This window comes from Quercus lobata, chromosome 8 (genome assembly GCF_001633185.2).
Source record: "Quercus lobata isolate SW786 chromosome 8, ValleyOak3.0 Primary Assembly, whole genome shotgun sequence".
NCBI lineage: Eukaryota > Viridiplantae > Streptophyta > Magnoliopsida > Fagales > Fagaceae > Quercus > Quercus lobata.
The window spans coordinates 50,275,217-50,347,305 of record NC_044911.1 but is presented as its reverse complement, the minus strand read 5'-3'; the positions used below and the strand labels follow the sequence as shown (position 1 = coordinate 50,347,305).

The window sequence follows — 72,089 nt, the reverse complement described above, 5'->3', positions numbered from 1 at the left end:
CCCACTATGTGAAGGGTGTGTGTTGGACTCCCATTTGACGTGTCCGAGGAGACACTCCTCCTCGGACGCCTCTTAAACAGGCCCGGCCTGGCCCAACATGGTTGGGTTGGAAGTCCTCTGGCCATGTCCTCATTTCCTGTTATGGCTGGGCTTTGTACGGGTACCATGGCCCACAGCTTACTGGCGAATCTTACCCCCCACAGTATTAAACTAACAAAAAAAAAATTATATATATAATTTTTTGTTTTGGGAAGTCAGGGGGTTCAAATGAACCCCCTGAGAATAGTGTAGCGCCGCCCATGTACTCAGTAACTTAACTTAGTAATAATACAGAAATATTAAAAATAAGTAACTTAGCATGCAATTTTCCATTTGATTATATGGTTTTGTTTGATTGCACCCACTTTACTATTTAATCATGGTTTTTATTATTATTATTATTATTTTTTTAAGTTTAGAACTTTATTAGCACAATTTGGCCCCTTAAAAAAAAAATTTCTAACTCCGCCGCCATATATCATCAATATATGATAATCTACATTGAGTCTATACTATGTAGTAAAAATTAGATTTTTATAGAGCTTTCACAATCACATTAATAAACTAGCAGTTTACACAATATTGTAGTTAATTAATCAAAAAATTTAAATTTGTCTAACATGTAAGGTTATTCCAGTTAAGACTATAATACCAAAGAGGTTGTGTATTTTGAAATACTAAATTGTGAGGATAAATTCAACAAAGACTCAATGTAAACCCTCCAATAACATTTTAGATACATCATCATTCTTCAGTGCACACATCAAAATTACTCTCACCCACACATGAAATTGGATTGCATCTTTTCCAAAATTGGGTTTTTTTTTTTTTTTTTTTTTTTTTCGTTGAGAATGAAATGGTTGGATGGTGAATGGGTACTTGATTTTATCAAAGTATAAAGATAAAAGGTATATATTGGTATACATCACAGTTCACACGTACCCCTAATGGCCTATTTGGAAGTTTTTTAAGGAAGGAGGGGAGGGGGGGGGGGAAGTTTGGAGGGGTTTCAACCACCTCTAACCCCTCATTTTTAATTCCCCCAAATTGGAGAGATTTGGAGGGAGAGTAGAGTAGATCAATTATTGACTAGATAAATTTCCCAATTTACCCTTTCTAAATTAATAATAGACCAATGTTGCAAGTTCATTTTCAAATAGGGGCAAATTTGTCTATTTTAATCATTTTCTCTCCTCTCCATCCTAATTTTTAAAACATCCAAACAAGGGAAAGGGCTAATTACTCCCTTCCCCCTTACTAATTTTAAAAACATCCAAACAAGGTGGAGGGGAACCATTCCCCTCTACTCTCCTCCTTCTCTAAACTTCCAAACAGGCCATAAATGAACTTTTGCAGAACACAATTCAATAGAAGAATATATTTTGTTTGTTGTTGCTACAATTGGTAAGGCGTATCCGGGAAGTCATGAGGGTAATTGTTTGTACTAAAAAATAAATAGAACCATATTCAGATGAGAAACGTAAGTGCAAAGATGATTACATGTATCATTCAATCATTTTTGGAATAAGCCAGAGGTTAAATAGAGAAAAAGATTCTCACCATTTCACTTCAAATGGAAAAAGTCTATTTCATGTCAATAGTGTATAAAATGTCTCCTCGTTTAAAATTTAAAATTATATAACATTAAATATACATTTAAATTTGTAATATTTAACTTAGGGTAAAATTTAGGTACAATTCTTTAGGTTTTTCTTTTAAATTTAAGCCACGTGTCCACTAAAGTTAACTCAATAAATGGGGGTTAAAAGATAACGCGTCATCTCCTTGCCTTGGTTTTTGTGTTTTTCCTTACTGGCCTGCAATTGATGATTTTAGTTTCAGATATCAGATCTTCCCCCGGTTGACTTCTTCCACCAAGTCTCCTCCGTCAGATTTCTTGTACTAAAGTCTCTTCCTCCAGAGACATTAGGTTTCTTTTATGTTCTTTTTAATATATATATATATATATATATATATATTTCAAATCCTCTCCTCTTTTTATGGCTTACCCTTTGCCTTGGTTTTTGTGTTTTTCCTCACTGGCCTGCAATTGATGATTTTAGTTTCAGATATCAGATCTTCCCCTGGTTGGCTTCTTCTACCATGTCTCCTCCTTCAAATTTCTTGTACTAAAGTCTCTTCCTCCAAAGACATTAGGTTTCTTTTATGTTCTTTTTAATATATATATATATATATATATTTTTTTTTTTTTTCAAATCCTCTCCTCTTTTTATGGCTTACCCAGCAACAAATCGAAAGAAATAAGGGGCAAGACCATGGACCAAAAATTCTTACTAGATTCAAGGAAATCAAGGTCCACCGTGAATCCCTACGCAACCGCCATGCCCCGCTGTCTTCTTCATCTCTCTCTTAGGCTAGTTCTCTCTTAAAGCTTCTATTATGAAGTTTTCATGTGGGTGAAAACCAATCTACCTCCTCACATAGTGGCCAGAATAAATGGAAGGTGTGGTAGTGAAGGGATCTTGCCGAAAATTTGTTGAGTTTCAGCCAAAATTTTTGTTTGGAACTTGTTTGTTTCTAGGGAAAATGAAGATGAAAGCGTTTGAAGCATCTGGTTTTTATTGCAGGTTGGGTTACCTTAGAGACTAAGCTCATGACTCATGGCTCATGTGAATGATATTGATGGGTGATGGCTCTATTTAATTTCTTGATCTCTCATTCTTTTGATTGAGTTTACTGCACTTTCTCTTCTTTTGAGGTGTGGTAGTAAAAGCTTGACCACTTGAGAGCACAATGTTGGTTAAGTTATTACTTTAAAGTTTAAACGCTGTTTGTTGAGTTAACTTTAGTGGATACGTTGCTTAAATTTAAAGAGGGAACTTAAGGAACTGTACCTAAGGAATTGTACCTAAGTTTTGCCCTTTAACTTATATTATGAAATGATCTATTTCAAATGAAAAGAGAATCCTAATGTGTTGAAGAAATAGTCTTAGATTTCAAAGCTTTGGTAGCAGCTTGTCTGAGAAAGTTGTTTAGTTTTCTAGTTGACAAATTCCATGACAATGTAATAATTCATCAGTTGAGTCATTTAGGGACTGTTTGGTTTAGAGGAGTTTTGAGTGATATGATCCAAAACTCATAACTGAGTATCAAAACACATGGGACCCACACAAATTTTTTTGTTTGGCTTGATTTTCACATTGTGTTTCCATCACTCAAAACTCACAAATTTTGAGTTAGAGTGATGGAAACAGGAAACAAGAAATGTGTGTTTTCAAAAACTGAGATAGGAAACTTAGTGGCATTGCTGTAAATATTCGGACTCTGTGGGACCTAGAGCTTCTGTGTTGTCCCGTCAGTTCAGAGTTGTTTGGTATTACTGTTGCAAACAACCATAGCACCACCACAACAAACCCAGCACCGCCACAACACCACCACAACAAACCCAGCGCCGATCCACACTAATGAAACACCAAAATCAACCCACAAAATCAGCCACCGATCCAAGCCACCAATTCAAGCCATGCTGTGACCCATAACCTGATCTCCACTGTAACCCAACCCCAACCGATTCAAGCCACACCATGACCCATAACCCAATCTCCACTGTAACCCAACCCCAACTGATTCAAGCCATGCCATGACCCATAACCCGATCTCCATTGTAACCCAAGCCCAAAAACCCAATCTCAAACCCGATCTCCACCATGAAACCCAGCCAACACCAAAATGACCACCACTGAAACCCACAATCACCAATCTGAACCTAGCAACCACTAAAGCAACCCACCACTTTAAACCCAATAACCACTGATTCAAACCAACCAAAAACAGTTGAGAAAGAAACAGAGAAGAGAGAAAAAAAAATCAAATACAAATTGAAGAGGGGAGAGACAGAGAAAGCTGAGAAAGAAATAGAGAAGAGTGGGAAAAAAAATCGAATATAGAGTGAAGAGGGCAGAGACAGAGAAAGAGAGATAGACAATAAAATTTGATAGAAAAGAGGGAGAGTTAGAGAAATGAAAACTAAGAGGATGCGTGGGAGAAGTAAAGGAGGAAGATTTTTTTGTTAATGAGATGCAGGTAGCAACAGTAGCAACACTGGGTGGTTTTAGTGGGCGGGGTCACGGTTTTGGAGAAAAGTTGTAGAGATATGTGATTGAGTTATGAGTCCAAACAGGTGTTTTGCAATTTTTGAATGAAGGTGAGGTTTGCGTAGAGAGTTATGAGTTTTAAAAACTGAGTTATCAAAACTGAGACATCTCTAAACCAAACGGGCCCTTAATATTCAAGATTGAAGTGTGAAAATGCAGCTCAAAGAAGGCATACACTTTGTATAGATTTTGATTGCCATTCAAACATTTCTCGATCAATTGAAATCTCCAAGTTTTGACAAAAGCTTAATCGATAAAAAATCAGGTTTGAGATGTTTTAATTTTCTAATTTCGATCGTTGTCTAGAATTTGGTACCCTACTTGCATATCTTATAAAAGAAAACTTATACACGACTTCAATTGGGTTGTTGAAGGCTATTGCCATGCACTTAATTAAATTAGAGAATATCATAATATATTTATTACACTCTTTTGAAGTCAGGTTATTGCCTAAAATTTCATAACCTACTTGCATCTCTTATAAAAGTCAGTTTATACACAACCTCAGTTGGAATTTTAAAGGCTATTGTCGTGCACTTAAGCAATTATAAAATGAGGATAAACAATTAATTAAATTTCTCTTAAAAATGATTTACATCTATATATAACTAAACTAATTTACATCCATATTTATGTACGATGAGAGTTTCAAGTGCTATATAAATGCAATGTATAATCTAGTTGTCCCAAATTCCCAATGCATTCATATGAAAAATCTCTAATACTCAATCCTAATTATACATGTACAAATATGTAACACTCAGTTCTCATTTGTATGACCCAACCCATGAAACAAAAAACTTGCCAAACTCGTGGTATCACAAACTTGCCAAAAATCTCTAATACTCAAGAGTTTTATAACTTAATTTGCATTTCATGGTATTTCTAACCGATACATCTAAAGTTCAAATATTTCATTTCTCATTATAATTATCAAATTTGTCAAAAATAACAAACAATTATTCAATTATTACAAAATCATATAATCAAATAACCAGTAACCATTACCTATTCACAAAAAAAAAAAAAAAAAAAAAAAAAAAAAAGGGAACACACATATAATCGGTTATTATATTTATATATTATTAATATTATATTGATTTAATAACAAATGACAAGATGAAGAAAAGTCATACATGAAAGTATATAGATTCTAAATAGTATTGCACTATTGCTAATAGTATTGCTTTTGCTTTTGAAGACAAACCATGCACGTGTTGGACATGGAACAAATTGTAATCTCAAATTTGTCAAAAAAATCTTGTCTACACTTTAAGGCTCCGTTTGGTTTGAGGAGTAGAAAAGTGGGAGGATAAAAAATTGTGGGAGGATAAAAAAATGGAAGGATGGAAAATATTTAATTTTCCCTCTTGTGTTTTTGGTTGGAGAGGTGGAAAAGTTGGAGGGTGGAAAACTCTTTTGTTTAGTTAAAGAGAAAAAGGGAATAATGAAAAATATAATTTATATAAATTGACTATTATACCTTTATTACATAATATGTAATAAATAAATTTATTTGTACTCATTAAATAATATAAATTTTACCACATCATATATATATATATATATAAATTTATATTATTATTTTAATTATTATAATGTAAAATTTATCATAGTGTATATATAAATTTAATTGAAAAAAAAAAATGGACCGCTTGACGTTGCTGTGTTGAAGGTAAGATGAGAATTTGCTTCAAGCAAAAGAAGTCCTCAGGTGGGGTAGGGTAGGTGATAGAGTCATTAGCTCATAAGTAAGAGTAGGTGGGAGAGGGGTATTTGCGTAGTAGTGCTGTGAGCACTTTTTCTCCCCCCAGCTTTTCCTCTTGATTTGAAAGGAACAAAAATGTGGACCCGGGAGAGAAAATTTTCTCCCGGGTTTTCCATTCTCTCCATTTCCTTCGCAAACCAAACGGGTGAAAACAACATTTTCTACCATATTTTTCTCTCTTTATTTTCCATCCTCCCTATTTTTATTCTAACCAAACACACTGTAAGGGTCTATTTGGTGGGAGGATAGAAAATGGAGAGGAGATGAAAAAGTGAGAGGATTTCTCTTTTGTGTTTGGATTGAAAGGTGAAAAATGAAATGATAGAAAATAGAGTTTGTGTAAATTTACTCACATGCCTTTATTAAAAAAATGATGTCTGTAAGGACACGATTTTAGTGACGAACCTAAACAGTATTGGGTTCGTACGTAAAAGGCCCAGACAATATGATTTGTAGAGCGTGGGTGTAAAGAACTAGGTTAACTGTGGTATCTACCTTCAAGATTTACCCTCAAGCCCGTTTAAGGTTTTAGAGTTGGTATAACGAACGTCTTTCTTTAGTGACTAGTACAACTCTCTCCCTTTCCCTTCTTACTTTCTTCTCTCTCGTTCTCCCCGTTTCTTTTTCTTCTCCTTTCTCTTTTTCCCGATCCCTCTTTTTTCATGTTCTTCTTTTAGTTTATATATCTCCCTTGGCGCTCCATCCTCGCCGCACACGTGTAGGTTGGGTTCGGAAGATTTCTTTCTGTCCCATCTGGCACCTCCTGGAACTTCCTCTAGGCAGCTGTAAAGCTGCTTCCCTACTGTTCAGGTATCACCTCCACATTAATGCGGCCAGAGAGTTGGTTGAGAGGTCATTAATGCGGAGGTAGCTGTAGCCTCAGATATTTATTTGCCTTATCTCTTTCATCTTTAGTCGGCTACTCTATCCTTTGAGATGACTGAATTTTGAGATTTGATCGCAACGAGACCACGTCCTGATCGTCCTCGGACGCGTTCTGCCGAGGACGATGGTGTCCTCGGACGGGTATATGGCATCCGATGGGCCACTGGCCCAACAATCCTGAACCCATTCTGAATCCTAGGGGCCTATTAATCGAATGATCCCCACAATGTCCAATTAAATTTTTTTTTTTTTTAAGAAAAAGCAAACACCAACAAAAAAAAGGCAATCACCCAAAAAGAAAAATCATGCCCAATACAAAAATAAATAAATAAGAAGAAGAAGAGAAAAACGCCCAACCAAACTAAAAAAAGAAAGTCAAAAAGAAAGGGAAGCATGTATGATGTATCAAGCCCAAAAAAGAAAAATTATACATGAGAGAGAGAGAGAGAGAGAGAGTGAGTCAAAGACTCACCTGTGATGGGTGCTGCTGGCGTGTTACCTTGGTATCTGTTCAGATGCAGATCTGTTGCGTGGCTAGTTATTTTTCTAGAATGAAAAAGAGATCTTCCTACCACAAAATCTAAGTGCAAAGCCCAAAAGTTTTTTGAAAATAGAGAAAATTTAGAAACTTATTTTTTATTTTTTGAGTAGTTATAATATTTTCTTTGTTTAGTGGTAAATTATTATTTTTTTTATTGGGTCTATTATTAATATTTTTTTTTACCTACTTATACCTAGATTTTGTTGTGAAATTATTGTAAAAATATTGTGTTTCTAAGTTTTGTTTTTTTTTTTCAAAATTAATGTTTTTTGAAAATAGGACATTTTAAATATATATATTTTAAATTATCTCATTTTTCTATCTTTTGATAACAGCCTTAATAAATAAATAACTATTTCTTAGCTTACTTTATTTAACTTAGAATGAGATGGAATTGTTTTAAAATAAAAAATTTTAAAAATGAGATTTTTTTATGTGTACGTTAATGGACCATTGGTCAACAGTGTACAGTTGACAAAAAAATTATTAAATTATTAAAATATTAAATTGCCCTAAAATTTGAATTCATCGTTCTCTATAAGTAGTAACTCCCCAGACCATGCATCTTTGTCTTCATAAGTTGCTTCCTTCTCATAAACAATTCCGGGCAAAGATGTGGGTGTTTGTGGCGTGCCTTACAGCTATACTTGTTAAGCTCGGCCATTGGATTTACACCCAGACGAACCCCAAGTGCAATGGGATACTGCCTCCTGGTTCAATGGGCTTTCCCATCATTGGGGAAACCATTGAGTTCTTCTCTCCCTATTCTTTGCATGATATTCCACCTTTTGTCAGGAAAAGAATGGCGAGGTAACAATATATATACATATATCACTGCAATATTGAATATTCTGATGCTCTTAGAATACAAAAGAACTTTTCAAATATTAATTGGTAGGTTGGCAAGCCATGGCAGTGTTTTATATCAGTAATACACACGTTCTGAAAAGCAAAAGGCCAGGGGATAGATCTTGAGACTATGATACTCTTTTTATATACTTAGTACAATCACAATATGTTTATTAAATCAAATGATTCATAAATAAACCCAACTTGGCTTAAAAATTTACTTATTTATGTTCATTTATTTAGCAAATTAGTTAGAAACTGGTGCAATATATAGAAAAGTTCATTATAATATATATCTTTTTACTATTTTATGTTTTATCAGAAATTTGATTATTTTATGTATTTACTATTTATTATAATTGAATTTATATATATATATATATATTTATATATATATATATATATATATTCTAGCATTTAATATGTATTTATTATGATTATGTTTGAATATAGAATTATATAGTATACTATTTAAAGAATTTTTTTGTTTGAGAAGATACTTTTTAAAGAAATTAAATATGATGTATCAATATTTTAATTGAGTGTTTAAATAAATAATGAATTTAAATTCAATTTAAAAGTATATGTTAAAATAATAACATGTAAATTCGTGTGACCTCAAAAACTTTAGCACGCAACACTATATTTTGAGGTCAATCAAAAGTAAAAGGACTTCAGACTTCATGAAGTCTTTTTACTTAGCTTAGCTTATATATAAATATATAAGGTTCAAGTCGCTCAACTATTTTACAACTTGAGCTTGAACATAATAGTACGATCGTGAACCAATTTGTGAATATGAAACTAAATTTGAACATATATATTATACATTTATATATACATAAAAAGTTCATATATATAATTAAATTAAGTTATCAAATTATTATTTGTATTAATAGTATAAATAATCCATTTTGTAGTAAAAATTGTATAATAATTTTTAAATTCAAGATTAATGAATCTATGTTTTGTAAGTCCATAAACAAAAATCATTTAAGTTCAACTACAGTTTAGCTATTAATTACTGGTTGTGAAGGGTAAAAAATTGTATTCATAGTGTAATGACTCAAAGAAAATTACTAGACACATGTACACTATAACTCCTAGTAGATGTTTGCAAAGCCTAGGTACACTTAGCATATGCTCTAAGTAAAACTCAACACATATATACTCACACAACACACATAATAGCCAATCAATTTGGGCCCACACATCCTTGTCAAGGCCCACCCTATAGAACAGCGTAGCTGAGCCCACATGGGGTTGCTAGGTAGGCTCTAAATGCCCGTTTGGGTAGACTTTAAGGGGGCCAAAACGCGCGTTTTCTAGCCCAAAACTCAAAACGCAAGTTTGGTAAAATTTTTCATAAGTGTGTTATACAAAAGTGCATTTTTCAGCTCAAAAGATTTCCACATTTTGGCACAGCAGCTTTGAGCTACAGTTGCAAAACGCAAAAATGCGTTTTCTTAAAACAAAAATATTACTGTTGGTGGGTTTCTCTTTTTCCTAAATTGCCCATAGTTTTTTTTTTTTTTCCCCTACTCCACTATGCTACTGTGCTGTGGCGTCTCATCTTCTTCTTCTTCTTCTTTTGTGCTGCTTCTTCCTCTTCTCTTCTCTATTTTTTTTTAATTTATGTCTTACATACCTAATCTCAAAAAAACCTTTTGAATTCGGTAGAGTTTTTGATAAATGGAACATATGGAGTAGAGAGAGGGAGCGTGAGAGAGAGAGAGCTCAGACTTTTGTGTGTGTATGTGGGGGGGAGAAAAAATTGTGGGTACTATGTATAATCCTAAAACAACTTATTTAAAAGATAAGTGTTAATAAAATTTTATTTCACAAAGATTAATTTTAAATTAATATTGTGAAAATATTGTGACATTTTATTATATCTCTAAACTTTTTAAATTAGTTTTATTTTTCTTTAGAAAAAAAATAGTACTATTGACAGAATATTTTTATAACAATTTCATAATAAAGTTTACATAGTAAGTTGTTATTAGTTTTCATCTAGACCTACTAGTGACATTTTTTTTTTCCTACCATTAACAACTTGTCATATAGACTTTATTGTAAATTTTTGTGAAAATATTGTGTCCATAACTTGAATTAAGAGAGATAATTAAAACAAAGAATTCTTTTTATATAGACATTGTTCTTTTTGGTAATTTATCTCTCAAACTGTCACTTTTATAAGTGCTAGTCTAACACTCAACTTTTCAAAAAGCACTTTTTAACAGATTTTACCGAACACTCAATTTTTACAAAAAACTCAATTTCATACTGCACTTTTTTAAACCCCCATTTTTTCAAAAAGCACGATATCGAAAAACTGAATCAAACTCACCCTAATACATACTATTTGTAATAACATAAGAAAAAACGCTTTGTGTTATACCCCAAGATGACCAGTCTAATTATAGTTAAGATTCCTTATAGTTGTTTATAAAATCCAAGTCAATCTAGTATATGCCCAATGTGAGACTAACTTGTACTCAATTAATCCAGGGCATAACACATAGAGTTTTTTTTATATATGGGAAAAGAATAAGTTAATCCAATAGCTTGTAAACTAGCTCAAGCTTATTCGACCCAAAAAAAAAACCGAATTTAAACATGTTCTAGTTTGGCAATGAGCTCATGTTGGATTTGTATTCGGAAAAAATTATAAACTCTTGAGCACCAATTAAGCTCGTTTATGGATCTAATGGCCAGCTTTTGGCAAGCTAGATTAAATCATATGTGCACTATTTTAATGTGCGAATATTTCATGAATTTTAGAAAATAATAGATGGTCCCTTAAGCATATGCATATGATATGATATTGATTATATGATTTTGTCTTATGGGTCTGTCAAACTTTTTTGAATTTCTTCTTTGTTTTAAATAAATCTGGAAATGTGTCCTTTATTTTTTATTTATTTATTTATTTCCTAGATATGGGTCATTGTTTCGAACCAATTTTGTTGGTCGGAATGTGGTGGTATCAACTGATCCAGAAATCAATCATTTCATTTTCCAACAAGAGGGGACGTCTTTCCTAATATCGTACACAGAGAGTTTTAACGAAATTTTTGGGCAACAAAGCCTGCTCTCGTATCATGGAATGCTTCACAAATACCTGAGGAACCTGATACTGCAGCTTGTTGGCCCTGAAAATTTAAAGGGAAAGTTAATGTATGAAATTAATGAAGCAACTCGCAGACACCTTCATTCATGGGCTAGACATGGCACTGTGGACATCAAAGAAGTAACCTCAGAGGTAAATCATCTTCATTCTTATTGGGAGAGTTAATTCTCTATAAATAGACTTAATTTGGCGGGAGGCTTACAAAAAATACTCTTTAATTTTTACAAGGAATAGTGAAAATTTCCATATAGAAATAGAACTTGATGGGGATAACGATGATTCTATCACACTCATTATTCCACATCCACTTAACATGTTTTAAAAGTGAACATCATATTTTCAGTTTTCACCCATTTTAAAATTAAAATATGTATATCAGCGCGTACAATTATGCATACTAGCAAAAAACATTTAAATGACACCGATGAGAAACAGAGCACCAAAACAAAGATCAAGGAACAACGTTTTAGCCTGGGAAACATGAATTTAAGAGATTTCAATAAATCAAAAACTATATACCTTGCCCTACTCTTTCTTCTCATACTTGGCTTTCTTCAAAGGATTTGTCTTTCCACCTACAACCCCATAATCCTAATCTCCCAGAATTCCATGATTTTTGAACAGTTGAAGAGTTAAACTAATTTGAAAGAGAATATTTCGCATTTTTATATTATAACATAATTAGTTAAAATTGATATGACAAAACTCTTCGATTTCATGAATGCACTCCAACCTATATGTCACAATGAACCCCACACTTATTTTCATGCATGCTTTAACAAAATATTGATTTAATTATTGGCAGATGATATTCGAGTATTTTGCTAAAAAGCTGATCAGTTATGATGAATCAAAGGCCTCGAGAAAGCTGAGAGAAAATTACAAAGCTTTTATGGATGGTCTTATCTCCTTTCCTTTGAACATCCCGGGAACCGCATACCATGCATGTTTACAGGTACTAAATTCACACTACAATGCATATGTACAAACTAAAAAAAAAAATCCATCTTATTAGAAAAATGAGTATATATGATTGATGAAAGGAAAGAATATTTTTTTGAAGGAATTAGAAAGGAAAGAAAATTTATATATAGTACCAAATAATTTTATGGTTTCAACTTATTTCTTCTAAGTTTTATCATTATATACTATCTCAGTATATATCTCTTCAAGGAAACTAAATGAAGCAACTTAACAAATTTTACTGAAATGAATCAGGGACGTAAGAATGCTACAAAGGTGATTAAGGATATTTTCGAAGAGAGGAAGAAATCTACAACACCTCACCAAGATTTCTTGGACCTTTTACTTGAGGAAGTGAGGAAGGAGGAAAAATTTTTAAATGATGCAATCGCTGTGGACTTGGTCTTTATGCTTCTTTTTGCTACTCACGAAACTACTTCCTCGGCCATGACATTACTTATTAAGTTCATTTCTGACCATCCTGAAGTGCTAGCAGAATTAGTGGTTTGTGTTACATAATAATAATATAAAGCTTGTTTATCCCCCAGAAAAAAATAATAATAAATAGCCAAAAATGGTAATTAATTATTTTCTTAATCGCATTGTAGAAAGAGCATGAGACCATTCTTAGAAGCCGAGATAAGGAAGACGATGAAATTACATGGCAAGAGTATAAATCGATGACATTTACACATATGGTGAGTTGGATTAAGCCTAAAATATATATATATATATATATATATTTTAGGTTTAGGATTTCTAGTGTCTCTTTTATTAGTAAATTTGCTTTGTCACTTTGGCAGGTAATCAATGAAACAGTTAGGTTGGCAAATATTGTCCCAGGAATTTTCAGAAAAGCACTGAAAGATGTCGAAGTGAAAGGCAAGTTCAAGTTTCTTATGATCAAATGGATGGTGTTTGATTGAAATTTCAGAATAGAATCATATATGTTGCATTTCTACTAGACATATGAAACCCAATTAAAAAAGACTGCATAAATTAATAGAAAAATAAAAAATAAAGTTACACAGCATAAGCCATAATTAAGGAATTTATCCAAAATCCTTTAATTTTCATTTGACATGTTATCCCTGGTGTAGCCAAAAGCAACAGATGTTGAATAGAGAATTGTAATTTTACAGGATATACAATTCCAGCAGGCTGGACTGTTATGGTGGTTCCATCAGTCCTTCATTTGAGTCCCACAGAATACGATGACCCCCTTGCATTCAACCCGTGGCGGTGGAAGGTAAATTTAAATAAGCATTTTTTCTTAAGAGTTTTTGTTAATCTATTAAATTTTTAGTTTTCTTTTCTTGTTCTAATTGAATGTTATGGGGGGAAAAGGGAAAAGACTTGCATGCAGGGTCTAAAACTTTCATGGCCTTTGGTGGGGGAGTGAGACTTTGCGTAGGAGCTGACATTGCCAAGCTGCTGATGGCCAGTTTTCTCCATTACCTAATCACAAAATACAGGTATTAACTATTAACATATAATTGATAATCATTCGGTTTTCCTTTTCATGCCAATTGATCAGACCAAAGGTGTCAGATTTTGTTCAGAAAAAGAAAAAAGAAGAAATTAAAAAAAAAACCATGGACCAACTTGACAACTTCAAATAAATTCACTACAACTATAAATTTGTTATAGATCTTCTCAAGTTTATATCCAACTTGAGTTCATATCAAATAAAATAATATCCCTTTTTTTAGTAATTAATGCAAGCTCATATAAGATCTTCACTATGAATATATTACAACTCTATGATTATAATACCCAAAAACTCTACCTAGAGAAAACCCAATTTTTTTAACATGCGTCTCATGACTAAAGAAACTTAATTTCATGGTTTTCTTTACTCTGTTTCACACACAAGTCTCTCTTTTCACTTTGCTACATTAATTAAAACCTTAAAATTTGCCTTGATTTGTGTACCTTAGACAAATCTTTGTAGTGGAAACTCAAAATTTATTGTCTCTCTTAACTCTTTGGCCAAAGTCATTGAATTCCATATAGAATTTTCTATATATAAGGATTCAATTTATACTCCTTATTGGACAAGGAATACCTATTACTTCTTTAACAAATAATATATTTTCCTTCCACACCAATGAATAGGTTTTCCTTCCACATGAAGGAAACTGAATGATCACCAAGTTAATTTTCTTTTTCACAAAGAAAACTCAAATAACGAATCTAGTCACAATAGGAAGTTTAACAATTTCCCAACAAAATGTATTATCTACTCTAAATCACAAGAGCAATTGCAATGTGCACCATAAAGCATAAAATTTTACAATCAACCTTCATTCAATATTACTTACATATTGTTCATCCACAATCTAGATTAATATTTGAGTCATCGAATTATTGGGTAAAATAATATCAAATTAGATTTTTTTTTTTTTTTTTTTTTGTATTTATCTTAAGTGGGAGAGGGAGATTCAAACTATGAACAACTTTGTTGAAAAAATCAAGAAATGCTAACTAATCTAAAGGTAATTCACCTCAAATTAATTAGTATATTGATTGTAAGGATTTTTTTGTAGTTTGGTACATATTACAAATACCTCATAATTTTGATTTAAAAGGTAGGATGTACACTTCAAATTAATTTTGAAAAAAGGTACATGTTAATTGCAAAATTTTCAAATTTATTATACACGTTATAAATGCTCTCATAATTTTACTGTAAATAGTAGTGATTAACCCAAAACATGTTGATTTCAAAAATTCAAATTCAAATGCTATGAAAAATGATTGTGTAATGGTCTTCTTGAAACCATTAGGTGGACTGTGACCAAAGGAGGGGACATAATCAGAAAACCTGGTTTGGTGTTTCCAAACGGATTGCATATCAAAATCTCTGAAAAATAGAAGAAACGACTGGTGATAAATAAAAGCAAATCCCTGCAACAAAAAGACCATTTGGTGTGAAGGGTGACTACCATTACAAGGATATATGGCTTCCTCTATCATTGTCAATTAGGATTCCCTTTGCTCTTTTATATTTCCAATAATAAGATGTTATCTACGTCTTATATATGTATGTATATCTTGGGATTTCAGCTTTTTTCCTGTGCATGGTTTGTGGACCCTGGACTATCTTACCGGCCATTTTAGTTCAAAATGCTTGTGAAAGTCTGAAAGATTGTATATTTATTTATATGTAATAAAATACAAGGGTCTCTACTTTATATTATATATAGATAGACAATGTTTAATGTATAAGTAACCTACAACTATAGTCCTAAGCCAATTGGGCTTATTCTCTAACAGTATTTTAATAATGACAGTTAAACACATGTAAAAGCCAATTTATTATTTTATTAAACAAAAGTGCTTGTTCACAGCATTAGATGTGCCTAGCATTTGGAGCAGCAATGTGTTTTTTGTTTGTTTAATAATTTGAGAGTTACAATAAGTATTTGAAATTTTAAACTCTAGATGTTTCTATTGGAAACACAAAAATATATATATAAATATATATATATATCTCTCAGTTGAACTACAAGATTTGTAACACAATGCATAAAAAACTTAAAAAGAATGTTGCTATCTTGTGCAAGTTCAAATGTATAATATTGATAATGTTGCCTATATATCTTTTTGGGTTGTGTTAATGAACACCTATTATGGTGGCTATTATAGTATCAACATTGACAATGCCAAAAGCTAAAATTTTTGACACCATAAAAAGCTATTTTATCTTAATTACCATTTTACTTTATAAAACACCTAACATCGATGGTTTGATTTTAACATTCAACATATTAAAATAATATAAACAAAATAATAAAATAATATAAACAATTTAATAAAATAATATATTTATTACAATAAACAACAAACACATCCAAAACCTCTTCTTTATTATTTTCTCTCTCTTCCACCCATAGCCACTCACAGCACCACCACCGTCACCACCACTCATTGTTGTGTCAAACCCAACCCAGCCACCAACTCACAACCAACCTACGGCAAAACCCACCATTGGTCTGCCACCAGCCACGATCCACCACCACAAACCCAACAACCATCAACCACCACTCTGCCACCAGCCATGATCCACCATCACAAACTCAACGACCAACAACCACTGATCCACCACCATAAACCCAGCCACGATCCACCACAAAACCCATTAACCAAAGAAAATCAAAACAAATTCCATTAACCTCAAAATCAAAACTCATTCATCAAAATAAAAATAAAAACCCATCGCCACACCGCCACTAACCTCAAGCTTTATCTGTCTCTCAAGCTAGGTTCAAACTTCAAAGGCATAGCAATTCATTTGCTGGTGGCGTTGCCTTTAGTTTTTCACCTTGACTCTTTCCACACATCCCTCTACCTCTCTCATAATATAAGAAAGATATCTTCGACACTTCCAACACCGTTAAAACTAAATACCCCTCTTTTAGGCTTCTAAGTTCCTTACCTCCCATTTCCAATTTCTTCAATTAATTACCAATTCAACAAGCAGGAAGAAATATGACATCAACAAGCAGAGATTGGATAGGGCAGTGGAGGCAGCGAAAGACCAAGGGATTTGCAAATGGGGCAATACTGAGGTTGCTGCAACAACATGCCAAGAACAGTGTCCGATCATATTCTCATTCACGGTGGCGATCTACCTAGCGGCACGACGGCGACCCATCCAGTAGCATGAAGACGATGATCTACTCAGAGAGAGAGAGAGAGAGGGAGAAGGCAGAGAACGAAGAGAGGGAGAATAAGAAGAGAGGCATTTGAAAAGCTCAATGAAGAAAGATAGAGGGAGAAAACCGTTTGGGGATGATAAAACATTATTTTAAAGCTAATGGAGAATAAAATATATTATTTTGGTTTAACATTTGAGCTACGGTACACAACTATAAATGACTAGGCATTGTAATTCAAGAGTTAAAAATTTCAGCTATGATGCAACCCCATTTTTGTAGTCTGTAGTGCTAAAAATAGTATTTTTACAATTTAACACCACTGATACCAATGCTCAGCGTTCACAATAAAGTAGTCAAAATAACTAAAAAGCTAGTTTAGCACCAACATGTACACTAAAAATACCCTCAACATCAAAGTTGCCATATTTATAAATTTTTAACTCTTAGCTCTAATGAGCTGTCAAAGATGGTAGCTCACTGTAACTAAGAGTTTAATATATATATATATATATATATTGTGGCATAGTACATTGCTATTCTTTTTTCTCTTTTTTGTTTTCTGTAGTGTTTATTGTGTAAGATATATTATTTTATTGCGTTGTTTATACTATTTTAATGTGTTATATGCTAAAATAGAACTTTTGATGTTGGGTGTATTGTAAAGTGAGTTGTTAAAATAGATAAAGTGGTTTTTTGAGTTGTTAAAAGCTATATTTTTTAAATGTTTTGCTGTAAATGCTGGAATTGCTTTATATCATTTTGCCAAATGATACTTTCTCCAACTTGATGTTAAGATCAATGACCATTAACCAATTAATATCTTTTGTGCGTGATTGCATAATAAAAGATACCTTTCTTTGATATATGATATAAAGAAAAATTAATGGATACTCTAAAAATATTGATTTAGTAAATATTTTACATTTTTTTTAATGAGAAAATAAAAAAGTAAGTGATTTTTTTTACCTTTTTTATACTTTCCATAAAATTGGTATAAAATTTTTATTAAAATAATCTTTTAACAAATGTGAGCACCCATTAACCAAATGCTATGATATATAGTATATATTTATTATATTATCAATGGATATTCATAGATGAACCTAAATCAAAGTATTATATAACTTGTTTTCCAAAACAAAACAAAAAAGTATTATATAACTTCATGTATGAAGAAATGAAGAAAATACATTATGATGGCTGGGAAGCAGCAGCTGCTTGATCTGTTCTAGACAAGGAGGGACAAAAGTAAAACAAGAATTAAAGAACTACAGAATTTGAACTTAACTTATTGGTAACTTAAAACAATAATTAACTGAAAAACTGATAAAAGGACTAAATGGAAATTAATTAATTAATCAATTCTAATTTCTCACAAACTGTGATGGCGATTGACTCAGACGCGCCGGTGATGGCAACTCAATCTCTTGCTATGATGGCCTCGCCATTGTCGTCGATTTTCCGAAAGTTTCGGAGAGAGAGAGGGGGATTTGGTTTGCGCTTTGCAAAGAGAAAAAATGTGTTCTGAGACTTTTTTGGCTTTGGTTTATTTGGGTTAAAACAGTGAGGATGGTATTTATACGTATTGAGGGAAAAGCAACTGGTATGCGCGCTTTTCTTTTTTATTCAACTTTATTATATTTTAATTTTTCGGTGAGTGGATTAGGATTAGGATTAGAACAGTGTGCATGTTCAAGTGCACGTGACTACTCTAGTTGGCTTCCACGTTGAAACTTTGAAAGTGATAGCATAGCCCAAATTCCAAATTGAATATTAATCATATTAATATTTTAATATTGAAAAATGTTTGAAGCTATTATTTTTACTACAAAATATTTACAATCTAATTATTGAATATTTAAATATACGTAAGGTGGATCAAGGTGAGTTAATATGAGACGCGGGATCAAGGTGAGTTAATATGAGACGCGGTCTTGCAGAGCGAGGCCCAATGGGGTATGGATGGCACAAGAATCCTGCTTCAACATGCGGAGTGACGTGGAAACAAGAGAGCAACTACCATGCAAGTATGGAAAAGTATTCTATGCATCTAATGCATGATATACCTTATCGTAGCTTAGGGGCAAAGAATATATGATATGTTGCTCCTCCACCCTATTGCCACCCCTAATCATAAACAGAACATAATATTTTCAATTTTGTATTATTGATTATTGAACTAACAAAAATGACAAAATTGACCACTTCATCTTGACTCCATCAATTATCACCGATAAAAAAAAATGGTTGGTCTCAGTGGATTATAATATTAATTGATAAATACAACTATACAAGGTCATTTTATTAATATTTATGTTTTTTAGTTGGATTAAAGTGTGTTGATAAATGTAATTGTAAGAGAGTTTCATTATTTTTAGAAAATTCCCACCATAACAATAATGTGCATAGTATTTATGCAAATAAATAGGTTATAATTCCCACTAATCTTGGGTAATTGGTGGAAGTCTAATACAAAACAAGGCAACGGATCAAAATAAAATCTGTGTTGAAATCCTTAAAGGCAAATATGACAAACAATGAACAGATGCAGGATTGGGTAGACATATTGACGTCTTAGATTTGGCGTGAAGGTTACAAATTAATATGGTGGATTGAAAAGATGCACATTGTACATTTTTTGTTTCTTCTTTCAATATTTAGTAAAACATTAAAATAATAACAAATTTTATCAAAAGAATTCATTCCGAAACACCCTAGGGGCTCAAATTCCCGACCTCACAGCCGAGTTTAAGCTACATTTTGTGGTGCAATTTTAGTATCTGATGTAGCATTCTGTGATTAGGTCCTTAAACTACACTTGTACAATTACTTACGGTGATTGATGTTCAACAAAATAGACTAATAATTGAATTCAAATTCGTTCACACACAAAGCACACTAAGGGGCTATTTGGTTTTTTTTTTCTTTTTTTCTTTTTTTCATCACTCATCACTCAAAATACCCCAATTTCTATACCCCACCCATTTGGCACATATTTTCAGCATTTCATCACCCAATTTTTTGTACTTTCTATGGGACCCACTCTTCTTAAAACCACCAAACACAAAGCCAATTACGTGTTCAATCCCAAAAAATAAACAATATTAACGCCACCCAAAAAAAAAAAAAAATTCTCTACCTTTTCTTCTTCTTCTTCTTCTTCTTCTTCTTCTTCTCTCTCTTTGTGTGGTTCGTGGTCCAATAGATCGAAAATGGGTCCGATCGTTTTGACTCAGCTGGCAACAAGTCTAGGTGTGTTGGCCGGAGCGGCCCTAGTCAAATCAGTCATGGACCAGAAAACCATGGCTGGCCCATTCCCAAGGTGCCCAAGTTGTAACGAAACGGGTCGGGTCTCGTGCCTTTGTTCTCAACACAACAACCACCGCCACAGTCGCCACTACAACCCACAGTGACAAACGACGACGTTTCGCTCATTAAAAACTCTGAAACCCACCACAGCCACAACAGCAGCAACATCAACATCAACAGCAGCGAAAAAAAAAAAAAAACCGATGCTTGCAATGAAGAACAGAGAAAGAAAAGTTTGTTTCTAGATTTTTTTTATTTTTTTTTTATTTTTATGGGTCTGAGATGAGAAAGGCGAAAAGAAATGGAAAAAAATGAAAAAAGAAAAAAAAAAAAAGCAACCAAACCCAGAAACCCAATGTGGAAAAAAAAAGAAAAAGAGATGAAGAAGACCAGACCAGACCCAGTGTGAAAGGGAAAAGAAAAAAAGAAGAAGAAGAAGACCAGTGTGAAAGGAAAAAGAAGAAGAAGAAGACCACCCAAACTCACCGAACCCAATGAAAAAAAAAAAAAAGTCAAAAATTGCGAATGTTGCTCTGATCGTGGGTCCCTAAGTATGTGTTTAATTACGAAAATGCCATTGGAAACTGAGGGCATGTTTGGTAATTGTTTTCGTTTTCTATTTTCATTTTCTTGTTTTCAAGGAAAAAAGAAAAAAACAATTTTTTTTCTGTTTTCAAAATGAGAAACACATTTGGTTAGTTGTTTTGAAAAACACATTTTTCAAAAACAAAATTTATGAAATTTGTTTGGTAGTTGTTTTTGAAAAAGTTGAATTTTGTTTTCTTTGGTTAAATTTTTTTTTTTTAAATTATATTTATTCTAATTCAAAAAAACACATTTGCTCCAAAGTATTTAAAATCCTTACACCTAAAGAAATTATAAATCAATTGTTTTGTATATAACATTCAAGCCTAAAGATTTAATCATATAAGTAAGATTGAAACTATAACAATTATCAAGTGTTATAAAAGATAAATCAATAACTAAAATGTTTACTACATGGCATCAATGCCAGGGAATCAATTTCATCCAAAAGAAAAAAAAAAAACTAACGTGGCATCAATGATGCCTATTATTTGCCAACATCAATCCTACGATCTGATCCCTATAAGCTACCATAGCTTCGGCAGCTTGATTAATTAAGTCAATAGTGTGTGATGCCTCACCCAAATTATCTCCACCTTCACCTTCAACAGTAAGGTTATCAATATTGAATTAAGTAAACAAGTGATCATTTCTTGTTGCCATTCAAATGAAGTTATGAATTGTGCAACAAGCTCTCATCACATTCCTTTGTAGACATTGTTTATAATGGGGCATCATTTTTAAGACTGGAAATTGTGCCTTTAAAACATCAAAACATCTTTCAATTAGATTACGAAGAGACGAATGTCTATAATTGAAAAGCTCTTTAGCACCTTCAGGACGATCCCCACCTCAAAAGTCTAGTAGATGGTATCTCTCAATATGGTACGGAGGTAGAAACCCTAAGGTGCATAGATAACCAGAATCCACTAAATAATAGCCACCTAACAAAAAGAAATAATAAGATAGAGAGAAGTATGACACGGTGAATGGATTTAACTTGAAAATTGTAAATATATAAGTGAGGCAACAATATATCTTACCAGATGGAGGCCATGGGAAATTATTTTCTGGCCTTTGAAGTGCATCTAAGAATACTCGTGAGTCACTAGCTGTAACCTCCCAACTCGTGTAGACAAATGTAAACTTCATATCCAAATCACATGCAAACATTATATAATGGGTGATTGTGGCCTTTCTATTCCTATAGCTAACTAGCTTCGATGTCGAAGCCCATGCACTGATATATGTTCCATCAATCGCACCTATACATTTCTAGAAAAAATATAAACACAAGTATTAACATATGCGAGCAAATAATATTTGTATGATAAAATGAACAGTAACTTGGGATTACCTTGAAATATGGAAAGAACTTGTTACTGTTAGCAATACGTGGATGCACCTCATTGCTTTGAGAAAGACGTATAATGAATTTTCCCAGGCGGCATATTGCTCTTACAGTTTCCTTAAATTGCCTGTCCACTGTCTCAGTTGAGTGTTGAAAACGATCTGCTATTACCCTTATCCTCACATTATGTCCCACTATTAATAGGAACATACCAACTGCCTCCTCCATTGTGATCCAACGTGAGTTTGTTAAGAACTTATGTGTTCTCAAATAGTTATGGAGACTTGTAAATGTTGGCCTATCCATGTGGAATAACTCATTACATGTTTGAGGATTGCCATTCAATATCTCTTTCATAAATGCATCACCAGTCAACATAGAGATACGTTGAGGCTCCTTAGGAATATAGTTGTTTTTATTCTTAACAAACATTAGTAGGAAGAACATATCATCGTCCTCTTCCTCATCTGAAGAGGATGAACTGCTATAATAATTTGGTTCAACATTCATCCTGGAGAATTAAACAGCAAATTTGATCTCAAATAGTGCTTTTTATTAACATAAATAAGACATTATCAACATAAATAAATAAAATATTACCATAAAATAATAATAAACCATCATTTAACAACATTAAATAACAATAGAATAGTACCAAATCATAGTTCAAAGACATTAAAATAAACATAAACCAATAGGAAATTATTGTTTTGACATAATCCCCTACAGCCTACCCAACCAAACCATCCTCCTGGCGAAACTCATGTTAACAAAGATCTCTCTATCATCAGGATCCTGCTTGAACTTCTCAACAGCCTTCATAAATATTTCATCATTGACTTCTTCTATGGTCTCAAGGATATTAATGCACTTGCCTAAGGAGAAGTCATTTGTAAGTGCAATACTGCTACTAACTTCATCAAAGGTATACCTCTTATACCTCTCAGCCTTTGCTTTAGATGCCTCTATCCTAGCCTTAGCGGCCTTAGCCATTGATTGTAAGGCATCATTCATTTGGGAGCTCATTAGCTCTCGCTTACTCTTACTAGGACGTTTGCTCAATCGAGTTGTAATGTCGGACTCAAGAATTGCCATGACAGAGTCTTGGGTAGGACTTTCTAAATTAACATGAACTCCCCCATGAATGAGTCGTTCTTCCAATGCATTCTCTTCATCAAAATTAGGAGGGTCTTGGGTGGATGAACAGTGTAGGACCCCAGTAGCTGTAGACTCATTAAATATAAGTCCAAGCAAATTATAATGTGAAAGTCCTTTGGTTCGAAACATCTTTGCCTTGGGATTTGCTAAAGACATCTAGTAAGAAAAAAAAAATGATGGGGGATAATGTTTCAAAATAAAACACTGTAAACGCACATACACAAATTGCAGTTCATAAAATACATAGCAAACTTCAAGCAATGTCAATATAGCAAACTTCAAGCAATTTCGTAGTAATACATAGCAAACTTCAAGCAATCAAGCAACCTCAAGCAATCCCGTACCTTTGAGTGATTGGGTCCCTAAAATTATGAAATACTTCCCCAAATCTGACAGATCCACATAGACCTGCTACATCACGCACCAAAAAAAAAAAATAGAAAAAGAGAGTGAGATAATGAATAGAAAAGGAATAGTAGAATCTAAATCAAAAACAAGATGGAGGTGGAGTCAGTGGAGGCGTAGGAAGAAAGGAATAGTAGACCAATCACTTACCTTACAAGTGGTTCTCTCAATCAAGGTTTTCTCTTTGAGGAAGATGGAGGCAGTGGAGGCGTAGGATGTTAGGATTAGTGCCCTTAAATCCTATTATTTGATGCTATATGTAATATGATATATGACATTATGTATGACTTAATATTGTAATTAATAAAGTTGTTTTATTATTATCTGAAATAATGGTAACATGAATATTCGGACATCATCACATAGCCCATGAGATGCATAGTATGTGATTTATGTGAAAAGTCACAGAAGATATAAATCACAAGTTCTTTGTAAACTCAAAATATAGTTCGTAGTCGGTGATGAAATTGGGCGTTTCATCTGCGAAGACTATAACATATCAACTAAGATGATTTGTCTTGATCATGGAAGTGGTGACTTCTAGTTGATATGTTGATATGTTTTAAGAGTTAAGACATATTGAATTGGACCGCTGTGAGATTTATTATTCTCGTAACGACTGTCAATTGAATAATAAATCTCACGACTTATATTAACATGAATTCTTAATCCTGAGAGAATAATAGACCTGATCATGGAATGTAGGTTGCTTTGATATATCAAGAGTAAGATCTAAAGTAACGGTCAAAACCTCAGTATGTTGGGTAGCCACATTTAGTGTTGATGGAACATATATTCTCAAGATGGAATTCATAGTCTCTTAACGAAGATATAAAATATTCCCTTGAGATAAGTTTAATAGGTTCAGTTATTCAGAGAGTTAGGCCTAACCACTTTAATAAGAAATTACTAAAGTATATATTTATGAAATTGGATTTCATAAATATATGTTGAATAACTTAAAAGGATTAAACCGGGTACTCAAGGACTAAGATATAGTAATCTACAAAGTGGCAGTCTACATTTATGACTTTGTATTACTACAAATATTTTATGAAGGGGTTACATGTATAATAAAGTCTTGGGATATAATTTATAGATAAGGCCTAGAGTACAACTATATTTATATAGTGGTATTAAATATAGTTAATGGTAACTTTGAATTTGTCAAGAGTTGACAGAAAAGTCCAAGGCCCATTGGAGCTAGTGTCTTATTGATCCCTTTTGGTCCCACTCCAAGCCACATACTAGAGCCCAATTGGAAAGGTCCAAAAGGCTAACCTAATTAGATAATCAGTTATAAGGAGAGAAACATACAAAATTTTTAAACGAACAACATGCATGAAATGGTGTATGTGAGTGTTGGACACTCTCTAATTCTCTCTTGAACAAATTCACATTACTGATTGGGAGACCACACATCTTGGGCATTAGTGGAATTGGAGTGTGTAAGTTCAAAAACGTGTAAAAACACCTTTGAACGTTTAGACCCCCAAATAACAACTTAATCAATTCAAGCAATATGTCAAACAACTAGTGTACGGAAACTTAACATATGCTATAATACGAAATTGATTAAATACTATCTAAGCCATAACAGATTAAAATCCACAGCAGATAAATGAAAAGGCAAAGATAGAGAGGAAGGAAGATGCAAACACAAAGACAACACGCGATGTGTTATCGAAGAGGAAACCGAAGCCCTCGGCGTAAAACCTCTCCGCCGCCCTCCAAGCGGTAAGCAAGCCACTAGAAAATACAGTTGGGATACAAGGACAGCAATAGACCCTCCAAGCCTAATCTACCCAGTGCACCTAAGCCCTCCAAGCTTCTTGCTCCAACGAGGTTGCGCCGAACCTTTTTCTTTTCTAGCTTCCCGGATTCCGCTACTAGACCATAGCATCAACCAATGAAGATTGGTTCCTTCCTAACTGCTTCCCAGAAATCCAAACGACTGTCTCACAGTGATGATGATGGTGAGAACCAGGTTTGGTATAATGCCTCTCAAGGATTTAACAATGGAGAGGAAGAGAGTTGAGGAATTTGAAGAGATTCTAAGGTAGAGATTGTGGGTGAAACAATCTGGTTTTTCTTTAGGGTTTCTCTCTCAAAATTCTCTCTGGAAGCTCTCTTTCAATCGTGGGTAAAAGGGGTATTTATACTGGAGTGGAGAGGAATGTGAAACGTCAGGTTTTTACAAAACAGGGGTGGCTCGCGGCTTGACCTCGCGGCTTGACCAAGTCGCGAGTTCCAGTCGCGAGATAACCGTATGGCCAGTTGTCCTGTTTTGTCCTATAGTGCTCCAGCTAGCATGACTGTTCATCTTCCAGCATGCTTGGCACGTGTGCTGCTTCTGGCGGCTTGCAGCCGCGAGTCACCCGCGAGTCCCAGCCGCGAGTCTCTGTTTTCTTGCACACTCTTGAGCAATCTTCACTCTATCTCACTCACTACCCTTACATCAAACCCACCTAAATACAGGGTTACTAAATGCTGAATTACAAGCAAATTTGGCACGGAATAAATCCAATTAGATGGTTGAATAAATTCAACCTTACAGAGTGAAGATTAAAATTATTCCCAAGTGCTTACAATCTTTGTTTTGAAATTCATCACATCAAGGTACACTCTCTTGTTCTTGTATTTTGAAATTTACATAGTGCATGCTATCAATTGCGAATGAAATAGATCCGTTAATTTTCTGCTGCGTACATGCATATTTCCATCATAGGAAGATATAAAGGGTTCTCAGATACGGTAGGCGCTAATGTTGAGTGAAAAAAAAAAAAAAAAAAAAAGGGAAGGAAGCGCGGGAAAAAGAATTATCAGTCATGTGGATCGAACTAGTGCGCTAGTTCATTAATTGGCCTTGATTTAAGCGTGTTTTTTGAGGTGAGTGAAAACTAAAAAATAAAAACAGCTTAAGACTAGTTTTTAATTTCCTTCACAATATGGAAACTAAAAATAGTTTTTGATTTTTGCCTAAAATAAGTTACCAAACAAGTTTTTTGCCATAGGAAACAAAAAATTGTTTTTGAAAATAGAAAACTAAGGAAAAAAAGGGTTACCAAACATACCCTAAGTTTTGGAAATTGAAAACACCTAAAATGTGTTTTCAGTTTTCATAACTTATTACTCAAAAATTAGAGAATTGAACGATGGAAACAAAAACTGGAAACAATACCAAACAGGCTTCTTAGCCGTGGGACCCACATATTTTGAGTTATAGGTGATGAAAACAGAGTTATGGGTGATGGAGACACAAAAACCAAACAGCCCCTAACTTTTTTTAATTTATGCACGAAACAAAGTTCCTAAGCTTGATAACTAAGCATGAGTTTCCGAATCACATTATGTATCACATTTCTCACAAACTAATAATCAGGAAAAATAATCAAGAATTAGAGCAAAAAGTAGCTAAAAGATTCAAGAAACCCTAGAAATACAAAGTGAGTGAGTGAGTGATCTATAAGGACGAGAACGGGAGATGAGGAAAAACAAAGTTATGTCTTCTCCTTTAATGCAGTAGAAGACATAACTTTTCCTTCATGTCATATGGAAGAAGAATTATAGACCTCATATTAATACAGTAGAAGACTAGAATAAGTCATTAACACAACCACATTCACAGTATCTAAGTCTAAAAAATGAAAGCAAAAACAAAGCCCAATTAAAATCAAAACAAATATTTATAGATATACTAAGAAAAAAAAGAATATCAATAATATGAACTTCCCCAGCGTCTTATAAAATAGTAAAGGGGTTCCAGCATAATACTCAAGCGAAATTAAAAACCAAAGTAATTAATAGACCAATAAAAAATATATGCTAGCACAAGGTAGATAAACAAGCCAAACTTCAAGTGACAGAACATGGTAAGGAATAATTGGGCCACAATGAATGTGAAGAGCACGTTCACAGAGACAGTGATACTCTGTGCAGATCTCTAGTTCTCACTTGGCACTAGCTAACCATCCCAATGGCCCCCACGACCAGGCAAAAGCAGCTACATAGGCACAGATGAAGAATATACAACAAGGCCAGCATACCACTTGGGCAAGTCCATCAATTGACCTGTTACTCCAAATTTCCATCCAATGAATACTATCACCAAAACCTACAACATATATGCAATGTAATTTACATTATATAAAAATTTATGGGAATATAAATGAATACACATAAAAAGAAGAGTAGTTAGATTTTAATATATGTGTGTGTTAGAGCATCCACAGCAGTGGAGCTAAAAATTTAGCTTTTTAGCTCCACCAAAAGTTACTTTATCTAGTTTACCTACATACATGCTGCAGCAGTGGATCTATTTTAGCTTTCAACACAATAAAATAATATAAACATCACAATAAAATAATATATCCCCTACAATAAAATAATATATCCCCTACAATAAAATAATATATCTACTACAATAAACAATAATCATAACCATCCGCAATCGCTACCGCTGTCACTACCACTACCGTCGCCGCCATCAACTCTTCAACCGCCACCGCAATCACTACCGCTACCACTACCACCGCCACCGACTCTTCCACCGCTGCCACATGATAGAATAATATATTCTCTACAATAAACAACAATCACAGCCACTACAATCACCACTGTCACTACCGCAACCGCCACCACCACTGCAACCGCCACCATCAAAAAAATTATTTTTTTCTCACCAATAAAGTAATAACCTATCACTAAAAATTTATTGCAAAAATATTGTGGTAACATTTCTTAATTTTAATTTCTTATTATTCTTTATTTTATTTTTCCCATTATTTTCATCCAAATACACGTTTCTTTTTTCTTTTTCTTTTTCTTTTTCTTTTTAACTCTTTGTTTTTCTCCTCCACACACGTATACTCCTCTTTATCTTCACTCTATCTTCACTTGCATTTTTATTTTTCTACTTCAGCTTTGTCTTTCTTTCTCTTTCACTCCATCTTCACCGTCGCCCCCACAACAACCACATCGGAAAACACAAGCCCACTGCCACAAACACAAACACAAGCCCACTACCCACAACAGATCGGAAAACACAAACACAAACCCACATCGACGCTGGGCATGAGATAGCAGAGAGAGGGTGGAGCTCAGAGGTTCGGCCTTTGAGGTGGAGATTTAGAGAGAGAAAATGCAAGATAGAGAACCACGTCGGCGTTGGGCAAGAGATAGCAAAGAGAGAGGGGGTGGAGTTGTGGGGAATGCAAAGAGTGGTCGGCGCTGGGCTGGGGCTTCGGTCGGCGGCAACGGACTAAGTAGAGAGGCACTGGCAGCAGAGAGTAGATGAGGGAGAAAAAAAAAATGAGAAGGAAAGAGGAAGAAAGAAGAGAAGCCGGAGAGAGAGTGAAAAAGAAAGAAAGAGAAAATATTTTTTTAATGGAAGAGGAGAGAGAAATTTAATAAAATAATATATATATATATATTTTTTAGCTCTTATGAACAGTGCACATCTATAGATAGATGTGCACTGTAGCAATGGAGCTAAAAATTATAAATTTAGCTCCACTGCTGTGAGTATGATTTTGGGGTTTGAAGAGCTAAAATATAGCAATATAGCAGTATAGCACCACTGTTGTGAGTGCTTTTACACTATTACCTGAAATATGAGCATTTGAATTCCACCCTCTAGGAAAAGAATTATTCTACCCCATTTATTAGTACCATACATGGAGACCAATGTAGCAAAACAATTGATTCCACCAGTGATTAGCGTGGATAAGAGTGAAACATTATCCCCAAACCCAATTGTTTTGAAAAGCTAAGAAGCATAGAACATGATAACATTGATGTCTGTAAATTGTTGGAAAAATGGAATAGCCATGGACATGATCAATTGAGGCCTATACTTTCTATTCCGGATGTTTCTCCAAGGGTGTTTCAGAGCTTTGGAGGCTTCACTTGTTGCCACAAAATCCTCAAACTCGGCCTTAATTTCCTTACCAGAAACACCACGAATTCACTTGAGCATTGCTCGGCCTTTTTGGGGTTCATTCTTCTCAAGCATTGAGTTTGGACTTTGTAGTGTTAGGGAGAAAAAATGATGAGGTCACAATAAAGAGGGCAAGAACAGCTGTACCACCTAGACTAACATGCCATCCATAGCGTCCTTTGAGCTTAGGTGTGAGCTAGTTAACAACATTGGCTATCAATATGGCTATTGTAATACATAATTGGAAGATAACGTTGAGAGAACCTCTCGAAGTTTGTATATAGCCATCTCTGAGAAGTAGAGTGGTACAGTCTGCACGTAATTGAATAAATCAAAATTATTTAGTGATATATATGTACATATTATATACTAGTTAAAATTTGAAAGAAATAAAATAAGCTTGTGAGTAATTCTATAAATTAATATATAGAATTAGCAATAAAGTTTCATGTGAAAGGAATTTTTTTAAGTCATAAAATGAGGATTTTAAGAATTATGTACTTCCCTTATAAATTTAGGATAAACTCATGATGTAACCCTAAGGCAACCCATGAATTAGGATTGGGATTATTTTTCGAAGCTAGTGGCTTCATTATATTACTGAACAAAATTTTATTTATATTACCTTTTGATAATAAAAGCCAAATAATTAAAAATTAAAATTATAAATATAGAAGCATATTGAAAAAACTGATATTAGATATACCACTTACAAGAAATAAATGGGAACAAGCAAAAAGCTTAAATGTTTTATTATCACAAGAAAGATCATTATGAATAATTACTAACTTCTTTCCTTATAAATAAATTTAGGATAAACTCAGGTTTCCATAATAATAATAATAATAATAACTAGCTGCTAACTCGTGCGATACACGGGAAAGTTTTTAGTAACTATAAGATTTTAGCAAATCAAATGCTTTAAAATTTGAAAATCTTAAAGAACTTACATTAGCACTCGTCAATTTGTTTACAAAGTCAATGCTAAATAGATCTACAAATTGCATTCTCATATCCTCTGTCATTTGCAAAGTGACAGGACTCTTTTCATTATGGTTTGCATCCTTCTATCCTTCAAAAGCTTTAAAAAGTGTCATGTGGTCACTGCATAAGAATGTGTATAAGGTTATACAAAATTCTATCATTATAATCAACAATGTTCACATACTATTGTTGGAGGTCCTAAATCCAATGGTTCCGTAAATTTTCCTATGACAACGAAAACAAAAATTCACTTTTTCTTCCTAATTTTAGAACTTTTTTGGGAGAACTAAAAAATGTAGCACTTATGTTGTTTTCTGTTTTCATCATTAATGCTATATTGTCTACGTCGAATACTCCTTTCAAATGGCTCGTCATCTCTTGTTCTTGTTTGGCCTAGGTTACATACTAATTATGAGTTTTTTAAAGAAAAATATTTTTTTAATATCTCAATATCGTACCCCTTCTATTTCTCTTTTCAGATAAAATTAATCTTCGTCTCAATCTTGCATAGAAAGCAGACTCCATGCTTGGGGAATAAACTAAAAGCAAAGCATTCACAAAATTTTAATTCATAAATATAACTATATAGCAAAAACATATTGAAGAAAAATATAGCATTCACATACTAACTTCAGAATTAAAAAATTAAACAAATAAATAAAAAATAAAAATATGATTATTTGAAAAATACAAATTGCACATAGAAGTAATTAAAACAATGGAAATCTTGAGATGAAACAATTAAACCAAACATAAAACCAAGTTTGAGATAACCAAGAAACTTAAATATGCAATCATATTCCAATTTCAAATTCTCTCTACAAACATATTACCAATAAATTTGCAATAAATAGTACAGAATAAAGGAAAGACTGGTAAATACCTAACTTTCCTCGTCTTGTAGTTGTATTACCAAATAAGCCAGATATCAAAATGCTAAATCCCTACTTGCAAAACAGTAAGAATCCAATTTTCAGCCAAGAATCATTAATAGAAGAGAAATAGTACAGTGCAGAAAGTTTGAAATAGTGCAGTGTAGAGAAAATTTTTCTTTTTTAATCTCCTTCATATCATCAAACAATTTGATATGAAGCTTGCATCAAAAAAAAAAAAAATTATTAATTCCATCTTCCTCTTCTTTTGCTTAGAAATCATAAAATCTATAATATGATTACCATGGATAATCAACATGCACTCTATAGACATGATATCATTAGTGTAAAATACTTACTTGAGTTATTTGACAAAACCAAAACCGAATTAAATCAAAACTTTCATGAAAAAATCCTTTAAAGGTGCTACTTTTATATATATATATATATATATATATATATCATCATGGGGTAACAAAATAGTAACCTGACAAAGTTGGGATGGATAGGATAAGATTGGCTTATGAACAAATACTTTTACTCAATTACATCAATGGAAAATCCAAAAATGTAAAAATCCAGATAGGTACAAAAAACTAATAAATTATTTACACATAAAATAAATAAATAAAGAAGGGAAAAGAAAAAGAAAGAAAGGATTGAATAAAATAGCACATCATTGCTATTAATAATGAAAATATAGATTGACATATGACACATGCTTCTTAGACCAATGATAGAAACTTGGTTGTCCATAATCAACAAATACATGCAATTACTGATATTTGATTTATAATCAAATACGCATCACTACTATCAATAATGAAAAAGAAATAGATTGACAAATGACACCTGCTTCTCAGACCAAAGATAGAAAAACAAACTTAATCCATATCATCATGCAGTGATATCTATCATATTTCATTATTAAGATTGAGAAATCAATTGTATCCATTAGTTAAATCCACTTGGTGAACTAATTGATGGAATTGATTACAAACATCACCATCATTACTTTCACCCATGGAAATATCTAAAATAAACATATTCCCATAAATTTTTTTTTTTTAAAAAAAAAAAAAAAAAAAAAAAAAACTCTCACCACACACATACACAAATTAATACAATAAGTAGTATACTACCACCCCATTACACTTTACACATATATACAGCAACTTCTTCATCACAAACGCAAAACAAAAAGAAGAAAAATTCCATTGCACCATATTGAAAGACCATAATTATTACTTACAAATAGAAAAAAGAATCCAAATTTGTGAATAGAACACTACAATATACTATGATATTAAAACTCCAAGCATAAAACCAGATTTAAAATAGCAACCATATATTTGCTATAACTATTAAACATACACAGGGGAAATATAAATTATATAAATATTTATAAGGTACAATTGTACGAAGCATAGATATAAATTATTTTATAAACCTGCTCCATATCTGTAAAGGAAAAAAAAAAAAAAAGACATATAATTCAGTATGAACAATGTAATGAATAACTAACCTCAACGTACTCCACACCAATTTCGCTAAGATGATAAGCAAGTTGATAACTCCACCTCGCTCAGTTTCCACTAAACAAATACAAACTCATAGCTCAGTTTCCATACAAAAACAATTCAAATCGACCAATAGCTCAGTTTCCACACAAAAACATATATTCAAATTGATTATCTAAGTGTGTGCACAAAATCAATTACAAATACAAAGAGAAGCACAGCTAAAACTATAATTTAATCAACTCTAGAATACAAAATAGGCTGGGGTAAAAAATAAACCATGAAGTTGTATGCTAAAACTTATATAACTAAACTAAAATTCAAAAAAAGCTAAGAAATCCACACTAAAATAGTTAGAAATTAGATGTACATAGGTTATCATAGAGGCAAGCGAATACCATACCTTTAACCCTAATTCGAATGGAGGAAAAGAATGAAGAGAAAGGCAATAGCAATAAACCTAGAAATTGAACAGCCGTGAAAAAAATAATAATAAATAATAAATAAATAAATAATTAAAAAAAACACTAATAATAATCAACTATTTATAAGATAATAGTTATAGAGTTCTAATAATTATAGAGTTCAGATTCAGAAAAAAAAAAAATATATATATATATATATATTATAGGTTTATAAGATAATACCTTTAGGTCGGTTTCGACAGGCTAGGTTGGGTGTATTTCTGACCGACATAGTTGATGGGCCATGGGCTGGATGAGACCCACGGCAAATGGGGCGTCATTTCTGGGTTGTAGAGGTTGCATGTGGGTGGTCTGAGGAAGGAGCTCGATCTCTGTTCGATGTTTGTGGGTTTAAGGGTATGGTGGGCATGGTGGGTACGGTGGGTTATCTTTGGCCATGGGCTTGATGAGACCCACGGCAAATGGGGGGCCGTTTCTGGGTTGTAGAGGTTGGATGTGGGTGGTTTGTGGCAAATTAGTGGTCTGAGGAAGGAGATCGAGGCTTCGGTTTATGGGTATGGTGGGTCTATAGACGCGATGCGATGCGATGCTTGATTTGCTGTTGGTTGCAAGTTTATGGGTCTAATCGAGAAGGAGCTGGTAAAGGACTGAGGAAGAACATGGGAATGGCAGACCATCGTGCTGGTAAAGGACTAAGGAAGAAGATGGGGATTGGAGACCACTGTGAAAGGGAAAGGCAGAGCTTACGTTTTTTTGTTGGTTTTATTTTTTTGAGTGTCGAGTTTATGACGTTTTCTTTTTTTTGGTTTTGGTTTTATTTATTTTGTTTTATTATTTTTTTTAATATTGTGCTGACGTGGAAAATTGTGGGAGTTTTAAAAATTTCGGTTTTATATATTTATATAGATTATAATAATAATAATAAAAAGGATAAACTCATGTAACCCTAAGGCAACCCATGAATTAGAGTTAGGATTATGTATCGAAGCTAGAGGATTCAATATATTGCTAAAGCCTACTATATTAGTTTTCAATAATAAAAAGTATAAACAAATTACCCAAGGCTAGTCCCAGTTACAAAAGATCTTGGAAGGATAAAAAGTAAAACTTGCATTTAAAAAAGACTAAAAGTAAAAGGCAAAAGAGAACCAAAAAAAAATCAAGAAAAGCAAATAATTAAGGGATTTTATATTTAATCAGTATTTACTTGATTAGCAAAGCCTACACCAATACCCAGTACCCAATAAAATTCGATCAATGATAAGCATAGCAATATTTATAAATGCGGTTTTAAGCTGCGTTTTCTATAGCCATGTGTTTACTAAACGCAGCTTCAGAGCTAATCTGGAGTTGCATTTGAGAATGTTCCAGCTGTGTTTATGTGAGAAGGGCTATAGCCACGTTTTAAAAATGCGGCTATAGACCCATTTACAAGATTTATTTTTTATTTTTTAAATACGTCTTAAAGCCACATTTGGAAAACACGGCTTTAGGGGGTATTTGGAGCTGCATTTGTGAGTAAAAACGCAGCTTTAGGCCTTGTCCTAAAGCCGCATTTGGCAAACATGGCCATAGAAGCACCTAGAGCTGCGTTTATATGTAAAAACGTGGCTTTAGGCCTTGGTATATATATTGAAGAAAAAATCCCTAATCCCTAATCAGATCAATCTATCACTCTCACTCTCAAACACACCCTCGCTCTCTATCACTCTCAACACCACATCGCCATCGCTGCCTCTAATTGACGCCACCACCGTCGCCAAGAACCTCATTCTCATAGCTCTCTCTCTCAGCCATCATAGGTCAGAACCTCTCTTTTCCTCTTGCGATCTCTCTCTCGGTTGTGTCACGTGTGTGCGTATGTTTTGGCCATGGGTTTGGGTATTGCTATTCTTCTGGGTATGTGGCCATGTATGTATGTAGATGTGAATGAGTGTAATGTGTGCTCTGTTTGTATGTTTTTGATTTGGGATTTTGGGTTTACTGTTTCGTATTGCGGAAGCTATGAAAATGGGTTTGCAAGAAGTAAGGCTTGCCATAGTTACAATTTCTTTTTCTTTTTTTTTAGTGTTCTATCTCTTTTTGTCTCATAAATCTCAGGTTTGTGGACTTATTTGTGCTATTTGATTTCTATAGTTTTGGATTGTGGTTTGTGTTTTGGGTTTTGATTTCTCTGTGTGTTCTTTGGTTTGATTTCTCACGGGTATGAGTTGGTTTTGACTTCTCTATGTGTTCTTTGGGTTGATTTCTCATGGGTATGGATTGTTTTGATTTCTCTATTCTTTGGTTGATTTCTCATGGGTCTAGGTTGGTTTTGATTTCTCAAGTGTGGTGTAGTTTGTTGGCGTTGTATTTTCAAATATAATTCTGTATGCAACATGGGTGTCTATACTAGAGATCCTTGGTGAATCTACGTTTCTGAAGTACTCATTTTTATAATTTTATTGTTGGTGTTTTCAATTGGTAAATTTTCTAGCTCAAATCCCTAACTATTAACTTGTGCTGAAATTTGAGTTCTATTAAATTTCTTTGATTCATTCGAGAATCTGTTTGGTTGTGTTTGGTTGTCTAAAAATTGTAGGAAAAGAATGATGTATTATAGTTTTAATTTTTCACATACTATACCTGTCACATTCTTTAAATTATTTGTGATTTTTTCCCACTTCTTTTGATTCAATAAAGTCTAGTTCTATAATAGACTTCTACTTAACAGAATTATGCATTAATTTTAATCAGTTCAAAAGACCTCTATACTTTGTCATTGTTTCACACATAATGTGCTTTAGGTTTTTTGGTTAATGAGTTTTGAAATCATACATGGTGATAACCTGAGATGTCACTTTCATGTGTGCATTATGGGACTTATCAACAGCGAATACTTGTTGAAGACTTGAATGAAAAATGGAAGCGAGTCATACAAAACACCTCAGTAACTTCAAATTTGCTTCTTTTTGGTTATATGAACAATGAGTCTGAGATTTATGAAGTCGATTTTTATCCATTTGCATTTTTGTAGGCAATAACACTGTTGGAGCACTATGAATGGTTGAATAGGCTATTGATGGAAGTATGGCCTAACTTCATTAATCCAAAGCTCTCAATAAGGTTCTCATCCATTGTTGAGGTGAGATCTTGTCCTTTATTATACTTGAGATTCACTTTTGTTCACTCAACACAGAAATTATGCAACTCCTTGTTGGGGTTTATGCCCTAAAATCCAATTTATTGGCATGACATAAATAATTAAATTGTTTAATTATATGAGACTATTTATTAATGAACTAATGGGACATTATCTTAGTCCATGAAATGCATAGTATGTGATTTATGTGAAAAGTCACAGAAGATATAAATCACAAGTTCTTTGTAAACTCAGAATTTTAGTTCGTAGTCAGTGATGAAATTGGGCGTTTCATCTGCGAATACTATAACATATCAACTACGATGATTTGTCTTGATCATGGAAGTGGAGACTTCTAGTTGGTATGTTGATATGTTTTAAGAGTTAAGACATATTGAACTGGACCGCTGTGAGATTTATTATTCTCCTAACGACTGTCAAATGAATAATAAATCTCATGACTTCTATTTACATCAACTCTAAATTCTGAGAGAATAATGGACCTGATCATGAGATGTAGGTTGCTTTGATATATCAGGAGTGAGACCTATAAATTAATGGTCAAAACTTCAATATGTTAGGCAGCCGCATTTAATGTTGATGGAACATATATTCTCAAAATGGAATTCATAATCTTTTAAGGGAGATATAAAATATTCCCTTGTGATAAGTTTAATGGGTTTGGTTATTCAGAGTGTTGGGCCCAACCACTTTAGTAAGGAGTTACTAAAGTATATATTTATGAAATTGGATTTCATAAATATATGATGAATAACATAAAGGATTAAACCGGGTACTCAAGGATTAAGATGTAGTAATCTTCAAAGTGACAGTCTATTTCATGACTTTGTATTACTACGAATATTTTGATGAAGGGATTGCATGTATAATAAAATCTTGGGATATAATTTATTAATAAGGCCTAGAGTGTAATTATATTCATATAGTGGTATTGAATATAATTAATGGTAACTTTGGACTTGTCAAGAATTGACAGAAAAGCCCAAGGCCCATTGGAGCTAGAGTCTTATTTGGTCCCTTTTGGTCCCACTCCAAGCCACATACTAAAGCCCAATTGGAATGGCCCAAAAAGCTAGTCCAATTAGATAATCAGTTGTATATAAGAAGAGAAACATACAGAATTTCATTAAGGGGTTTTAATAAGGTTCTCATAAGAGACTTTCATAAGGATTTTGATGAGACTTTCATAAGGTTTTTCATTAAGATCATACAAAGAATGAAATGGTTTGTATGTGAGTGTTGGACACTCTTTATTCTCTCCTTGGAAACTGATTGAGAGACCACACATCTTGGGCATTAAGTGGAATTGGAGTGAAGATTAAAAGTCTTCTCAAGAACTTCTGATCTTCGATTTTGAATTTCACCACACCAAGGTACGCATTCTTGTTCTCAAATTCTGAAACTTACATAGTACATGTTATCAATTGCGAATGAAGTAGATCCATTAATTTTTCCGCTACGCACATGTATTTTTTCAACACTCCTCTGCTCGATGTTTCATTTCTTGCTAGTATTTGCATGTTTTTATGGTTTAATAAATTCATCTGCACCATGTTAACTAATTCTGTTAGCATGCTTCTCAAACTTATACTGATTAAATAGTTGTACTAGCATGTTCATAAATTGATTCCTTTCTGAAAAATTTTGGTGTAAGTTTGATCTGATGACAAATACAGTGTAATTCATAGTTTCTATAGTAGATCTATTGCATTTAGATCATGACAAGTTCAAATTTTTCCCCCTAGATCAACTTAGATTTAATCCATGATCCTCCTACTAGTGGGATTACAATGTTTTATAAATTTTTTTGAAAAGAAATCTCCAAAAATGGATATTAGAGTAGCTGATTCCGTGTTGCCATTCCATTATTGACAACTTGACAGTAGTATTGATATTCTCTTTTCCTCTATTGTCATAAAGTCCTTGGAATTGATATACTGCAACCTAATGCTGGAAGAAATTGTGTTCATACTTGTTACCAATATCATAAGTGCTTCAGTAGAATATCTCCCCTTAGTTTGGCGTACATACATACATTACATTTTATAATGATAAACTTAATTAGAAAATCTACTCTTTTGCAGAAACGGTTAAAGCACCGAAAATCAAGGTGATGATGCCAAAAAAATCAACAGTGAGCCACACAGTCCTCACGTGCTCCTGACAAGAATCTACACAACACAAAAGCTGAAGACCTTAAGAGGAGTACCGGTGTGGTACCGGCCAAATACCCTCCGACGGTCAAATTAGAGAAATCTTTGTTCACAACTCTAGAGTACCAAAGCTAGGGTGAATTACGCGTACCTTAGTTGGTGAGGGTATTGGGGCTTTTATAGTAGTAGAGGGTTGACCTCTCTTCCTAGGACTAGAAGTCTTTTCCTTATAGGAGTCTTCTTTAGACATATTTGGCGGAATCCTTTCCTTATAGGAATCCTTTTAAGTAGCGCCAAACGTGGAGAGCAAGATATTTCCTTATATATGCAATCGTGGGCAGTAAGTAAACTTGTATCAGGGTCATCGGCTTACCCTACATCCTTCAGCCTTACTGGCGTCTGCCCTCAAATGCGTTTTGTGGACTCCTTACACTTCGTTTGTTGACACCTACTAATGGAAGCTAACGGTTTTACATGTAACCGTCAGCTTATGCCTGATGGCTTTATCTAAAACCGTCAACTTATGCCTTATATGAGTAAGCATTATTTTTATCCATATTTGCTTCATCCCTTTTCATTGGTGATTCTAATATTGTAAATTTATCCTCATCACTCATTAATACACATATCTCGTGGGATCCTTTCCTGCCTTCAGCTTTCTCCCCATCTAGGCGTAGATGCCAACAGGTCAGAAGATGAAGTCGTCGGCTTAACAGCTTCATCTTGTGTGAAGTCGTCAGTTTAGAGACTGACAGCTTCATCTTGTGTGAAGTCGTTAGCTTAGAGACTGACGGCTTCAACTTGCGTGAAGTCTTAGAGACTGACGGCTTCATCTTGCGTAAAGTCTTCAGTTTAGAGACTGACGGCTTCATCTTCAGCTTCATCTTGCGTGAAGTCTTCAGCTTAGAGACTGACGGCTTCATCTTGCGTGAAGTCTTTAGCTTAGAGACTGACGGCTTCATCTTTCATAAAGTCTTCAGCTTAGAGACTGACGGCTTCATCTTGCGTGAAGTCTTTAGCTTAGAGACTGACGGCTTCATCTTGCGTGAAGTCGCCAGTATGCATAATAAAGCTGACGGGTCTTTGGAGATCAACAACAACTTTTATTTTGTCAAAAAATTCCCCTTATCAGCTGCCCCCTACTCCATAGCCTCGTTAGCTTTAGCTGACAGGTTATGGAGTTAACATCGTCAGAAAGGTCATTTATGTGTGATGCCTCGAGCCGCCTTTATCTGCTACCCCCTACTATTTTTGAGGAAGGTGACGATCTTACCAAGTCCGAGGCAGACCTAAAAGATGATAGCGTTGTCCTTGTCCAGCCTACCGTGGATCAGCCCGTCGTCCCTTTGACTCCGTCGGCCAATCCTTATGCTGAAGACCCTAATGTTGAAGACCCTTCCGCTCCAAGCGTCCAGGCCCTTCTTCCAAAGGGTGATGAAAAGCCTCGAAACCCCCTGGCTTCATGAACTTAAGCTTTTTTCTTTCTTTATTGTAAATGTAAAGCTAATTTGAGACAATGTTTGACGCCCGCTTGTTTTTGGGCTTATGCTTGTATGAACATCACTTTATTTGTAGTATTTTACGCCCGTCACTTTCAATATATATGTGTTACTTTTTATTTAGCATGTCTGTCTATCCTTGGCATTTGTATGTATGTTAGGATACGTTCGTACTTGGTAATTTAAGGAGAATCCATCCACTTAAAGTGTCTTTTAGACACGTCTTGTTTAAAGGTTTCAAACCATCTTCTTCTTTGAACGTGTCCCTTTTGTGGACTGGTGGATTTGTTCATGAATCCGTCCATTTGTAGATAATGGCGTCAGCTTGCTTTTACTTGATGGACTCGTCCACTTGTGGAACAAGTCATACATTCGTCCACTTTGTAGATTTTGTAATAAATTCATTTATTTTGTGGGTTTCGTAATGAACTCGTCCACTTGGCGGACTTTATATTGAACCTGTCCACTTTGTAGACTTAACAAACCCGTCCACTTGGTGGACTTTGTAATAAGGTCGCTCACTTTGTGGATTTAGTAATAAATTCGTCCACTTCATAGACTTAGCAGTAGACTCGTCCACTTTGTGGACTTAGTAGTAGACTCGTCCGCTTTGTGGACTTAGTAATAAATTCGTCTACTTCGTGGTCTTAGCAGTAGACTCGTCCACTTTGTGGAATTTATAGTAGACTCGTCCACTTTGTGGACTTTATAGTAGACTCGTCCACTTTGTGGACTTAGCAGTAAACTCGTCCACTTTGTTGAGGTGACAAAGAGTTGGTACCTCGTCACCTTGTGAGTCGTTCACTTAGAGTCGTGGACTAATTGAGGTGACTAAATTTTGGTGCCTCGTCACCTTTTTGGTCGTCTACTTGTAGGTGACTTAGTATGGTGATCATCCATCCATAGTCGACTTCGGTCACGCGTCTACCCGTAGGTGACTCCCATAGGCGACTTTGGCCATGCGTCTACCCGTAGGTGACTTAACGTAGTGACCGTCCACCCGTAGGCGACTTTGGTCATGCATCTACCCGTAGGTGATTTAGCGTAGTGACCGTCCACCCGTAGGAAACTTTGGCCATGCATCTACCCGTAGGTGACTTAGCGTAGTGACCGTCTACCCGTAGACGACTTTGGCCATGTCTGAATAAACTCCTCTTATTATAATAAACCATGCATTCATAGAAAAAGTAGTTCTTAAAAAGAAAACAAAGACCTGCCCTTTGGGCTTTAAAAGAGTTATTGTAGCAAAAACTGAAGTAAATAGAAAAATTGAGGAGTATAACTAAAATTCACTAAGGTAAACTAGAAATAAAGGGGTGCTACTCTTCATGTCATCCTTTTTACTGGAAATACTTCCGTAGGTGCTTGGTGTTCCACGGGTGGGGTAGCTATTGTCCGTCCAGCGTCTCCAGTTCTTGCCATCTTCTGCCCTCTGTCCTGTCGCGTATCCTCCTGCCTTTCTCTCTTCTCTCGAGTCAGAAGCGCGTCTTCAGCATTCATGTACTTGGTTTCCCTGTAAAGCATGTCCGACATAGTCTTCGGGTCGTTCTTGTATAGTGAAAATAGGAACTTACCCTTCCGCAGCCCATTTGTGAAAGCGGCTACAAGTATCTTGTCATCAGCTTCATCGATTGAAAGCGCCTCTTTGTTAAAGCATGCTATGTAAGACCTTAGCGTCTCATCTTCCCGTTGCTTGATGCTTATCAAGCATGCTGTAGACTTCTTATACCTGTGTCCCCCGATGAAGTGCGAAGCAAACTGGGCGCTTAGCTCCTTGAAAGTACTAATAGAGTTAGGTGTCAGCCTACTAAACCATATCCTTGCGGGACCCTTCAACGTGGTGGGGAAAGCTCTGCACATGATCTCGTCGGGTACCCCCTGAAGGTGCATCAAGGTCTTGAAAGACTCCAAATGATCTAGAGGGTCTTTGTTTCCGTCGTAGTTTTCCACCTGTGGCATACGGAACTTTGGTGGAAAGGAGAAGGAGTTGACGGACGCGGTGAACGGCGAGTCGGTTTGGTGGACCAGATCATCAAGGTCGCTGGACACCCGTCCTTTGAAGGCGTTCATCATGATGTCCATCTGTTCCTTTATCGCCTGCATCTCCACGACAATATGGGGTGGAGCCATATCAGTGATGGATGGACGGCTCATATCTTGTCGCTCTGGTCTGCTTGGGGCATTACTACCTTCTAGCCCCTCTTGGTCTCTTCGCATGGCACTGGTACCTTCTTGATTTTCCTTTTGGGTATCCATAGTAGCGTTCTTTTGCCGTAGCTGTTCTTCAAGGTCCTGATTCTGTTTGGTGAGACGTTCCACTGCTGCCATGAGGATTTGGACCTGCCTCTCCAAGGCAGTGGGTCGCTGCTCGTATTCATAGCAACGTTCTTCTACCGTAGCTGTTCTTCAAGGTCCTGATTCTGTTTGGTGAGATGTTCCACTGCTGCCATAAGGGTTTGGACCTGCCTCTCCAACGCAGTGGGTCGCGACTCGTCTCCCTGAACGTTGTTGGTAGTTGCCATCAAGCGAGTAAGTACCATGCAACTCTTTGTTCGGGAAGCGATAGGCTAAAGTGCGCTTCGTTCTCACAAACGGCGCCAACTGATGATGCCAAAAAAATCACCAGTGAGCCACACGGTCCTCACGTGCTCTTGACAAGAACCTGCACAACACAAAAGCTGAAGACCTTAAGAGGAGTATTGGTGTGGTACCGGCCAAATACCCTCCGACGGTCAAGTTAGAGAAATCTTTTGTTCAAAACTCTAGAGTACCAGAGCTGGGGTGAATTATGCGTACCTTGGTTGGTGAGGGTATTGGGGCTTTTATAGTAGTAAAGGGTTGACCTCTTTTCCTTGGACTAGAAGTTTTTTCCTTATAGGAGCCTTCTTTAGGCATATTTGGCGGAATCCTTTCCTTATAGGAATCCTTTTAAGTAGCGTCAAACGTGGAGAGCAAGACATTTCTTTATATATGCAATCGTGGGCAGCAAGTAAACTTGTATCAGGGTCATCAGCTTACCCTACATCCTTCAGCCTTACTGGTGTCTGCCCTCAGGTGCATTTTGCGGACTCCCTACACTTTGTTTGTTGACACCTACTAATGGAAGCTAACGGTTTTACATGTAACCGTCAACTTATGCCTGATGGCTTTATCTAAAACCGTCAACTTATGCCTTATATGAGTAAGCATTATTTTTATCCTCATCCCTTTTCATTGGTGATTCTAATATTGTAAATTTATCCTTATCACTCATTAATACACATATCTCGTGGGATCCTTTCCTGCCTTCAGCTTTCTCCCCGTCTAGGCGTAGATGCCAACAAGTCAGAAGATGAAGTCGTCAGTTTAACGGCTTCATCTTGTGTGAAGTCGTCAGTGTAGAGACTGACAGCTTCATCTTGTGTGAAGTCGTTAGCTTAGAGACTGACGGCTTCATCTTGCGTGAAGTCTTCAGCTCAGAGACTGACGGCTTCATCTTGCGTGAGTTCTTCAGCTTAAAGACTGACGGCTTCATCTTCAGCTTCATCTTGCGTGAAGTCTTCAGCTTAGAGATTGACGGCTTCATTTTTCGTGAAGTCTTCACCTTAGAGACTGACGGCTTCATCTTGCGTGAAGTCTTCAGTTTAGAAACTGACGGCTTCATCTTGTGTGAAGTCGCCAGTATGCATAATAGAGCTAACAGGTCTTTGGAGATCAACAACAACTTTTATTTTGTCAAAAAATTCCCCTTATCACAAGGCTTATTGTAAGTGGTCTACTTTTTCTTTTAAATTCATTCATTAATCATATCTTTGGACTGATGATAACCAAATTCTACCTCTATACTGAAGAAAAGCTATCATGTAGGAAAAAATTGAATTGCTTGAATTTTCACTGGGTTCAAGCCCACCAAGCCTGGGTCTTCAAGGGACTAGCTAGTTAACTTTGGGTGATCAGGTTTGGTTTCTGATTTTTAGTACTGAAATTTTATGTGTATCCCATTCTTTCGAGAAGGTTCACTTTTTTTTTGGGGGGCGAGTGTGTGTTGAATTTTAGATATTATATCAAGAACAAGCCTTTTTCGAAATCCAATATAAAAGCTTGGAAAGGAGGTTTCTACAGATAGGAAGATTTCTTTTGTTGTTTCTCTATTGTTTATTTGTTAGTCAACCTGATTGAAATCCTTTTTCAGGTTTTATTGTTTGAGGTAGAATCCTTTATCAGTTTTTCCTTTTTAGTTTCTTTTAATGTCTTGTTCCTTTTTTAATGTCTTGAGGTAGAATCCTTTTTCAGTTTTTTTTTAACGTTCTATCAGGTGCTTTGCTCATGCTGGTTACTTCTTGCTTGTTGCTTTTATTGTTAAAGGCAAGTCTGAGTTGCCATAATTTTATAAGTTGGTAGTGATCAGCTTCTGTGTTTGCTATAAACAAGGAATTGGCCATTATGTCATTCTTTTAAAATTCAGCACTTCCATGATGGCTTAGCTATATAATGGATGTTAAAATGATTGAAGAATTGGCCTAATTAGTTATCAGATACTGACCTAGGCCTTGTGTGTGTGTTCTCTTTATTTTATTTTATTTTCTTGAAATTTTACATACATTAATGTAAGTATGTTTGTGTTTCCTCAAATGCAGGAGGAGATCCAAGGAAAATTTAAAATCTCTAGTAAGCAATTTTTAAGTATTGATTTAAGTCCATCACTGGTTCCAAGTGGAATTTCTACCATATAACCTTCATTATCTCTGAAATAACAACCTCTAAATAATTTCTACCAAATAAAGCATCAAGTACTGCTGATGCCTCCATGTAAACTCTGTGTTCTTCAATTTCATACTGGTGATGCATATAAATAGTTGTTTCAATGGTTTTTTAAGATGTGCAATTAGCCTTTTGACTTGCCATGTATTGGTCAAGTCAATAACTATTGTTCTCTGCAACCAGTTTTATCTAAAAACTTCTATAAATTTTCTGTGTCAGTGCATGTGTGTGTTGAATGAGAAGAAGAGTACAAAATAATAAACCTTGAAAGCTTTGAAAATGGTCAAGGGATCAAGTTGTAACGAAAATATAAAAGAATGTGCTCTACTGAAATTTTAGATACAATTCACTTTGCACTTGTCAATGTAAACATCGACCTTTGTTTTTGTCTGGGGTGTAAAACTGTCATCTTGGCATCTAAAAGTTAAAATAGTATATTATGTTAGTGGGTGATTTTCTTTTAGTAAATATCAAAAACAGAAGCACAGCTGCAAGCCTGCTACTCTATCGTGCCTAGACAGATAAGAAATGTTTGATTCAGTGGCCTGAAAGAAATCATGACACTCTAATTATGTATAGACTCTGCCCTTGGTGTCTGACATGACTGTAATTGGTATAGCATAAGTATCAGATTTCCTGGATTGGAGAGGATTTTGGGATTGAATTGACTTTGTGTGTGTATATTCAATTGCTTAAATTTCTAGCTTAAATTGTTAATTTGTGTTGGATTTTGAACTTGGTTGTCTTGTACATTCTAGTTTGATTTGAGCTTAAATTATTGGTTGATTTTGCTATTTGGATTTTGGATGAAAAATAGTAAGAAAAATATAATGTAGTTTGGAGATAAGTTACGTAGTGAATAAAGCAAGATTCAAAATATTATATTTATATAAAAATTTAAAAAAAAAAAAAATTGAACCAATATAACCAAGAATATAAGATGGAACATCAAATGGCGTGAAACATATGACTTGACAAGAAGCAAGTCCACATGCATGGCATGCAGAAGTAGTCGAGTAATTTGATAAGGAAAGTCATAAAAAGACAGCCTCTTTGGCAACCCTGTCAGCATTATTAATATGGTGGGGGCTAAGTCCATCTAGTACAGTTAGTAAAATCAATAATTCTACTAGAGTTTAATGAAGCACGTGAAGTACGCAAATCATTATATGGTATCCAGATTTTTCCAGCTTCATGAGTTCACAGTCAAATAATTCAAAGCTTCGTTGCATTTTGCTTCTTGACAGGGTTGTGATAGGTCGGTACTCTTGGATGACACCTCTCTAAGGAATTGATATTTTGTAAATTTAATATGAAACATGTTATATTTGATTTTGACAGTATATATATATATGTGCGTGTTTATTTGTAATAGAAAATTTAATAGGATTTATAGTAATATTTATAATAAATGTGATAATAATTTTCTAGATATTACATTTTGGTCCCCTTTGATAGCATCTGTTATTGTAAGTGCCTGCTGATTTTTTTTTTTTTTTGGCTTTCTAATGATGATGTATTTGTTCTATATATCATGGCTGTGTGGAGAGGACCACTTGGGCTGGTGGTCACTTACCCATATATTTTAGTTTGATATTTTTTTAATATACCTGTGAAAAAGATCCGTCATATTATGCTGCATTGCACTTACAGATGATGACATAGAAAAAAATAGTGTGATGTGACCTAATCTTTGAAAGTAACTTATAATACTTAGGAAGAGACATTTAGCAAAACAAGAATGGTAATAATACTTAAGAAGAGACTCATTGGTGTGAATGATTGATGGCTGTTTTATGTTTAGATTATTCTGGGTGCAATGTGTTTGTATGTGATGTCACTAAAGTGGGGGGTAAGGTATATGTGTCTTACCTCAATTCAGGTTTTATGGGTTCTGACATGTCTGGAAATCCATGTGGATTGTGCATTGAACCTAGGTGAACTTCTGGCTTGTCATTGAAAATAGAAACCTTTGCATCCTACTTGGTAAAAATAATTAGGCAATTGTTGTTTCATTGGTTGAAATATTTAAAATATGCTACTGTGGTCGTGCAAGATTTCCACTGAGAACTTGCTGAGATCGATAAAAGCATAGTTGGGTTGAACTTTATTCAACTATATGCCTCCTATCTTGTTATTCCATTCCACTGAGTTTGGGGCCAGATAATTTATTAAATCGTATTCTTCCTTGCCTATGAGATAAGGTTTGTCACTCCTTATCTCATCCTATCACTGTTGAGGTTGGTTTCTGATAAGCATAGTTGAGTTCTCTCGTCATTGGGTGTTTATTTGTTACCTGACCATTTTTTCATTTGTCAACAATGGAAACTAAACAAGTCAAGCATTTTGAAAGAATGAAGCAGGGGTTTTATATTTCCATAGAAACCGCAAACTAGTCTTTCTCACAATTGCAAATCTTAATTTATATAGGAACTGCAAACTAGTCTTTCTCACAATTGCAAACTAGTCTTTCCCTCAGTTGGACCAACCAAAATATAGGAACTGTCTCAACCAAATACATTGGAACAACCTAATCAAGTTAGGCAAAAGGTGAACTTATCATTAGCTATTGTTTAATGGTTCAATGAACTTCTATTCATCCATAGATTGCCACCTATTATTCAAAGCCTTTCAAATCAAATTAATAATATAGAATATGCTTATGTCTCTATAGTAATCTCTCTTTTGAAGTGTTTCATTAATTCATTCTTTATAAAATTCAGTGTTGTACGTTGTACACTTTTTTCCTTGAAACAATTTTGTACTGGTTCTGGTGTTCTCTTCAACCTTGAAACAATTTTCATTGCCTTATGCATATTGCAGTTTCAGTATATGTCTTTTTCCCCCCTCCTTTTTACCCATTGCTCCATGGTAGTGCCAAATTCTATGTAAAACTGTCATATTGAGTTTGACCATATTTTGTACTTAGAATGGATCAGTGATAGGAGTGATAACTCTAACTACTCTAGTTATAGAATTGTTTGGCAAATTAGGGTAATTATTTTTTTAGAGAATTGTGAGTACAAATTAGGGTAATTGTTTATTCACTCCTTGTTTGGTTTCTTAGAAAATTGAGGTACATAGAAGAAAAGTGTTTCTATTGTATGTTGGTTTTTGGAAAATACTGAATTAAGGCTACCTCAAAACTAATTGGAGATAGATGGGTGAAGGCTTTTACTTAATGACATATTCTGGTGGTAATGACATTTAGTACGCATGGTTGCTCAAAAGATTCATTGTATTTATAATTAATTGCAACTGAAGTTATAATTAAGAAAGCTACATTTTCCTTCTCTTTGGCTTTTAATACCTACTCAATTTTATTTTTATTAGTGTTAGTAATTACTATTTAACATAACAAGGTGGCATAATCTTGCATAGTTAGCATACCTCATGACACTGAGCAATTTTAAAAATGTTAGGACTATAATTTTCCTAAGAATCTGCTTTGAATATTTAGTAGAGATTTTTCCTTGATGTTAGGACTATATTGTGCTTTATGTGATACAATTTTTCCTAATTAACACACTACAGATTATTCCTTGATCTCTATTATATTGTATTGTGGTCAAGATCATATTAGCAGTTTGCTGTCTGTTTGGCCTCTTCATTTTAATGAATGAAGAATGTCTCTGAACTTATATTTTTTAGGGGTAAAATTCTTGTCTCCCTTAGAGTTAATGAAAACTTAAGACATGTCCTCCCTCTATTATATTGTATTGTTTTGTTTGCTGGCAATTGGTTGGGAACTGTTTATGTAGAGCTTTTGTTGAGTGCTTGTAGAGCTTTTGTTGAGCCTTAGTGCATTCCTGGGCAGGAATTATAGATTACGCAGGAAAAAAAAAAAAGCACCTGTAGCCGTGTTTTTAAAAACGCAGCTATAGACAAACCCAATGTAGGGGACTTTAGCCATGTTTTAGAAAACGCAGCTCAAAGCTGGTCTGTAGCCGCATTTTGCAAAAATGCAACTATAGGTCGAGGTCTATAGCCACGTTTCTAAAAACGCAACTATAGGCCCCGAATCCTATAGCCGCAATTAAAAAACGCAACTATAGGTCTGGCCTTTCGTCGTAGTTATAAAAACGTGACTATAGACCCACAAGGGCCTATTGCTACGTAGTATAGACCGGGTTTGTAAACGCAGCTATAGGATTGATGATAGCTCCGGCCAAGAAAACCAAACCACCGGTGAGCATGAATATTTTCCTACTCAACTTCTTGGTCACCAAACAATACCACAAGTGCAGCAAAGTATAGAGAAGATGTAAACATAGTCAGTGTGACACTGTCAAATTTACAGTACTGATTGGTTAATTTATCCAAGCTCCTTATGATAAACCGATGGAAAAAAAACTTTTATAAGAAGGAAGCCATGGATGTCACACCACCTATATATACTTATACAAAATCATATGTTAGAATCAAATTAAACACATCAACTTACATGTATGGAACGTACATGAAAGAAGAATTAATTATGGAAGAAAGAAACATATAGTATTATATTGGGGTTCTTATTGAATGCATGCTTACCTAAGATACCAATATCATAACCAAAAATCAAACCCCACCCCCCCCATAGCAGCGAGCATGGATGGCCATGTGGGTAGGGTATGGGTAGGTTATACCTATACTTGACCCAATTCAGTGGTGGTTCAAGGAATTTTTTTAGGGTGGTCACTAAGAAATTTAAATCATACAAAATCTAATAAAGCGATAACTTGAATATTTGCTACAATTGTGAATCGAGTCACCAAGGAGAGTAAAATTGCTTCAAAGCAAAAGGAATATAATTGTTGTCACTATGAAGGAGAACTGATAACCACAATATTTTTGTTGCTACCATTTTTTAGGGAAAAATGAAATTAGAGATTATTTTTATTGAATATGTTGAACAAGCTACAAATTTATATGTTTAGCGATTTTTATCTTGTTGTTTTATAGTAGGCTTTTTGTTGAATAATTAGATCACTTGTTGTTGTTTGGTCTTATCTTGTTTTTGTTTGATTTATGTTTGTTGTTATTTGGGCTAATATTTATTGTTGTTATTTAAGTTTTTTTTTTTTTTTTCTAATTTTATAAAAGGGATTAAGGATTATGTTTGGAGGGCAGAATTAATTTTGGAATAATGCTACATCCATGATATTTTTACAATAAATCTTATGCAAAAAGCTATTATAGGTGGGTAAAAAAATAATATTAGTATTAAGGCCAAATCAGAATCAGTAGCAGCTTACCACATTGGATTTGTTGTAAAATTATTGTAAAAATGTTGTAAATGTAGCATTATTCTTATTTTTGTTGAACCAAACTTTTTGTAATTCTCAAGTCAGGGTGTTTAACATTTTTATCAGGGTGATTTCAATAGATTAATATAACATATAAATTTTTTTTGGCAAGTGTATATATGCAATTTTTTGCAAGTCAGGGTGGTCCTATGATGACCCTAGCTTGCATGTAGAGCCGCTAGTGACCCAATTAATTAAATAATATGTAGGTTATTAAATATACAACAAGATCTATTGTTTAATCCTAGTCCAAATTAACCACAGTAACTTAACTTTGTAATAATACAGAAATAAAAATAAGTAACTTAGCTTGCAATTATCTATTTGATTATATGGTTTTATTTGATTGCACCCATTTTACTATTTAATCACAATTTTTTTTTTAATGTTTAGAACTTTATTAGTACAAGTTGGCACCCTAGAAAAACTTTATGGCTCTGCCACTATATATCATCAATATATCATATATCATTTACATTGAGCATGTACTATGCAGTAAAAATTAAATTTTACAGGGCTTTCACAATCACATTAATAAACTAGCAGTTTACACTATACTGTATATATTGTAGTTAATTAATCAAAAAATCTAAACTTGTTTAACATTAAAAAATACGATTATTCCAATTAAGACTATAATACCAAAGAGGTTGTGTATTTTGAAATACTAAAATTGTGAGGTTAAATTCAACAAGGACTCAATGTAAACCCTCCAATAACATTTTAGATACATTATCACTCTTCAATTTACACATTAAAATTAGTCTCACCCCATGTGAAATGGGATTGCATCTTTTCCAAAATTGGGAATTTTTTTTTTTTTTTTTCTGTTGAGAATGAAATGGTTGTGTGGTGAATGGGTACAGTTGATAAGAGGTATATATTGGTATACTTCACAATTCACACGTACCCCTAGATAAACTTTTGCAGAGCACAATTCAATAGAAGAATGTATTTTGTTTGTTGTTGCTACAATCAGGAAGGCGTACTTGGGAAGTCATGACGATAATTGTTTGTACTCAAAAATAAATAAAACCATGTTCAAATGAGAAACGTAAGTGCAAAGATGATTACATGTGTCATTCAACCATTTTTGGAATAAGCCAGAGGTTGAATAGAGAAGAAGATTCTCTCCATTTCACTTGAAAAGGAGAAAGTGTATTTCACATCAATAGTGTAAAAATGTATTCTCATTTAAAATTTAAAATTATATAACATTAGATATACCTTTAAATTTGTAATATTTAACTTATATCATAAAATGATCCATTTCAAATGAAAAGAGAATCCTAATGTGTTGAAGAAATAGTCTTAGATTTCAAAGCTATGGTAGCAGCTTGTCTGAGAAATTTGCTTGTTAAGTTTTTTAGTTGACAAATTCCATGATAATGTAATAATTCATGAGTTGAGTCATTTAATGTTCAAAGATTGAAGTGTGAAAATGTAGCTCAGAGAAGGCATACACTTTGTATAGAATTTGACTGTCATTCAATCATTTCTCGATCGATTGAAATCTCCAGGTTTTGACAAAGGCTTAGTCGATCAAAAATCGGGTATGACATGTTTTAATTTTCTAAATTTGATTGTTGCCTAGAATTCCGTACCCTATTTGCATATCTTGATGGTGAACTGAAAATTGAACCAACTCCAATTCGTCCATGAGAGTCGTTCAGGTCAAAAAGACAAGAATGGTTATACTTAGTAGGACGGTCGTCCATAGGTGTATAGGTTGTCCATGAGGAAAGCACCTAGACGACCCTCGATACTTGGGAAAATTCCAGAAAATTTATCTACAAAAGCTAGTGAATTGAACCACGTGTTATTATTTTGAGGCATGAGTAAAATCCTGGTTCATTCCTATGACTTCCTACAAAGTATTTAACTTCCAACGACAGTTATAGAAGATAAGATTGAATATTCTAACTCCTATAGCGGTTGTGGAAGTTAACCCTAAACCTTTTGACTTCCTCAAATATAGGGGAAGTTACAAGACAAGTAACCGCTTCAAGAGCACACTATATAAACACTCATTCACATCAAATGAAGGTAAGTTTTAGACAACTCCTAAAAATTTGGAACTCGAGAATTTAAAAGAGAAACTAACTTAAGCATCTAAGGATTCTTGGCCGGTCCACTCCGGTCACCTTTGATCGTGTGTTTTCCTTTTCCGACTTTCTCAAGCAATTACTAGTCCATTGAAACCCGAAACATTCAGCCTACTAATTTTCTTTCCATCATCAATTGGCGCTGTCTGTGGGAAGTGATTAATTGTGTTTCGCAATTTATCTTCCTGCGACAAAAAGGCTACATGGTTCGGACAAGATCAATGGCCACTAGTCCAGGCCACTTGGAGAATAGGAATGCTTCTAGTAATCCCCATCGCGATCGTCAATCATCACCTATCATGCAACTGCCTTCCATCCAGCACATACAATCCATGGCAGCCGCCATGGCTAAGTTAACCTGTCAGAACCAAGAGTCGACTAGGGAAATCAGTCTAAGGAGGCAACGCCATGAAAGATACGTGGAAGGAAAGCCTAGACTTAAGAAGTTAAAGGAGAAAATATCGAGCCCGAGAACCAGTCAAGGGGTACCGCTTCATAAAGGGTGCCACACTTAGAGAGGGAAATGGATCAGATGAGGAAGGACATGGACAAGATGAAAGAGAACTAAGAAGGGCAAATCTCGTAAATGATTTAGTTCATCGAACAGACTCCCCTTTCATGGCTTCCATCAACAGTCATCCTTTGCCTCCTAAGTTCAAGATGCCTTTCTTGGGCTCATATGACAGAACGCGTGACCCTTTTGATCATATCGCTACTTTTAAGACTACGATGCATCTTCAAGGGGTTCCAGACGAGATTATGTGCAGGGCCTTCTCTACCACCCTCAAAGGGCTAGCACAAGTGTGGTTCAGCAAGATACCTCCGTACACTATGGGTTCTTTCGAAAAATTGAGTAAGTTGTTTGTCAACAACTTTATCGAAGGACAAAGGCATAAACGTTCCTCGTCCAACCTGTTAACTATAGAGCAATGGGAAAATGAAAGCTTGCAGTCCTTCATTACTCATTTCCACAAGGAAACCTTGACGATAGATAAGGTGGACGACAAGTTGTTATTGGCAGTCTTCCATAATGGAGTTAATTCTGATTCATTCATCCATAAGCTTTATGAGAAAGAGAGTTAATTCTAATTTATTCATCCATAAGCTTTATAAGCAAGAGCCTCAAACCATAGCTGAACTCGTCCATTCAGCTGAAAACTTCATGAATGTAGAGGATGTAATTATAGCTAAGAAGAGGAAGAGAGCCGAGTGAATGGAAGCAGACCTCCTGCACCATCCTAAGCAGAGTCCTCATTCAAAGAAGGCCCGGACAGGAGAGAAGAAAGATCGAGACAACAAGAAGGCAAGTTCTTCAGCATGGAGTCAGCAATATATGCCCTTGAACATGCCACTTGAACAAGTACTTATGCAAATCAAGAAGTGACTAGAAAAAATGAAAGGAGATCCCAACAAGCGCAATAGGAATAAGTATTGCTGCTTCCATAGAGATCATGGACATGACACAAACGAGTGTTTTGATTTGAAGCAGCAGATAAAGAATCTCATCAGGCAAGGAAAATTGTGAAATTTTCTTGGACAATATCAAAAGGATGAGAAGTTGAAGGGAAAGCTAGAAGAGTCGTCGCGACCCCCACTTGGAGAAATAAGAGTTATCATAGGAGGGACCTCGACAAGACAATATTCCAAGTCAAGGAAGACGTACCTGAAGGTAGTGCAAAACGTCAAACTTTCTGGACGATCCCTAAGGACGAGAATAACGAACGAGCAAGCCATTACGTTCACAGACGAGGATGCTGAAAGGGTTCACCACCCACATGACTATGTGATCGTCATCATTTTGCTCATTGTTGATTATACGACTAGAAGGGTGTTGGTAGACAATGGAAGTTCGGCGAACATCTTATATTACCCTGCCTTCCAGCAAATGAGGCTTGGACGAGATCAACTTTGTCCAGTAAATTCACCCTTGGTAGGATTTGGAGGGATGAAAGTGCAGCCCGTGGGTACCATTATGTTACCTGTGGTGGTAGGAGCATATCCACAACAGATAACCAAAAAAGTAAACTTTCTTGTAGTGGACTATTCGTCGTCATACAACGCTATCATTGGAAGACCGACTTTAAACAGTAGGAATGCAGTAACATCTACTTCCCATTTGTCTGTTAAGTTCCTAACAAATTATGGAGCAGGTCAAGTGCAAGGAGTCCAATTAGTCACCAAAGAATGCTATCTAGCCATGTTGGCCATGGACAAGCACGTACAGACGATGAGCATAGACGAAAGAAGGGTTACCACGGAGCATTGGAAGATGTCCCTTTGGACAAGAGTAACCCCGAGAAGTTCATAAGGATTGGAACAATCATGGAAATGAAGACGAAACAAGACCTTGTCCATTTTTTAAAGAAGAGCATGGATGTGTTCGCATGGAGTCACAAAGACATGCTGGGTATTGACCCGAGTGTAATCACCCACCGTTTGAACGTGTAACCCTCTTCCAAGCCCATACATCAAAAGAAGAGGGCTTTTGCTCCCAAACGAGATAATGCTATTAAAGAGGAGGTCTAGAAGTTGACCATAGCAAAATTTTATCCGAGAAGTTTATTACTCAAACTGGTTGGCCAATGTGGTGATGGTCAAGAAAGCTAATGACAAGTGGAAAAGGTACGTGGACTTCACCGATTTGAACAAAACTTGCCCAAAGGATAGCTATCCGTTGCCACACATTGACCAGCTAGTGGACTCAACTGCGGGTCATAAATTGCTAAGTTTTATGGATGCCTTCTTAGGCTATAATCAAATAAGAATGGACGAGGTGGACTAAGATAAGACATCATTTATTACCAGCCAAGGTTTGTTTTGCTACAAGGTGATGCCCTTCGGTTTGAAAAATGCGGAGGCAACTTATCAAAGGCTGGTTAACCATATGTTTCGTCCACAAATTGGACGAAATGTGGAAGTTTATGTAGATGATATATTGGTAAAGAGTTTGGACGAGGAAAAGCATCTGGACGACCTTCAAGAGACCTTTGATACGCTTAGACGATATAACATGAAGTTGAATCCGAGTAAGTGTGCCTTTAGAGTTTCGTCAGGAAAGTTTCTTGGGTTCATGGTTTCACATAGGGGAATTGAAGCAAACCCCGATAAAATCCAAGCAATATTGAATATGGAGCCACCAAGGAATATCAAAGAAGTCTAATCTCTCACCGGACGAGTTACCGCCCTTAACAAATTCATCTCAAAAGCTACTGACAAGTGTTTACCATTCTTTAAAGTTCTTAAGAAGGCATTCAAATGGACGGACGAGTGTCAGAAAGCCTTTCAAGACCTCAAGACCTACCTTACCATAGCCCCTCTGCTAAGCCCGTCCATACTAGGTGAAGAATTATATTTGTATTTAGTGGTGTCCTTACATGCAGTGAGTTCAGCATTGATTAGAGAAGAAGTCAAGATACAAAAGTTGGTTTATTATACGAGCTGAGTGTTAAGAAGGGCAGAAGGACGATATCCCATGATGGAAAAGCTAGCCTTTGCCTTGGTCACGACTTCTAGGAAGTTAAGACATTACTTTCAAACTCATGTCATAAATGTCTTAACAGATCATCCACTAAAGAAGGAGATGAACAAGTTGGAAGCCGCAGGAGGACTAATCCAATGGGCCATAGAACTCAGCGAGTCTGATGTCAGATACCAACAAAGAAACGCGATAAAAACACAAGTATTGGCGGATTTCATTGCAGAGTTCACTTCCAATCAAGGTGAACAAGACGAGGTGGACAAAACTCAGAGATGGGTTGTCAATGTGGATGGCTCGTCCATGTTATATGTAAGGGGAATTGGAGTTATACTCCAGTCCCTAGAATGAGATAAATTGAAATACGCAACTCATCTACAATACCAAATCACTAACAATGAAGTTGAATATGAAGCTCTCCTTAAAGGATTGGAATTGGCTAAGTCCTTAGGGGCGGAATCAGTAGTCGTCTAAGGAGATTCTCAGTTGATTATCAATCAAGTGAATCGAATGTGTGAAGCTAAGGAAGATCGGATGAAGAAGTATCTTAGCAAGGTAAAGCAGCTTGTCAAGAAATTTAAAGAAGTCAGTTTTGTTCAACTCCCAAGGGAGGAAAACATGGAAGCAGATGCTTTGACAAAATCAACTTCAGCAGGGGGAGCTATGGACGAGTATGATAAAGTCCAATACATGCCAAGCATAGATCTTCCAGAGGTACAGCAAGTTGAAGAAGAAGAAAATTGGATAACTCCAATAGTAACTTACCTCAAAGAAGGAAGGCTTCCGGAGGGCAAGGAAGAGGCTAGAAAGTTAAGGATCAAAGCTGCCAAGTATGTCCTTATAGACAAGGTACTGTATAAAAGAGGCTTCTCTCAGCCTTACTTATGGTGCTTAGCTCCGAACAAATCAAACTATGTATTGAGGGAAGTACATAAAGGGGCATGTGGAAACCATTCAGGAGCAAGAGCACTAGTCAATAAAGTCGTCTGTGCAGGTTAATACTGGCCAACTATTCAAGTAGATGTTAAGACTTACATCAAGGTGTGTGACCAATGTCAACACTTCAGCAACGTCCCTAGACAGCCATCGGAGTATGTCACCCCGTTGATGGCCCTATGGCCCTTTGCACAATAGGGATTGGATATCTTGGGCCCCTTTCCACTTAGAACCAGGCAGATGAAGTTTTTAGTAGTAGAGATCGATTACTTCACTAGGTGGGTGGAAGCAGAACCCCTAGTAAAGATCACACAGTAGAATGTCAAAAACTTCGTCTGGAAGAACATTGTATGCAGGTTTAAGGTACCTAGGGTATTAATATCAGACAATGGACGGCAATTTGACAACACACTTTTCAAGGACTTTTGTAAGCAATTTGGAATCAAGAATCATTATTCCTCACCCGCCCACCCACAAGCAAATGGACAAGTAAAAGTGGTAAACTGATCCTTGTTGAAAATCATCAAGACTCAGCTTGAGGGGGTAAAGGGAGTATGGCCAGATGAGCTACCAGGAGTTCTATGGGCTTATAGGACGATCGTGAGGATCCCCACAAGGGAAACTCCTTTCAAACTAGCCTATGGAAGTGAAGCAGTGATACCTGCAAAAGTGCATATGGCAAACCACAGGGTGATGAAGTATTAGGATGAGAATAACAAGGAGCAACTTCGCCTCAACCTTGATTTGATAGACGAGGTAAGGATGAACGCGGAGCAAAGGACAGCAAGGTATAAAAACCTCATGGCTAGACAATATGATGCAATGGTGAAACCTAGACGCTTCAACATTGGAGACCTCATCCTAAAAAGGGTTTCTTTGGCAACCAAAAATCCAGTCCATGGGAAACTGGGACCTAATTGGGAAGGACCCTACAGGGTTATTAATTGCAAAAAACAAGGATCATATTACTTGGAAGCCCTAGACGGGAGAAAACTAGAGCACCCCTGGAATGTCGAGCATTTAAGAAGATATTATCAGTAAGATATCAGCCTGGATGAGCATCATCATGGACGAGATCATCTTAGACGTTGTCACTTTGGACGAGATAAAGTTTGTGTTGCTTCCTGTTACTTGCATATGTTCGTTATTAGCATTATATGTTGTATTTTAATTCCCTAAAGGTGTATTAGTCTTTAAACTATGCACTATGGACGAAGTCATAGACTTGGTCCATCTGTTTGTATTTTTAATTCCCTAAAAGACACTAGCTTCTAAGCATGTGCCATGCTTGTGGACGATGTTTATGTTACATATATACAGTTTGGATTTCCAATATATGTGATGTATGAATTTCTAATTTTCATGATTTCATCCACAAGAGGGCTAAAGGCCTAAGACGAGTAAAATCCCTAGACGCAGGGAGGTAACTTCTATTAAGCTTTCCTTACAATAGGGATAAAGCAAAGAAAAATAAGCTCAAGGCACATTCGTCTAAACAATGGACGAGATAAAGCCTGAAGCGTATACGTCCAACCAATGGACGTGGAAGTCCGTGCACGTAAGAATATTCAAAGTCCATGGATAAACGTCCAGCCAAAACAATCCAATCTCTGGACGATTAAAGTTGGCAAAAACCCATGCCATTCATAAAATGAGTTGTACTTACAAAATTTAAAGAATGGTGAAAGTTTTGAACATGAGTTTATATTAACATGGATGAGCTAAGTGCCTCCATGGATGGATGGACCATACTCAACCAGTATAACAAGGATGATGTAAATAAAGAAAAATACGTCCATACAATATAACATGTTCAATAGAAAATGATGGAAATAAACATTCATTCATAAAAGTTCAGAAAAAGGGTGGACGACTACCGTCCAAAAACCCTTATGAAGTAAAGCTTAGAAAGCAATTGTCTGGAAGCTCGTCCCAAAAATTATAGATGAGTGAGATGTACTTGAATAACTTCAATTGGTCCAAAACAATGGACCTCATAAATAATAAAAAAAATTAAAAAATAAAATAAAAAGAGAGAGAAAGGGAAACTAAGACGATAAAATTTAACATTTTCATTGTGGGGGGTCATCTCCAACATTAGGCTCATCCTGGGTAGGCTGAGTAGTGGCATCGTCTTTAATATTAACATCTTCAGAGCTCTTCTGGAGGAGAAAGCTTGTAGCACCAAGGTTGAGCTTGATGGAGCTAAAGTCAACTTCAGGGAAGTTTTCCATAGCGTCTGGAGGAGAGAGCTTGCAACACCAAGGTTAAGCTTGATAGAGCTAAAGTCAACTTTAGGGAAGTTTTCCATATTGTCCATGTGAAAGTCTTCAAAGCCAACTGCGTAGTTGGTGTCTAACAGATCAATGAACTGTTTAGAAGCTTTGAACTACACTACCACATCTTCTTTGGCCTTATTAAGAATGGTACTTAGCTCGTCATTCCTTTTTTGAAGGTAGTCAAGATGAGTATCCTTCTCAACAATGTCAGCTCTAAGCTCTTCGACGAGGTTTTGCAGTTCCTTGGCCTCGTCTTTAGCCTTGGCTACCACCTCAGCCCACCCCTTGTAGTCATCCTTGACCTCTTGGATCCTCGTCTCAAGCAAGATCCTTGTCTTGTCCATCTCCATGGCGTGCCTGGACGCAACGATGAACTTTGACATTGCCTACACAAGTGATTAAAAATTCTTTTTTAAATATATATATTACTATAACAAGACGAGGTAAAAGTAATTACATACCTTGAAAAGATCATGAACAGCAGAATGCTCAAATTCTCTCAAGGACATGTCATAGCACGTAGCCACGTCCTCGCCAGTCACAGCCTTCTTAAACCTTTCCCAAGCCAAATCCTCATTTTCAAGATGGTTCATAGGAACCCTCTAAGAAGGCTGAGGCAAGGTAGGCGCAGTGGTCTTGGACGGAGTGACTTTGATGGGAATAGACGAGTCTACATCAAAGACTTGGACGGACGGTTGAGAGGTAGGAAGGCTAGGCTTGACAACCCCAGGTTTAGACGACCCATGCTTCGCCTTCTTTCCTCGACGACTGGGAAGATTTCCTAAGTCAAGCGTCTTGGATAATTTTTTCCTTTTGTCCCCAACAGAAGGACGGAGTTGGGATTAAGCCTCAAGCCTAGTTGCCTCATCCACCACTTTCTTTCCCTTATTCTCTTTCATGGTTGCCATCCCTAAAAGAAAAATATTAAAGTTTAGCTAAAGAGTATAACTCAAATAATACTCAAATAAATTCTAAGTAAAAAGAAAACTCACGTCTACGAACAGTGAGCTCGTGAGCTATAGCTCAGCAAATGGCTCAGGAACGAGTCCCCACGTGGCAAGACGCTGAAGGGTGACCAACGAATGGAAACTCCTATCAGCGTATAGACGAGCTCTTTGGACACGGTCATGATGAAATTTACTTAAAGATGGTCGTCTAACAGCTATTAAAAAAAAAATTAAGAGAGAAAAGGGTTAGATGATTATAAGCAAAAGATAAAAACATTATATATATATATATATATATATATATATATAAAAACATACCTTCAGGACGAAGGTTCCCTAATTCTCCAGTATAAGAGGCAAATGGATCCCTACCAACCTCACCAGGGCGCCCAGACCAGAAACCAAAGACGAAGAAAAACTCTGTCTTCCAGTTTCTATCAGACGTTACCAATGACTTTATTAATCTACAATCTTTACCCCTGGCTGTGAATTGATAAAAGCCAAGGAACTGGTTAATTTCTGAGGGTTTGAAGTAGAAGAGGAACTCGTCCACAGTGAAAGGACGATCCCTTTCAAACACTTCCCTCTATAAAACTTGCATAGAGACGATCAGTCTCCATGCATTAGGGTTAAACTGACAAACCCCTAAACCTAACCTAGTAAGTAATTCCCTAGCAAAGGCATTAAGGGGTAACTTGAGTACCCCCCAAAAGGTAAGCTTCATAGACGCCTATCCTAAAACGAGAGTTGCAGCACCACTCCCCATGGACGACTAACCTAGGGTTAAGGTCGTCTGGAATTTGGTACCAACTCCTAAGTGTAGCAAGTCTCCTTTCATCTGTTTTGGAAGGGATGCCTACGGCACAACTGTACACTGTCTCTACCTCGTCTAAAGGAATGGACGGAGGAACACTCGTCAAGGTACCAACCCGAAACCCGGAAGCTGCCCTCATCCTAAGATGTTCCTAGAAAACCTCTAGAGGAACCCCAGGAACACCAAACGTGTATTCCTCATCCGTGGTGTTCCCTCCACTACTACTACTACTGCTACTACTACTGGAACCACTATAACTAGTTGAGTCATAGTACTCGTTTATAGCCTTATCTATACTATTACTAGACGAAAAGACAACAACCTTAGACATTTTGAAATTTGAAGGAAAACTTAAGAATGAGGATGAGGAGAGTACCTGGCTCTAGATAGAGGAAGACTAAGGACGCGGAAATACTTCTAGACGAGGCACTGGACAACAAATTTCAAGGGAGAAATTTTTGGAAATGTGAAGGGTAGGAGAGAAATTCCACTATTTATAGGCAGTGAAGTTTGCATCTGAAATGACGTGACCAACCAAAGAACGACATGTGGCATATTCCTCGAAAACATAAATCGACGCGACCAATCACCAATGTGGTCATGACACGTGGCACAACATCTAACAACTAACATAAGGACATGTCCAAAGAACAACAATAAATTTTACAGTGCTCTAGACGACCCTTAGACAAGGGGACAACTGATGGTGAACTGAAAATTAAACCTACTCCAATTCGTCCATAAGAGTCGTCCAGGTCAAGAAGACAAGAATGGTTATACCTAGTAGGACGGTCATCCATAGGCGTATGGGTCGTCCATGAGGAAAGCACCTGGACGACCCCGATACTTGGGAAAATTCCAGAAAGATTTATCTACAAGAGCTAGTGAATTGAACCATGTGTTATTATTTCGAGTCATGAGTAAAATCTTGGTTCATTGCTATAACTTCCTATTAAGTACTTAACTTCCAACAACAGTTATAGAAGATAAGATTGAATATTCTAACTCCTATAGCGGTTGTGGAAATTAACCCTGAACCTTCTGATTTCCTCAAATATAGGAGAAGTTACGAGACAAGTAACCACTTCAAGAACACACTATATAAACACTCATTCACATCAAATGAAGGTAAGTTTTAAACAAATCCTAAAAAGTTGGAACTCTAGAATTTAAGAGAGAAACTAACTGAAGCATCGGAGGGTTCTTGGCCAGTCCACTCTGGAACACAACCACAACCACCATCAAAGCCATTGAAACCACCGCCTAGCCGCAACGCCACCACTGTGACCAAAACCAATCAAGAACCAGCGAAGAAGAACAAAAAAAAAAAGAGCAGAAATATGAGCAAAAACAAGATCAGAAAAACCAGAAAAAGCGCAGAAATATGAGCAACCTAGATCAAAACCAACAGATCGAGAACAACCAGCTTGAAATGTAGAGAGAGGCCGAAATCCACGCTCGAAACACAAACCTGAAATGCAAACAAAACCCGAAACCCAGCTGAAATCACGCTGAAACACAAACACAAACGCCGAAACCCATACCGAAACAGAAACACAAACGCCAAAAATGGGTCAACGATGGAGGCTTGAGCCAGCAACGTGTTGAGGAAGAAAGATGGTTGGAGCTTGGCAGGGGAGATGGAGGAAGAGAGAACCAAGAGCTTGGGAATCAAAGGGAGTTTGTAACGGGAAGAGGAAAAAAAACATTATTTTAATTGGAGGTTTATTTTTTTATTTTTTATTTTTTTTTATAAAATTTTTAAGTTTGACTCTACCATTGCAGCTTACTTTTTAGAATTGGTGGTGCTAAAAAACGCAATATGGCTTTTTAGCACCACCAATATGGATGCTCTTATACACGACTTCAAGTGGGATTTTGAAGGCTATTGCCATGCACGTAATTAAATTAGAGAATATCATAATATATTTAGGATAAATTACAAAATTAGTTCTTATCCTTTACACCATTTGTCAATTTAGTCCTTAATCTTTCAATTGTGTCAATTCGGTCTCTAATCTTCTCAATGCCGTGTCAATTTGATCCTTGTCGTTATCTTTTGGATGAAAAAATCTGATGTGTCAAACAAACTAATAAAAAATAATTTTTTATGCCATAAATTGCCAACTGTACTGCCACGTAGATTAAAAAAAAAAAAAACCCAAATTTCACATTGAGTCAGATTGCCTTTCCTAAAACTTTCTAAAATTTATAAAATTCCTAAAACTCTCTTTCTTTCTCTCTCTCTCTCTCTCTCTCTCGTTATTACACATCTCCTCATCTCTTCTCCCTCATCCTCATGCTCATAAACCTGAATATCTGAAATTGTAAACAACGAGGATGGTGGTGTGTTCTCTCTTCTGGCAGCTTTGAATAGAGAAAACCTTAATTGAATCGAAGGTGAAAATATTGGGAAACATTTAACTGTCTTTCTAAATCAAAGGTGATAATATTTTATGAATGGTGAGGACTGTGGACCCTTTTTTAAGTACCAAACTCAGAAGTAATAGCTAAGATCTCTACAAAAGGTAGCAGATAAGTTCTTTCTCTTGGTCATAATGAAAGAGAGAGGAATTCTTTTAGGGGTATTTTGAGATTGGAATTTGCTTCTGTGGTGGCTGAAAATCTGGGTATGAATCTATTTTTTGGACCTAAAGGATGGAGATTGATTTTTCTTAGTCTTATAGGCCAAACGGTTGAAAATTGTTCTTTTTGGATGCTTACTCTTTGCATGATTTAAGCCATATAGTGCTTTGACATTGTTTTCTGAAAGACCATTTGGGTTTGCTATCTGTGATATACCAATCGTCAGAAGCAAAGAAGAAAGCTGGGAAGACATCGCATAGTCTTGATAGATTTCTACTCTTCTAAATATATGGTGCATCGATTTCTTTCTGTAGAATTTGAACAAATCCAATTTAATTATTTGAGTAATGCTTGGAGGATGTAATGACCAATTAATTACTTGTGCATCTTCTGGATTTTCCCCGTTGCTGATGGAGTGGAATGAGAAACCCTCCTCACAGTGGGAGTGGGAGAATCTGTTCATGGTCAATGCTAAAGCAACTGAAAATTCCAAGTTGCAAGAAAGATAATGAGGGTATGAACGTGAGGACGAGGGAGAAGAGATTAGAGATGGAGATGTGGACTATAGACAAAGAAAGATTTAGGGATTTTACAAATTTTAGAAATTTTTACTGAAGGGTAATCTGATCATGTGTGAATACAAAAATAGGTTTTTTTTTTTTTTTTTTTTTTTTTTTGGTAAACTACGTATTTGGTCCCTATTCTATACACCACGTTTCAATTTGGTCCTTAACTTTTCAATTGTGTCAATTTGGTCTCTAACATTTCATTACCGTGTCAATTTAGTCCTTACTATTATTTTTTGGATGAAAATTGATAATACGTTTAATGGTCAAAATAAAATATTAGCTTTCATTGATGTGACAATACACTATAATTTTATTTTGACCATTTGACATGTCATCAATTTTCATCCAAAATATAACAATAAGGACTAAATTAACATGACACTAAAAGGTTAGAGACCAAATTGACACAATTGAAAGGTTAGGGACCAAATTGACATATACTATAAAGGATAGAGACCAAATATGTAGTTTACCCTTTTTTTTTATATAAAAAAAATAAGATGTGGCGATACAGTTGGCAGTGATGTGGCATGAAAAATCACTTTTTATTATACATCAGATTTTTCCATCTAAAAGATAACGGCAATGACCAAATTAACATGACACTAAAAGGGTTAGGAACCAAATTGACACAATTGAAAGGTTAGGGACCAAATTGACAAATGATGTAAAAAATAATAAACTAACTTTGCAATTTACCCATATATTTATTACACTCTTTTGAAGTCAGGTTGTTGCCAAAATTTTCATAACCTACTTGCATCTCTTATAAAAGTCAGTTTATACACAACTTCGGTTGGAATTTTAAAGGCTATTGTCGTGCACTTAAGCAATTATAAAATGAGGATAAACAATTATAAAATTTCTCTTTAAAAAATTATTTACATCTATATATAGGATTCAGATCCTCTAAATTTTCTAGGGTACTCTACTAATAGATTTTTTTAAATCCTAACCACTCTTTAATAATTTAATGGTCTAGATTCTGTCATGGCAGCATTCCACTAATAATATTCTTAAGATAATAAAATAGTATTGCAAACAAAACAATTAAGATTATTATTAGTGGAATACCGATATGACAGAATCTAGATCATTAAATCATTAAAGAATGACTAAGATTTAAGGAAATCTATTTGATAGAGTACCCTAAAAAATTTAGAGGATCTGAATCCTTATATATATAACTAAATTAATTTACATCCATATTTATGTACGATGAGAGTTTCAAGTGCTATATAAATGCAATGTATAAACTAGCTATCCCAAATTCCCAATGCATTCATATGAAAAATCTGTAACATTCAGTCCTAATTATATACAAATATGTAACACTCAGTTCTCATTCGTATAACCCAACCCATCCTACCAAGTACCAACCCGTGAAAACCAAACTTGCCAACTTGTGGTATGGGTTGAGATCATTAGTCTACACACCACTCACAAAGTGTGGACATTATGATGTGTAGCATATAAAAACAAAGATAATTTTCTTTATCAATAACGCAGATTCCATAAAGTTATTAGGAGTGACTTGATAATGCATCAAATATCAATAAAGTTACTAGGTGTGTCACATCCTCTCAAATAGGGCTAGCCCCCACATTATAACAGGAAAATTAGTAGTAGGACCACTCTACAAACTTTGCCCATCACCCTCACATGAGAGGGCGGTGGAATTGATCACACCACTTCTAAAGATAAGCTAACATCTATGCAAGCTAACAGCTGCCGACTACAGAAGGATATTGATCAAAAATAGATAAATAACAAAGGAAATTGATTGCATTGGCTTCTATTTCCCATACCATTTTTGTCTACATGCAGAAGTTGCTTCTTTCTCATAAAGCTAAAACAATTCTTGGAATTGTGTGCCTTTACAGCTTTTCTATATTAAAGTTTTCTAATAATATTAATGTGAAAAATTGTTTCGATCGATATTAATGTTTCTAAAAAATGAATCATTTTTTGAAAAATTATTTCATTTTCCTATATTTGATGCAATCTTAAAAATGAGTTGAAAAATTATCTCTTGATTTTTCATATTTAGCTTGACATGAAGTAAAGTAGTTTTTCTTTTTTTTTAAAAAAATTAATGAAAAACAACTTCTAAAGAGTAAGAAAGCCATAATTTTAATATGATTTTTTAATTTGTAGACTATAATAGTCTTCTTCTTTTTTTTACTTAATTTTTTCTAATACTACTAAACACAATAAATCACAAAATAAATTATCCTCACATAATTTTTTGATCGAAACAAATAATTTCCCCTTGACGTCACTCCTAAATATGACTAATTAAGCTAACACGACAAACTGTATACGTTAATTGACCAAAAAAAATTATTAAAATATTTATATAAGTAACTCCTACACCATTTTTTTCTACATAAGTTGCTTCTTTCTCATAAAACAACTCCTGGCAAAGATGTGGGTGTTTGTGGTGTGCCTTACAGCTTTACTAGTTAAGCTCGGCCATTGGATTTACACCCAGACGAACCCCAAGTCCTGCAATGGGAAACTGCCTCCTGGTTCAATGGGCTTTCCCATCATTGGGGAAACCATTGAGTTCTTCTCTCCCTATTCTTTGCATGATATTCCACCTTTTGTCAGGAAAAGAATGGCGAGGTAACAATATATCTCTGCAATATTCTCATTCTCTAAGAATACACAGGAACTTTTGGAATTACTTGGTAGGTTGATATGCCATGGCAGTGTTTCATATGAGTAATGCTCACGTTCTCAAAAGCATAAAGCCAGGGGGGATCTGTATCTAATAATACTCTTTTTATACTCTTTGTTGAGACCATGATACGCCTTTTATATACGGAGTACAATCACAAAGTATGTTCATTAATAGGATATTATAATTGTTGGACTTATTTATGTTCATTTATTTAACAAACTACCAAAAACCAGTGCAATATATAAAAAGTTCATCATAATATGATTTTTTTTTTTAACTATTTTATGTTTTATCTTAAATTTGATTATTATAGGTACGTCTACTGTCCTCTTTTTTCTTTTTTCCTCTTTTTAGTTTTTATGGTGTTTATTGTGTTGGTTATATTATTTTAATATGTTATATACTAAAATAGAACTTTTGATATTGAGTGTATTGTAAAGTGAGTTGTTAAAATAGATGAAGTGATTTTTTGAGTTGCTAAAAGCTATATATATTTTATCTTTTTCCCTTTTAAAAAAAAAAAAAAAGCTATATTTTTTATATGTTTTGATGTGAATGCTCTAAGTTGCCAATTAAGCTCGTTTATAGATCTAATTAGAATATCTAAATCATATGTGCACTATTTTAATGTGTGAATATTTCATGAATTTTAGAAAATAATAGATGACCCTTTAATTAGCATATGCATATGATATGATATGATATGATATGATATAATATATATATATATATATATATGATTTGTGTTATGGGTCTGTCAACTTTTTTGAATTTCTTCTATCTTTGGTTTAGATAAATCTAGAAATGTGTCTTTCATTCTTTTTTTTTTTTTTTCCTCTACTAGATATGGGTCATTGTTTCGAACCAATATTGTTGGTCAGAACGTGGTGGTATCAACTGATCCAGAAGTCAATCATTTCATTTTCCAACAAGAGGGGACGTCTTTCCTAATATCGTACACACAGAGTTTTATCGATATTTTTGGGCAACAAAGCATGTTCTCGCGTCATGGAATGGCTCACAAATACCTCAGGAACCTGATACTACAGCTTGTTGGCCCTGAAAATTTAAAGGGAAAGTTAATGTATGAAATAAATGAAGCAACTCGCAGACACCTTCATTCATGGGCTAGACATGGCACTGTGGACATTAAAGAAGTAACCTCAGACGTAATCATCTTCATTCTTGGGAGATTTAATTCTCTAAAAATATATTTTGGTGGGAGGCTTACAAAATATTCTTTTTACAAGAAATATTAGTGAAAATTTCATAGAAATAGAACTTGATGGGGGTAAAATTGATTCTCTCACACTCATTATACCATATCCTCTTTACATGTTTTAAAAGTGAAAATTACATTTTCACCTTTTAAAATTAGAATGTGTACACCAGCACACACAATTGTGTACGTATATTATATAAAAGAGTGCATGTAAAATGAGTGTAAGTAAATATTTCGTATTTGTGTATTATAACTTAATTAGTTAAAATTGATATGACAAGCTCTTTGATTTTGTGAAGGCACTCCAACTTTTGAAAGTTGTTGTGTGATTGTGTGTGATGAGTAGAAGCATGAAAGAGAAAATACAAACAAAAATTTACATAATTCCATAATAAGAAAGCCCTCGATAGCTACTTTTTATATTAAACACTTGTGTTACAATGGACTCAATAAGGAATTTATATACTATAGAATATTTGACTAACCCTATGTTAACCATAGACTAAACTAAAATTAATATGCTTGTTTTATAAATACATGGACTTACAATTGGTTTTAGCCACTTGGGCCGTAATACATACTTATGTTACAATAAACCCAACACTTATTTTCATGCATGCATGCTTTACCAAAATATTGATTTAATTACTTTGCAGATGATATTCAAGTATTTTGCTAAAAAGCTTATCAGTTATGATGAATCAAAGGCCTCAAGAAAGCTGAGAGAAAATTACAAAGCTTTTATGGATGGTCTTATCTCATTTCCTTTGAACATCCCTGGAACCGCATACCATGCATGTTTACAGGTACTAAATTCACACTACATGCATATGTACAAACTATTTATATTAAAAAAAAATCCATCTTATTAGAAACTTGAGTATATGATTGATGAAAGGGAAGAATATATATTTTTGAAGGAATTAGAGAAAGGAAAGAAAATCTATAGTACCAAATAATTTTATGGTTTCTACTTATATATATCTTCTAAGTTTTATCATTATACTATCTCAGTATCCCTTCAAGGCAACTAAATGAGCAACTTAACGAATTTTACTGAAATGAATCAGGGACGTAAGAATGCTACAAAGGTGATTAAGGATATTTTCGATGAGAGGAAGAAATCTACAATACCTCACCAAGATTTCTTGGACCTTTTACTTGAGGAGGTGAGGAAGGAGGAAAAAATTTTAAATGAAGCAATCGCTGTGGACTTGGTCTTCATGCTTCTTTTTGCTACCCACGAAACTACTTCCTCGGCCATGACATTACTAATTAAGTTCATTTCTGACCATCCTGAAGTGCTAGCAGAATTAGTGGTTTGTGTTACATAATATAAAACTTGTTTATCCCCCCAAAAAATAATAATAATAAATAACAAAAAACATGTTAATTGATTTATTAATCGCATTGTAGAAAGAGCATGAGACCATTCTTAGAAGTCGAGATAATGAAGACGGTGAAATTACATGGCAAGAGTACAAATCGATGACATTTACACAAATGGTGAGTTGGATTAAACCTGAAAACTATAAATATATATATATATATATATATATATCTAGGTTTAGGATTTCTAGTGTCTCTTTTATTAGTAAATTTGCTTTGTCACTTTGGCAGGTAATCAATGAAACAGTTAGGTTGGCAAATATTGTCCCAGGAATTTTCAGAAAAGCCCTGAAAGATGTCGAAGTGAAGGGCAAGTTCAAGTTTCTTATGATCACATTGACGGTGTTTGATTGAAATTTCAGATTATAGAATCATGTTACATTTCTACTACGCACATGAAACACAGTTAAAAAAGACTGCATAAATTAATAGAAAAAAAAAAGTTACATAACAAGAGTTCCATTGCATTATATCATGCAAAATACACTTATAGAATTTGTAATTTTACAGGATATGCAATTCCAGCGGGCTGGACTGTTATGGTGGTTCCATCAGTCCTTCATTTGAGTCCCACAGAATACGATGACCCCCTTGCATTCAACCCGAGGAGGTGGGAGGTAAAACTTATATAAGCATTTCTTCTTAGATCGTTTTTGTTAATCTGTCAAATTTAGTCTTCTTTTCTTGTTCTAATTCATGAATGTTATGGGGGGAAAAGGGAAAAGACTTGCATGCAGGGTCTAAAACTTTCATGGCCTTTGGCGGGGGAGTGAGACTTTGCGTAGGAGCTGACATTGCCAAGCTACTGATGGCCAGTTTTCTCCATTACTTAATCACAAAATACAGGTATTAACTATTAACATAAAATTGATATCATTCGGTTTTCCTTTTCATGCCAAATTGATCAGACCAAAAGTATCAGATTTTTATTCATAAAAAGGAAAAAGATAAAATAAACTAGTTAATCAAGTTGATTGCAAATAGAAGAAGGAATAAATGGGGTGGGAGGGGGGTAATTGTGTTGAGCCAGAGTCTGTCTCACCTACACTAAGAAATTCAACAAATAATTTTAATAGCATTCTTTGTGGTGGCTCATGTTTGTGGTTTGACCTCATCATTTACTTTTCTAAGCTAACATCTCAAACCGGTAAGAAAACAAATCAACTACACACAAAAACACCAACATTACCTAGAAAACTCTGTCATCTGCTGGTTAAGGCCAAATTGGTCTGCTGTTTAAACATTGTGCGTTTTAACATTGTGTGTTTCGGTTGGTTCTAATACAATTTTTTACTCATTCATCAAAAGAAAAAGAAAAAAGGGAGAAAAAAAAAACATGGACCAACTTCAAACAAATTCACTACAACTAAATCGGTTTATATCCAAACTTGAGTTCATAGCAAATAAAATAATATCCTTTCTTTAGGAATTAATGCAAACTCACCTTAGATTCACTATAAATATTACAACTCTCTATGGTTATAATACCCAAAAACTCTCCCAAGAGAAAACCCCAACTTGTTCCCATGCGTCTCATGGTCATTCACCTCAACTGTAAGGATTTTTGTAGTTTGGTGCATATTACGAATACCTCACAATTTTGATTTAGAAGGAAGGATGTACACTTCAAATTAATTTTGAATTAAGACGTTAATTGCAAAATTTTCAAATTTATAATACACATTATAAATGCTATCATAATTTACTGTAAATAGTAGTGATTAACCCAAAACATGTTGATTTCAAAAATTCAAATTCAAATGCTATGAAAAATGATTGTGTAATGGTCTTCTTGAAACCATTAGGTGGACTGTTACCAAAGGAGGGGACATAATTAGAAAACCTGGTTTGGTGTTCCCAAACGGATTGCATATCAAAATCTCTAAAAAATAGAAGTGACGAATGGTGATAAATAAAAGCAAATCACTGCAACAAAAAGGTCATTTGCTGTGAAGAGTGACTACAATTACAAGGATATATATGGCTTCCTCTATCATTGTCAATTAGGATTCTCTTTGCTCTTTTATATTTCCAATAATAGGATGTGATCTACATCTTATATATGTATGTATATCTTGGGCTTTTAGCTTTGTTCCTGTGCATGGTTTGTGGACACTGGACATATTACCATTTAGCGCAGCGCAGTATGCATGTGAAAGTCTAAAAATACTATATATTAAATTATGTAATAAAGTACAATAGTCTACCTTATATATAGGCAGTCAATGTGTAGTGTATAAGTAATCTACAATTACCTCTCAAAAAAAAAAAAAAAGTAATCTACAATTATAGACCTAAGCCCATTGGGCTTATAATCTGACATTATTCTAAAAATAGCAGTGAAAAACATGTAAAAGCAAACCATCTTATTAAACAAAAGTGCTTGTTCCTCATTCAATGTGCCTAACATTTGAAGCAGCAATGTGTGTTTTTTTTTTTTTTTTAAATAATTTGAGAGTTACAATCGGCTAAATGATTTAAAATTTTGAATCCTAGATATTTCTACTGAAAATACAAAAAAAAAAAAAAATGTTAGTTGAATTACAAGACTTGTAACATAACGTATAAAAAACTTAAAAGAATGTGGCTATCTTGTGCAAGTACAAATGTATATGTTGATAATGCCTAATGTTACGGTCAATGACCATTGACCAATTAATATCTTTTGTGCATAACTGCATAATAAGAGATACCTTTTTTTGATAGATAAAAGTTAATGGATGATCTAAAGAAAATGGTTTATGAAATATTTTTT

The 72,089-nt window shown here is 34.9% G+C and overlaps 3 protein-coding genes and 1 pseudogene across 3 annotated transcripts; 2 read left to right on the top strand and 2 right to left on the bottom strand.

The window, feature by feature from the left end:
* The first annotated feature begins 7,949 nt into the window (after positions 1 to 7,949).
* LOC115958215 (cytochrome P450 87A3-like) lies at positions 7,950 to 15,495 on the top strand. Its single transcript, XM_031076613.1, has 9 exons — positions 7,950 to 8,158; positions 11,138 to 11,462; positions 12,136 to 12,285; positions 12,549 to 12,797; positions 12,902 to 12,991; positions 13,097 to 13,175; positions 13,436 to 13,542; positions 13,641 to 13,768; positions 15,083 to 15,495. Exons 1-9 carry the CDS (start codon positions 7,962 to 7,964, stop codon positions 15,168 to 15,170), a joined length of 1,413 nt encoding a protein of 470 aa, XP_030932473.1. The 5' UTR covers positions 7,950 to 7,961; the 3' UTR covers positions 15,171 to 15,495.
* Positions 15,496 to 22,724: 7,229 nt separating this feature from the next.
* Positions 22,725 to 24,107, bottom strand: LOC115958217. The gene is made up of 3 exons (XM_031076615.1): positions 23,916 to 24,107; positions 23,705 to 23,768; positions 22,725 to 23,516 (listed from the first exon to the last, which is right to left on the bottom strand). The coding sequence occupies exon 3, from the start codon at positions 23,514 to 23,516 to the stop codon at positions 22,926 to 22,928; it is 591 nt and encodes a 196-aa protein (XP_030932475.1). The 5' UTR covers positions 23,705 to 23,768; positions 23,916 to 24,107; the 3' UTR covers positions 22,725 to 22,925.
* Positions 24,108 to 27,076: 2,969 nt separating this feature from the next.
* On the bottom strand, positions 27,077 to 52,777 carry LOC115957021 (annotated as a pseudogene).
* Positions 52,778 to 66,465: 13,688 nt separating this feature from the next.
* On the top strand, positions 66,466 to 71,327 carry LOC115954711 (cytochrome P450 87A3-like). Its single transcript, XM_031072636.1, has 9 exons — positions 66,466 to 66,665; positions 67,568 to 67,892; positions 68,602 to 68,751; positions 69,016 to 69,264; positions 69,362 to 69,451; positions 69,566 to 69,644; positions 69,845 to 69,951; positions 70,053 to 70,180; positions 71,140 to 71,327. Exons 1-9 carry the CDS (start codon positions 66,466 to 66,468, stop codon positions 71,225 to 71,227), a joined length of 1,416 nt encoding a protein of 471 aa, XP_030928496.1. The 3' UTR covers positions 71,228 to 71,327.
* The last annotated feature ends 762 nt before the right edge of the window (positions 71,328 to 72,089 follow it).

Coding starts and splice junctions, on each gene's coding strand:
- LOC115958215 (XM_031076613.1), top strand. CDS start 7,962: ATGTGGGTGTTTGTGGCGTGCCTTACAGCTATACTTGTTAAGCTCGGC. Junction 8,159..11,137: donor GTCAGGAAAAGAATGGCGAG/GTAACAATATAT, acceptor TTTATTTCCTAG/ATATGGGTCATTGTTTCGAA. Junction 12,286..12,548: donor CATACCATGCATGTTTACAG/GTACTAAATTCA, acceptor GAAATGAATCAG/GGACGTAAGAATGCTACAAA.
- LOC115958217 (XM_031076615.1), bottom strand. CDS start 23,516: ATGTCTTTAGCAAATCCCAAGGCAAAGATGTTTCGAACCAAAGGACTT.
- LOC115954711 (XM_031072636.1), top strand. CDS start 66,466: ATGTGGGTGTTTGTGGTGTGCCTTACAGCTTTACTAGTTAAGCTCGGC. Junction 69,452..69,565: donor CGATGACATTTACACAAATG/GTGAGTTGGATT, acceptor TCACTTTGGCAG/GTAATCAATGAAACAGTTAG. Junction 70,181..71,139: donor TACTTAATCACAAAATACAG/GTATTAACTATT, acceptor TGAAACCATTAG/GTGGACTGTTACCAAAGGAG.